Below are 72,089 nucleotides of genomic sequence, written 5' to 3'. Positions count from 1 at the left end.
TTATGTTTCTATTGGTTTAAACATGTTCACATAAATAACATATCGCCCTTAAATAATCTAAGTAAATAGTTCGAGTAACTTAACAATACGTTTAAATGAAAGTTAGACACATTCGTTTTGGTTAAATTAATACACACAACAATACTCTATATATATAGATCATTCTAGTATGCTTATTTTATAGTGACTATGGTGATCATAGTATTTTAAAAAATACTGCTAAAATTAAAATAACACTTTTTAATAAGTGTTATTAAAATATAAAAAAGTGTGATTTTAATTTTAATAATACTTATATAATTGTAGCCATCGTAGCGTAATCATATTAAAATCTAGTTATATATATTTTTGCATTCTGTAAATTGTATTAACAACTTTCTCATAAACATTACATATATAGATTCTTTAAGGAGATTATGTATAATATATTACTTAAGATGATGATATCACTACTCTTATTTCTTATAATATTCCTCTAGATATAATTTTTTTATTGTATGTTTATATGAATTCGTAAAATTTTTTTTATCAAAATAAAAATATCAATATTCGTTTCTTATTAGTCTATTACCTAATGGTCGAAGTAATTTCAATACAATTTATTTTATCAAAGTTCAATGGCTTGATAACATTTTTTTTAAATCATGGCAACCTCTATCCCTAGCTAGTAATTAAATTAAGTGTACTATTTCAAAAGGGACATACATTATTTACCAAGAGGCATTTGGTTCCTTATCTTGTGGAATATAAATAGCAATGGAGTTCTCATTTTTAATGACAACTTCTACAAAGGAAGTTTCCTCTTCTTTAGTTACATTGTCCGTGGTTTATCTTTTCCTTTATTATTCATTCTTTTTTGTTAGATGAGAGACACGAATTGATTAGAAATATATAGTTATCCCTCTTTCGTACTAGGGACAAGGGTAAGTGGCAACGAATAAATTTTATTTGCACTATCATAAAGATGAGCATTTGTTGCTACTATTTATTCTTTAACATGCACTTAAATTCTTAATTAAGGGAGAAGATTTTCAATTAAGTATACTATATTTCATTATGCACTTTTCTTTATTATGCACTTTTCTTTTCTTGAGAAGAAATAATATTGGGGAGAAAGAAAGGGTAAATTAATTAACGATAATATTAGAAAGATAAAAAAAAAACAGTCAAAATTTATCTTATTTAATATTAATTAATTATTATGATAATTAATAAATGTTAAATAAGATAAATTATGACTGTTTTTTATTAATTGAGAGGATTTATTTTCAAAAATTTTTCATATGCCATGGTGGGTTTGGCCTTTTACAATTAAAATTTATATTTAATATATAGAGTCTTAACACATCATTAATTAATGAGCAATGCTAGGAACCAAAAGGGTATTAACCAAAAATTAGCTAAAATATTTTTGGTGAATTCAAAATTTATACGAATTAATATATGCGGATGTTTCTTCTGCTAAATATCAGAATATTTTGTTTTATACTAAATGGATGTTCTTTTATATATTTTTCGTATTTTTTTGTATTGCAAATGTGAATGTCTTTATTTCTTTTAAAATTTCATTTTTTTAAAATTTTATAGATATTTAATTATTTTTGCTAAAATATAATTGGATGTTTTTTTTGTTAAGTATTAGGATGTTTTTTTTTCATATTAAATGAATGTTTTTTTTATAATTCTATAATTGTATAGTTTGCAGTCTCTTTAATCATCAAAACGACACCTAATATCGCAAAACGCAGAGAGCAACATCTGCAACAAAAAAAACATAAAATAAAAATAAAAAATAAAAAACACTAAAAATAAAATAAAAATAAAAAAGCAAAAGCTGCGATTGGTTGGGCTATAGCTGTTCATGGCGGCGCCCACGACATCTCCCGTTCACTGCCACATGACCGCCGCCAGCCCTGTGAAGAAGCCCTCCGCCACTGCCTTCAAATTGGCGTCGAAGCTCTTGAATCCAATTCGCCTCCTTTGGACGTGGTTGAGCTCGTGGTACAGTAATAACCGTAACGGTATTTGTCTTCACTTTCATCAAAGATCCTGTGATCTCATGCTTTTACTCTTCTGTATAGGTTCGTGAACGGGAGAATATTCCGCACTTCAATGCTGGTAGGGGTTCTGTGTTGAGGGCGTCGCGGAGAGCATAGAAGTCGCCGGCGCTTCCAATTGGTAAGAGAGAGATCTGTGTTTGATTGTTGGAGGTGAGTAGGTTAACGTGAGAGAAAAGAGGAAGGCTTTTATAGGTTTTAATTAAGTTTATCTAATTAATTTTAAATTTTTTAAATTTTAAATTTAAAAAATTTAAAATTAATTATTAATATAAATTAATGTGATTTTATTTAATTTTTGACTGATTCCGTTTTGGTTCTATATACTTTTCCTTAATTAATTCTTTCGAAGTGTATCCTTACTTTAATGATTCCTTTTAATAACTCACAATACTAATTATTTCGCAATTTACTAATTATATACTATTTAAAGTTATATAATTTTAATAATTTAATTTCTTTTAAAACAAATGTCTGTTTTGTTTTTAGATATTAAAAATTGAATGTTGGAGGATATTGAGTAAAAATAAAAGAGTGGAAAAATAAAGGCACAGAGGTTCCACTTGTCCTTTGTAGAAAAGAAGGGATAGTGACGTAAATGGAAGGGGCCCTCCATATGTAATATTCACATGGGGTTGTAGAGGCTTTTCACATCCAAATTGAAATGAAAATATTAATTGTTAGAGGTTGGTTGACTTGTTCTATTACCTCAACCGGGACATAACTATCATTTAATTAGCCTTCTACGACAGCCTGTGATTAGGTCAAGCATATTTAATACCCTCTTCATATCCACCTCAATCTCACATTAAAACATTTTTCAACCAAGTACAATCTATGCTAACAAATAAATTCCAGAAAAAAAAAATTAAAATTTAAACTATTTTATTTTATATTTTTAATTATTATTTATTTTACGGTTTTTAATTTTCTCTGGTATAATTAAATAATATTAAATTAAATAAAATAATTTTAGATTATTATCTCTCTAAGATTAGGAATACGTTAAAAAGTTTTGCTAATGAATATAAACAACATTGGTTCAACAATTCTTATTAGGTATAGCACAAAGAATGATGTGGCTATAAAATGAACTTAGCCCTTTAAATAAAGAAAAAAAGGAAAACAAAAGAAAAGCTTCCTTCATCTGTTTATTGAACTTGTTATAAGTTAATGATTATCTTAAGAATTTTTTTTAAAATAATAAATATGTAAAATGTTTCAAAGTTTATCTTGTAAATTTTAAACAGCATATTATTACTTAAGCATTTTAAATCCATTATTATTAAATACCTAATAAAAAGTGCACATGGAATTATATATATTTATCAAAGACTTTTGTTAAGGAGTGTTAAAGATTTTTTGAAAGTAATAAATTTATAACTTTTTTAATATATTAAGAACTTTAATAAAACAAAATTAATAAAAATTTATCAATTAAAATATTATGGAGTACAATGCACTTAGCAAAAGTTAACTAACTATTGGATTTAGATTTACCACCACTATTTTATCAGATACCACAGCATATCATGATATAAAATCTTTCACAAATAAATTAAATTTGGTTGGTTATAATCTAAGGCTTGATTTGGTAAAATTTAAAAAAAAATTTTGTTTTTTTCAAAAGTACAAATACTTCATTTTATATTTGGTAAATTAAAAGTTTATGTGTTTATATTTGTAACTTTTAAAAATTAATAGTATTTTTGAAAACACTTAAAAAAAAATTTTGACTTGTACTTATCAAAATTAAAAAATTTAATATAATCTAAAATAATAATAAATATTCAAAATTATCCTTATTAATTATTATTAACACCAAAAAAGATAATTATCCTTTATTATATATATGTCTATTATGATTTTTTTTTATTTTTAAAAGTTATTTTGCTAAACATAATTATAATGCATATATTTATTAAAAGTTATTTTTAATTTAATTTTATCAAATACAGATACTGTAACTTTAAAAAGTTAATTTTTAAAAAATAAAAATTTTACTAAACCAAACCTAACCGGAATAAGTTATAACAATAAAGGACCATTTTCCTAAAAATATCCATCCAAATTATGAATAATGGCAAGCAAAGAAAAGAAGATTAATCTCCTCAATTAAAGTATGTAGGTAAAATTCATTAATAGATATGCATATACACACCTAATTATCATAGTGAATTTTGATGGATCCAAAAAATGAATGTAATGGCAATGGTGGCAATGCTGACAGAGTGACAAAGACACACATACACATTATTATCAGTTATATTATGGTAAGGAGCTGCGGATTATTTGAGTAACCAATTTATTTTTACAGTTTCTATTTTCTGCTAGTTCAATAATTGAAAACACTAGTAACTACTCACACCTAATGAATAATGGAATATGACAATTTATGTCAGTGTATAGATTTAAGAAACTTAGATAGATAGATAGATGAATTAGAAGAGGAAGTAGAAAATGACAATTTATGTTAGTTAATTAGTAGTTACTTTGTGTGATGTAGAAAATTATGCCGCAATTAATGGATCCACGAGAAAGTCACAACACTCACAATTCAGTTATACCCAGTAGCAATAGTAGCTATCTACTTTCTTTTGCTTCTCTTTTCTCTTAAATATTAATACTGAATTCTCGGTTCCTACTTTTTTTTTTCAAATATATATATATTATGTACCTATTAAAAATAACGACCAAATTAATTATAATATATTTATTTATTTTACAATTTTTAATATGTATTTATGTATATATAATATAGTTGTTTTTTTTTTTTAATTTTCCCCGATAGACAACCTAGCTAATTTTTAATCAAAATAAAATTTAAGCTGGTTTTTTACTGAGAAAAATGTGAAAGAGATTAGTCTTTGTCTCTTTGGGATAAGATATTTAAAAAAACTGATATGTTTTACTTTTTATGGTTAAATTACAAATTCTAATTTATTTTAATAAGTAATTGTTGGATTGTTAATCGAAAAATGTTAAAAAATAAAATAATTATTTATTTATTTATTCTTCAACATTGAAAGTGTACATATATTTAACACTATTAATTACCCAAATTGCAAAAATTTTCAAAGCTCAATAAATATTTTTAACGATATTTACGAATCGCCTACTAAAAAATATTTTAGGAGATACTAAGAAGGACTGAAGCTCAATTTTTTTTTTTTTTTTTTGTGAATGATTTTTCAAGATTTTTGTTATTTGAAAATCTTGTTAGCAAATAAATTGAAAGGGATGTTTAGGAAAAAGAAAATGTGTATTAAGAAAAAGAAAATTGGAAAATGATGTTAAGAAGCGATGTGTGTTTAGACTTTGATGTAGCATACATAAGAATAAGACTGGTACAAATTAAATTCCATCCATAACTCTCAATCTCTATTAGTTGCCAATCATGAGAATGTTTGTTTGCTCGTGCTTTGCGTATTTGATTTATAAATATAAACTCTTTTCCATATATGAATTGACAAGCTCCTATCATCCAATTATCTATTGTTTTGAAAATGCTATTTATGGAACTATGAATTGAACAAGATTAAATAATAGAATAATGATATTTGAATTCAAGCAATTTCGGTTTTAGAATTTTCCTTTGTCCAACTCATCTAAAGAAATTGATGATTACTAGATGCCAGTTCATACGTTGATTTTTATTTTATTTTTATATTTTTATATATTTTTTTGTTTTTCCATATAGAATTCTAGTAGTCATCTCCAATTATTATAATATGATTTATTTATTTTTCTACCAATAATTGTCCTTTTCATGAGCTGACTATTATTAATCCTCTCTTTAAAATTATAATCTGACTACCTCTACATTTAATGTGTCTTAGTCATTTTATATTATCAAATAAAATTGAAATATATATATATATATATAAGAAGCCGCGTAATATGGTTGCAAATGAGTGGCATCAATTTAATATACAAAGGATAAAATTAATTAATCTTTATTATATACTCGTAGTTATACTCAAAAAGGTATATACACTTTACCCTTTGTCATAATAATTATCTGAACCACTAGACAAAAAATATACATAAATAGAAGTACTAAGTGTATATAATTTCATGAAATTAAAGCCACAGAAGTATATGCCACGCTTGTGATCATTTTTCGCATAAATAATTCAACCGACAAGATAGGCGTGAATTTCTGTTGAATTGTTTTCTTGTGCATACATAAATAATAATTACATATAATTTATAAATTATTTTAATAGGATTATATTACGGTAATTATAATTTTAATTTTAATAATATTTATATAATTAATATAATCACTATAATATAGTTATGGTAAAATCTATTTAATTTGTTAATAAATTATAATTTAAATAGCATAATTTTTTTATATTTATCTAAAAAATTATAGATTCGAATCTCTTTATTTATGAGAGAAAAAAAATCTACCTAATTCACACAACCTCCTCATCTTGCTTTTTATGTCAATTAGGGTGAAAATGATGTTTACACTATACAATCAACTGTCATTCACAGTTTTGCTGACAGATTAACAAGTTTTTTTTTATCGTGACAGATTAATAAACCGAATTAAAAAAATGATAGTGTTTTATAATAATTTAGTGTGTCTTGAGTTTATTACATTGGGTCAATATGTGTATTTTAGTGATTAGGGGTGTACATGGACCAAGTCACACTGGGTTTAGTCTAATCCAGACTCAATCTGAAATATAGACCGGACCTAATTTTTAGACCTTAATTAACTCAACCCTAGATTCAATGAAACCTATGCATCTTCGGGTCGGGTGAAAACTGGGTGAAAATTGGGTCTTTAGCATATAAAAATCACCTAATCTCCAACCATTATTTCACAATTCACATAGTCAAATTAACTTAAAAAATTATAACAAGAACCAACTGTTATCTAAAATTAAAACATAACCACAATCAATACTAATATTGTCTCATAATACTAAATAGTTAAGTCACATAGAAATAACACAAAACATTACACAAAAATCTTGTTCTTCCTAAACATAGAACTTTAACTCATAGTCAGCAACATTTTCAGCTTCAATTTCTATTGTTTTGTCCTCTTCGATGGTTGGTGGAGGAACACAATTATCTCCTCCTCCCATCTTAATGTTCCTGTGTTTTCTATCCTATCAAAATCATAAATTTCAATAATAAAAATTTCTAATCAGAAATTCCAATAACAGGAAGAATAATAAAGACTTAATCTAAACACTAATTGGAAGAACAAAATAAGAATAAAACATTAATAGGAAGAACAAAACACTAACAGAAATTATATTAACTAAATTCCTAATCCAAATCAATACACAAAATCAGAACAAAACACTAATAGGAAGAATAAAACACTAATAGGAAGTCAGAAATTATATTAACCAAAACCCTAACACGAAACAAGTAATCAGTAAAAAATTAGTAAACACAGAACAAATAATCAGTAAATACATCAGTCATCAGTAATCAAGAACAACTCAAAAACAAAAATCAGCTAAACAAATCATTTAACACACATTAACACCCACACCTAATCAGTAAACATAGAACAAGTAATCACTATTCACTAAACACATCAGTAATCAACAACAATTCAGAACAAAAATCAGCAAAACACATATCAACACCCACACCTAATCAGAGTTCTAATAATGAAAATCAACACCCACATCCTAAATTCACAAATTCTGTTTATCAAAAACCCTAAGAAGACCTGAGAAGAAGACCGGAGAAGAGAGCGGAGCAGAAGGAGCAGGACTAGCAGAGCAGAACAACGGCGGGGCAGTAATAGAGAAGAGGACGATCGGGCCAAGCACAAAAGCGTCACGTCACCGAGAAGCAGGGCAGTACCGTAGGTCGTCACCATCATCAGTCGAACAAAGAGCTTCGCCGGTGACTGGGGTGAAACACGGAGGGTTGAGAAGAGACGAGAACGGGAGGAGTGGGTGACTGCGTGGTGCATGCTGCCGAGACTGGGAGTGGGCCGTGGGGAGAGAAGATGAGGTCAGGGGTCACCAGATCAGCCTGTGCCGTGGGGAGTGGGGACTGTTGGTGTTGGAATGGGGAGTGGGGAGTGGGGAGTGGGGACTGGAGGTGTGGGAGTGAGCCTGAACGGCTGAGCTGCTGAGGGAGGCAGTGAATGGAGAATGGACTGAATGTGTTTTGCGTGCCCTAGCCCAGCCCCTAATTTGAAATCTGTAACTGTGTTTTGTGTTATTGTGTATATGGCCGGGTCACCGGGCCGGGTCCGGGTGACCCCAGCCATGGCCTGGTCCCGACTTCACCTCCTTTCCTGGTTTCATTTTTTTTTTCCGGGTCCTCCCCGGGTCACTTCGGGTCCGAGTCCTCGTCGTCCAAAAACCATCGGGCCCGGGCCGGGTCTTCGGGCCGGACCGGACCGTGTACACTCCTATAAGTGATTGTGGGCTTGTAAATATAATAATAGAATATGATGTTAACTGTATACTACATTTGGATAGATTTTTGCTTCTACTAAGATGAATTTGTTTTTAAAAATTATATAACTCACTCAATCTATTTTTGTTATTATAAAGTTTTAGTAATAGTAATTTATTTATATATTGTTTATGTTGGGCTTTTTTTCTCTTTTGTGAGGTTTAAGTTTAATTTTTTGAATGTCTCTTTGTACCTATTGTTTCACAACCATAATTAGATTTTTGGAGTCATTTTGAGAATGAGATAGCTATCAAAGTGAGAGAAAAGAGAAAAAACAAAATTTCCATTTTTATGCAAAGCAGTAAATTTCAAATAGCAATTTCTCATTTGTTCACGTTAGATCGGCTTGAAATTTAAATTGTGTGTTTCCATTATCTTGTTCTTCATTATAGACGGTGGAGATGTTGATTGGAAGTTTTCAATAGCAGAAACTGCTTCAAAAGAGAGAAAATAGATTTTCCATTTTTATACAGAGTAACAATCTTTGAATAGCAATTTCTCATTCGTTCATCGTTGGATCAGCCTGAAATTTGAACTAAAACTTTATCTCATCTTGTTATTCATTATGGACAGTGGAGATTTTGATTGGAGGTTTGCAGAGGAAGAAATATGCTTCAAACAGAAGCTTTAATTTTTTGGGTATTTTTCATCTTCTTGCTTCTCATTTGTAAGCTTTGATGCTTTGATGTTTTGGCTGGTTATATGCACGATTTGTGTTTTGTTTGAGACTCTCTTGTATCTCATTTAATTATAGTAGAGCTATTTCATTGGTCTGGACGACTCGTGGTTTTTACCTTTCACATTGAGGGAGTTTTTCACGTTAAAATCTCGGTGTGTTCTGTAAACCCCGTAAAATTAGTAAGTAATTAGTCAATAAATTAGTTTTTAAATGAACCCACGCTCTTTCTCTTCCTCATTTCAGCTGAAGCAAAGCTGAAAGCTCCAGGGAAGAAAAGAACGTCGAAACCCTTACGGAAAAATTCAACTCGCCGTAACTCCTCCGTCTGAGCTCCGATTGCCGCACCGTTTGCGGCCACGCGACCATCGCGTCAGGCTCTACATTTCTATCGGAACAATTTTATTGGTAACTTGCTTAATTACTCTCATCCTTCTCTTCCCCCAAATTTTCGAAAATTGAATAGAGATGTTGAATTTCTTTACTTTTTGATGTTTTAGGATCCAATTAGTTTGAGAAAAACGTTCACTCTTGCTTATGTGAAGCTTGGGTAAGATGAGGATACCATAAATTCTATTAAATTACTGAATTTATATTTTGGGGATTAAAATGGGTATATATGTGTTATAAATGTGTATTAGGTTGTGAATAAATAATTTGAGCTTGAAATTGTGGATATCAAAACTTGGAGGAAGCTCTTTTGTTGAGGTTTTGGGGCTGTATTGGTTTTAATTAAATTGCCTTGATCATTACAAGAAAAATTGGCTAAGGTATGGTTTAGGTTTCTTATATTTAATATATAATATTCTGTGAAAACTTATGTTAGATGACCATAGGATAGGTTGGAATGAATGTGTATATAATTATTGCTTAGCATCTTGTTAATTAGTTGGTTTGGTTTGGTGTTTGTGTGAATTGAATAGCTTGTTGATTATAGATTTGAGAATGTAAGTTTATAGTTGATAATGCCTCTTGAATTAATGGTGATTTGGTGAATTTATTGATGATTTGAAATATGATTATTGTGGTTATTGTTATGGTGATGAGGAAGGGTATGTAGTGTTGAATTGGTGGGTTTGGAAGTGTATAAAATGAAACTTTTGAATTGAAAATGAGGTTTGGGGGAGAATTGCAAAGTTTTGGTTTTGGGTCGAACTTCGGTAGGCTATAGCTTGGTTTCCGGAACTCCAAATTAATTCCAACTTATTTTAAATGAAAATTGGATTTGTGAAGTTTATGCCGTTCAAAGAACGGAAGGAAAACGATCTAAAACGGTTGAGTTATGCCCGTCGGAAGTTTAGGTGTGAAATATGTGATTATGCAGCTGAACATTCCATGGATTTGTAGCTTTCTGGTTGATCTGTTAATTTTTTTGGAAAAACGTACGCGTGAAATGGAATCTTGGCTATGCGAACGCGAGTAGTCCTACGCGTACGCGTGATGGACCAGCAAGCATGTCCACGCGTACGCACGACCCACGCGTACGCGTGACATGAGGTACTCACTTACGCATACGCGTGACAAGGGGACGCGTGCGCGAGCTGCATTTTTACATTCCCACGCGTACGCGTGGCCCCTATTTCAGCAAACACAGTTTTCAGAATTTTAAACCGCACTTCAAGCTTCTAAACCTCTATTTTCATTCCTTTAGTCATTAATAATAGTATTAAACCTGATAATCAGATGAAGTTAGGAAATGGAAATAATTTGGAGATGAAGTAAAGCTGAAAAGTGATGAATTGTTTATGAAATGTTACGGATGATCATATATGATACTTGGCTTTATAATCAAATGAATGATCATGTATGATACTTGGCTTGAATGATTAAATGATCTGAGATATGAGATTCCCTGGATAAAGTACAGTGGCTTGCCACCACGTGTACCAGGTCAAAAACTCGATACTCTGTTGACTCTACGACGTAAGGGTGACCGGGCACTTATAAATTTTTGGGAGTGTTAACCCCCATTGAGCAATATTGATTATTTAAGAAAAAACTATGCATAGACTCTTGGGGATGCACGTCGGGGGACAGCCCAATGGTTTAGTAAGCCGGACTTGTCGGGTTGGCTGTATAACCGACAGATGAACTCATTAGCCATAGGGCAGGCATGCATCATGTGCATATTACTTGAATTACTTGTTTGTACTCTAACTGGGTTTGCCTAAGTGCATCTACTATGTTAAGTGTATATTTGCTACCTACAGTACTTGTAACCTTCTTGTGTTTGCTTTTATCTGTTTATTTGTCTGTGAAATGCTGACGAAGATGGAGGTATGAATGAATGGCAGTATGAAACTTAGATTTAAGACTAAGTTAAGTTAGGCTTAGATACTCTTAGAAAACCACCTTTTATGGCTTCTGTTTAATACTTTAAGCTCTATAATCTGAGAGTCGGCGTTCTAGGATTGCCTCTGGTATTCCCATGACCTTATATTTTATGTGTGTGGCACCCTTACCATACTGAGAACGTCTGGTTCTCACCCATACTATGTTGTTGTTTTTCAGATGCAGGTCGAGAGGCATCTCGTTAGGTGTCTGGACTCCTGAAGCGAAGTGGTTACTGGGTTATTTTGTTGTACAGTGATGTATATATATGTACTTAGCTTTTTCTCTATATAACTTGTTTTTTTATCCTCTTAGAGGTTTATGGAGAGACAGAATTTTGTTTATGTACATTTGGGTTTTGGATGTGTGTGTAAATATCCTCCGGCCAGCCTTGACTTCGCGGGCTGAGTTAGGAGCTTGTTATTTTGTATCTTTGGCTCTCTATTCATACTTTTATTATCTTATGTTTGATAGTTATAGTTTTCTTTACGCGCAAGTTATTCCGTTTCTGGAGCGTTGCGCTTTTCATTTTGCGATTTTGTTTTACCCATTTTTCAAGGCTCCTATTTTATTATATTCTTTTTGCTATTATATGTATGTATTTTAATTTTAAGAAGTCGTAGCACCTTGCCACCTCTGTTTTACATCCTAGGTGTAAAGCTCTGTGTGGTAGGGTGTTACATGTTCTTGTTATTGCTTTACTTGCTATATTTGCTTGTTCATAGTTGCTGCCATAGTGTGTTGTGAGTTCTTCCATATTATTCTTGTGTTGAATATTTGTGTTATTTTCGCTGCTGGGCTCTTTCATATTGGTATCAGAGCTTGTTGGTATTTTTCTAGGCTTGTGATTCTGTGAACAATGGAAGCTAATACTAATACTAGTAGGATGATCACTCTTAATGGTCCTAATTATGATTTGTGGAAGTCAAAGATGAAAATTTTGCTTTATGTTAAGAATTTTCATCAACCAGTTTTTGGTACAGAGAAGCGTAATGATAAATCTGATGACGATTGGACTTTGTACCAAAAACTGGTTGATGAAAATTGTTAACATAAAGCAAATCTTCCATCTTTGACTTTCACAAATCATAATTAGGAACATTAAGAGTGATCATCCTACTAGTATTAGTATTAGCTTCCATTGTTCACAGAATCACAAGTCCAGAAAAATACCAACAAGCTTTGATGCTAGTATGAAAGAGCCCAGACACAAATATCTTTATCTGATCATACCTTCTCTAGCATTTCAAATTGCAAGAGAACACATGGTGTCCGATTTAAGACATAAACAACAATGCTCAAAGCTTTACCCCAAAAAAAATTTTACCAATCCAGACTGTGACAATAAACACCTAACTCTTCAATCAATGTTCTGTTCATCCTTTCAGTTAAGCCATTCAACTGAAAAGTCTTCGAAGGAGTCTTTTGATGTCTTATACCATGCTCTTTACAATAAATATCAAATGGACCTGAGTACTCACCACCATTGTCAGTACAAATGCATTTCAACTTCTTCCCAATTTCTCTTTCAACAAAAACTTGAAATTACTTGAAGACATTCAAAACTTTATCTTTAGTATTCAAAGTATAAACTCATAATTTTCTAGAATAGTCATCAATAAAGATTACAAAATAGATAGTCTCTCCAAGTGTTCTTGTCTTCATTGACCCACATACATAAGAATGCACAAAGACAAGTAACTCCGACTTCCTTGAAGGTGGATGGCTTTTGAAAGAAATTTTGTTTTATTTTCCAGCAAAGCAATGGTTGCACTTTTGTAAAGCAATCTTGCAACCAGATAAAAGATTCTTCTTGGATAACATATTCATGCCTTTCTCACTCATATAACATAATCTTTTATGCCATAAATCAGTTTCATCAACAAACTCAACAGCATTAACAACAGTTTATTTATATAATTATTATTAGATAAAATAAATGAAAAAGAATAATTTACAAGAGGTATAGATATAATTTAATCTTATATTAAAATTTGTAATTTTAAATCACTTATTTATAATTATACATGTTTTTGCTCTCAATAACTTATTTCTTGCAAACTCTTTTAAAATATGTATTGAATGTTATTGGATTGGTAAAAGCTCTGATATGAAATACTGAAGAAAAAAGTTTTTATTAATGCACGCTTTAAGTTTTTTTTATATCACCAAAAAAAAATTTCTAAAATTATTTTTGTTTTTTTTTTTTATATTGTTCTATTTCAAGTACCAATTATTTAGAATATGATTCAATTGACCATAATCAAAAATAAATGAAAGCCAATAAAATTAGTATTCAACAACATACAAATATTTTCATGATTTTAGATATGTGATTGTTGATTTTTTTTTGGAAAGAAATAAGAAAAAAATAGATTAATAATAATTCGATCATGTCCAATTTATCCTTGTGGCTAAACTCGTAGATTGTGCTAAACAAATTAAAATACTTAGCCAAGTTAATTGGCTCTCTTACTCCTATATGTGTTAATAGTATACTATTTCATTATTTCAAACAATGAGTGTGTGTGCCTTTGGTTTTTTGACTGAAGAAAAAAGGGTAAGCTCTTAATTAATATAGGTTCTCTTACACTAATAAACAAAGAATTAAATTAAAATATTTACCTTGATATATAAAAAACCTTTTGCTATTTTTTGGGGATCAACTTTCTTTATACTTTATCATCTAAAATGCTTCAGTAAAAGGGGAAAAGATCCATTGCAATTGAGACATTCCACATGGCTACCTATGTTATGCTTAACTGCATAAAACATTTGACTAGTCAGCACCTTTGAAATTAAAAAAAAATGTAAAATAAAATTAAAATGAAGGACTAGTCTACTAGAGTACTAGACCATTTCTTTATCCCTTTTTATTTTGGTGGGAGCTTTTGCCTTTCGTTTTGTTCGTAGAATATTCTTTTTCTGAAAATTTTAAAATAATAAATACATGAAAATCTGAAAATTATGTATCTAAATTATACTGGCTAAATATTAACTGTTTTTTATTGTTTTCTCAATTATGTGACTAGTCTTTTTCCCCTTGAATTATCAATTATTATTTCTTTAATCTTTGGGCGAACTGAATTATTATTATTATTGATTTTTTACGGTATCTTCCGATTCAGTAGGTTAAAAACTAATTCGTCGCAAATTGGACATTTGAAATCTCAATATTTGTTTGAACGGACTAGTGAACTAACTATTAAATAAATCCGATTCTGTTGAATTATTATTATTGGTATTGGTATTATGCAAACTGAATTATTTTTCTTGTGGCTACTACAAATTTTAAGACTCTGCCAAGGCCCAATTACCTGTAGCACATGGGCCCAAAGACCAAAAACTTCAACTTTAGCCTTTCTGTTGCCGTGAACACTGTTTTGTTTCTGTGGCCCAAAAGCAGGAAAATCTTTCTCCAAAATCCAAATCCGAGAATACAATGTTAGTTTGATTTCTTTAAACTTTGCCGTTGACCCATGTCCAAAAAAAAAAAAAAAAACTTTGCCGTTGACAAATTCATTTATTCATTTAAACTGCAGCCGAAGCTTTAGTAGAGTGGTAAAATATAGTGTTTTCTAATATGCTGCACCCAGATTCGAACTGACAAAACAAAAAAATCTCAAACTCTCTGTCTCTCTCCCTTCTCTTCTATTTCTGTTGACTTTGACCTTCCTTGGAGAGAAGAGATCCGCTATGAAAAAAAAGCACTTTTTAATTTATTATATATATAATTTTTGTGCTGTCTTGTACATATTTGGTATTTCACTTCTGGAACTACAAGTGATTGAAAAAAAAGTGAAAGAAGATAAACAATTTGTCTTTTACATCATAAAAGAGGTATATAAAAAAAAAGTAAAGTATTATTTTTGTCTACAACATTTGGGATAAGTTTTAAAATTGTCCCTAACCTTTGAATTGTCATATTTAAGTCCTGTTTTAAAATTGACTCAATGTTGTTTTGCCATTAGAAATCTGTTAACGGAATTGACGGCGGAACAAAATTGAGACAATTTTAAAATGTTAGGGACTTAAATAGGATGAAAATATTGGGGACAAAAACGATATATAGAAATAAATTTTAATTTTATCCTTCACTAATATCAATCTTTTAGGTACATAGTTATTCATTTTTTTAATCACATTTAAGTAAATTACACTTAATCACATTGCTTTGATTTTAAATAAATTTATTTTTTTATAATTTTACTTTTAAAGATTTTTACTCATCATGAAATGTTTGTAAATAAAATGATTAGAAGCACATTACTTTATTATATATGTATCATTTTTTTCCCACAAATTTATGTACTAGTCATTCTACAAATATTTTATGATGAGTAAAAATTTTTAAGAGTAAAATTATAAAAAAAAAATTATTTAGAATAAAATTAATGTGATTAAGTGTAATTTACTTAGATGTGATTAAAAAAATAATTGAATAACTATGTACCGTAAAAATGGATTATTGAAGGATAAAATTAAAATTTATTTCTATGTATCGTTTTTGTCCCTAACGTGCTCGTTTTATTTAAGTTCCTAACGTTTCAAAATCGTTTCAATTTTGTCCCGCTGTCAATTCTATTAAAAGATTCCTAATGATAGGACAATATTGAGTCAATTTTGAAACGTTAGAGACTTAAATAGGACGATTCAAACGTTAGGAACAATTTTAAAACTTAACTCAAATGTTGGGAACAAAAACGATACTTTACTCTATAAAAAAAAAAGTATACAACAAAAGCGTATAAAAAAATGGTACAAATATTTTTTTTATTATATATGTATAAAACACTTCACTTATTAGGAATGGCAATTCCGAACTATATGATTTTGCTCCTCAAAATATAATTCACAAAATTGGAAATGCGAAGTATATAGATGGTAAACTAAGAGTGAGTTGTTTTATTATTTAATCTATGAAGAGCGAATTAATTATTCGACCAATTTAAATTGAATTTTGTTAGTTAGACAGTGATTTTTATAAATAATGTGAATAATGGACTTTAAAATTAGCTTAATAAAATAAAAACATACTACACTTTAAATTATTTATCTAAATCTTAATATTAGAATAGCCATCTACACACCTAATGAATTGAACATTCGATATATCTATTTTTTACATTGTTTAATATTTTCATTGTTTACTTATACTTTTCTATTTAAATTTATGGTAAAATAAATTAGAATAACGTGTAATTTTGTATGAGAATACACGTTTTTTCTTCTATATTCTATTGGTTAATAATGAGATCATAAATTTAAAATTTCAGCACTATTGATGTTCAAAAAAAAAAAAAAAAGGGGGAGGGATACAATATGCTACTTTATTCTATTTTTTTTTAAGTATACATCGTTAGTCATAATTTCCTTATTCTTTAGAAAGAATTGAGAAAAAATGGAATGTAACGTAATGGGTTTTATTTTTCTATAATTATTTCGGAGCCCTCCTTGGGGGCAAAAAGATGGTAAAAGAAAAAAAAAAACCCTAAAATGGCAAAACATCATGATGAATTTAGTAAAAAGAAAAAAAAAAAAACTGTGCATATCATTGTTTACCTTGTCTTTCGATCTCTTTATGCCATTTATTTTTCTCTCCTTTTGCTAGAAATGTCTTCTACTTTTTGTTTTATGCATGGTGGGTCATCCTTCATTATTCGGCGGCACATGTAAATAAAATGTGTTCAAACTTGAAAGAGCCAAACAACAATTAATTTTCTTCTGTTTAGAGATACATATTCATCATCTTCCCTTTCATACATTGAAAATTGATCATATTTATTAGCTTAATTACTAAAGAGACAAAACTTGGAAATCTACGTAAAACTTGAAATTTTTTATGGTAAGTACATGACGTGATATATCGTTAATGTTAAAGTGATAGGGTCTAGTGAGTCTATCTAGTAAAGATAATTTTGTAACCAACAACTACAATAAAAATGTGTGAAATTTTCAAATAGAAAAGATAATGCTATCTTTGTTGTAGTTGTTGGTTGTAAGATTAATTCTAGTTGTTTAAATAACAATTTCCAGTAAATAATATAATTCAGACACAAGAAAAAGATAACTACTTATGACTTATGAGTATCGTATAAGATTTGTTAGTGCAAATAACTTAGCGTTATTCATACATAGTAAATGACACAAAGTTTTGTCTTTCAAGGAATAAGGAGCACAAAACTTGTTTCTTATGCAATAATGAAGTTCCCAAATGAATTGTTGGATAGTGTGTTGATGATGTATATGTTATTGTCTTTCTTTCAAGCAGATCCATCTTATGGGTATCAAAAATTGCAAATTTTTTTTTTTGGGGGGGGGGGGGGGGGGTAGTTATTATTGCTGTTAAGTGCTAATTATATCTTTAAGGTATTATTAATTCATTAAAAGCTCCACAAGAATTATAAAATATATAGTTATCTCATAAAGTATAGCCATTTGATAACTTAGAAATATAAAGTATAGCCATATTGAATTTTCGAGTAAAAAATTGAAATATATATTTTATAATTCGAAAGCATGTATCACTTATTGTGTCTCCATAATAAAATTAATTTAGCCTCAAATTAGAATAAATATTACAAAATATTATGGACCAATATTTTTTATCAATATTAATATTTTATTTTTATACTATTATAATTTATAATTTATAGTTTAATATAAAAATATTTTTTTGATTAAATATTAATAAAAATAATAAATAATTTTATTGGTCCTGTAATATTATTCAATATTAAATACTGAGTTATTCTACTACAAGTTTTAGATTTAAAAAGAATCTTGAAAAATTAGTAATACTCTGTGGTATATATGTGTGGAGGAAGGAGAGTCAACGAAAGATAGTTCTTTGATATTCCTCACATCATTGATTCAAATTGTTGATAGCAGGGTTTAGTCTCAATTCGTATCGCAAAGAGAAAGTATTTTACTAATAATTAAAGAGTCTAGTTCATATTAAAATATTTTACTTAAATAAATCAAAATTGTAAACACAAAATTCATTTCTCGAAACTACTTTCTCTTTCTAATTCTTATAACTATATTTACTTCTGAAAACAAGATAAAATACGGAAAAAAATAAAAATACAAAAATTAATATTCTTATATCTTGTTTGGTGATATAATAGAATAAATTATGAAAATTTGATTTTTTTTATACAAAAAATTTGAAAAAAAAAATAAAGAATATAAAGATTTATCTATTTTGTGTCCAAAAACACATGTTAAATTTATAAATTAAGAAGTTTTCTTTAAAAATATAAAAATTTTAAATTTTTAATATATTTATTTTGCATTCGTTAAATAAAAATATTTAAAATTTTTTATTATTAATAGATTTATCATGTATATTTAGTTAAATCCAAAATATAATTATAAAAAATTAATAAGAATAAAAAAATAAAAATAATAATAAATTGTGTTTTTTAGTAGTATCTTTGTATATTTTTTATCAGAACGAATATAAAATACACTAATTTAATGTCTCTGAATATAATATTTATATCTTTATCTCATCTATCAAACATAATTTTATATTTTTTTATCCGTATTTTAATATTCCGTGTCTATAAACAAAGTCACTCTAAATAATGCATTATAGCCATGCTCACATTATATTCTAAAGTAGCTTTATGTGAGCTATATATGTACACGTTATTGCAATATGCTTCGACCCTTTTGAAAGATTCTCTCCTTGATTCTCTTATTATTTGAGTTTAATTAACATACGCATATGCTTAGACTTTAGATGGTTATAAACGAACTTAGCTTTGACCATCCATTAGTCACATGAAAATTTTAATTATTATAAGTTGAGTTTATTATTAACATGCTACTAGTAGGGGTGAGCACGAGTCGATTTGGTTCGGATTTATGGTAAAATTAGAATCGAACCGATCAAAATATAATTAGTTCGGTTTGGTTAAAAGTTGTGATTTTTTGTATATGTATTCGAACCAAACCAAATCGATTAAGAACGGATTGGTTCTGTTCGGGTAATTGGATACATGATGATTTTAAAATTCATAAAAGAAAACCAAATTTTTATCTTAAAAATTCAACAAGTACAATAAACATGTAACATCAATAGAAATAATCCAAACATGTTAAACACCAAATACATTAAAAATTAAACTCATTAAAATCCAAACATATTAATAGTGAATAATTATTGTCTAATAGAAAAGCCATATATATTTTTTATTTTTTTATTTAATTAATATATGATCGGGTTCGCGGGTTGGTTCGGATTCCGCATCCACAGAACCGATACCCGAACCAATTACTAACAAAAGCCATTGATTTGGTTCATGTAGAACCCGATTACCTATTAATTCCAGAACCAATTTAATTAGTTTAGTTCGGATTCAGACGGGTAATCGAGTACTCGCTACCCGCGCTCACCCTAGCTTCTAGCGCAACTTGTTCCTTTTTTTAAGAATGTGATCTTTATAGGACCTTATCTCTAAGTGCAATTCCTATGGTCACAATACAAGAATATAATTGAGAAGAAGCATACCTTCCTCGTTGTTATTCTTGATGTTTATGTGCGTGTCAAAAACATAAAAGATTTTTAGAATTGGTGGCAGAATTGCACTAAAATGGACCACCATATATTTTCCATTATCAAACAAAATGGATGGACATTATAATACTTTCAAGTTATACAAATCCACTTGTTAAAAAGAAAGAAAAGAAACCTTTTTTTTCCTTCAGAACATTGGATCCTACCTAGTTTACGTACATCATAAAATTTATATCAATTTTACAGGCGAACAATGAAATATGCAAACAATATAAATAATGAATTGCATTTCAGACTCACTAACCATTTTTTTTTAAATAAAAAGCTCAACACAACAAAGTGGAGCATCAATATCTCAACAAAAAAATACTAAACAAATAAAATAAACTAATTTCTAAGCATTTTCGACAAAAGCCATTAACAACCCAAAAGATCAAATCTCACTCACTTTACTCTTTGTAACTCTTACTCGACCTGTTAACTACTCCTACAAGGCTGCAACACCTGATTCTTGATTCTTGAAAATTATGTCATTCCTTTTCAACCAAGTGCTCCAAAAGATAACAATGAAACCAAACTCACCAATATTTTATTAATTTGACTATACGATTGACCCTGAACCACGTAAACTTACGGTCATTCATCTCTATATCCACCAGTTCGATAATGCTGTTAACACACTAGCGCCTTTTCTTTCTTCCAATTGCACAATCTCATTGAAGACACCCATGTAGCAAAGAGAAACCTAACATATTTCCGATAAAAATCTCAACTCTTTCCACACAGCAAACTTCTCTTCCCTTATATGCGCACCATACACCAAGCAACCAGTACAAATAAAAATTATTGTTTGTCAATTTAAAATAAGAATTATATCTAATTAATTTAAAATTTAATTTTTAAATAAAAATTAACTTTTTTTAACTTATTATTTAAATTGTAAAAAAAAACATTGTTCCCTATTCAAAGATGTAGCAAAATTGTACAACGTACTTAAGATTCTCATGTATTACAAAATAAGTATGGAGGAAAAAAAAGAGAATAATTTAGAGTATGGAGCTTAAATTTAGGTGGCACACTAACTTTCTCTCTTAAAAAGTAGTACTATATTTGATGTCAGGTTTGATTCCATATACGCATATTTTATCATGAAAAATATTATTTATTCATTTAAATAGTTACATATTATTTAACTTTTATATATACACCATCTATTCCTATTAATTATAATGTAGTAGCATTTTATGATGTGATTATAGTATCTATACTGACTATAAAACTTTAACAATGTATACTTGAAAAATATAGCTAGTTGACTTCAAGAGTAGTTGAAACTTGAAAGAAGAAATCATTAAGTTATCTCAAATAATGATAAAAAAAAAAAAACAATGATTTAACTAATGTTAGTTCCAATGACATGCAATTTTTATAATTAATACAGAATGATTTTATACAAAATCTTAGATATAAGTTTTATTCCAGAAGTTCAAAACCTTGAAAAAAACCTATATTTCTCATGGAAATTTAAAAATTATTGTTACTATGGTAGTGATTTCTCATAAATTATTCACTTGATCCTCAACTAAATATCATAGTTGATTTTCATTAAAATTATTAACACATACATGTTATAAAATAGATAAAATAAAAATAGAAAAGATTTTAGTTAAAAAAAAATTAATAGATGAAATTGAACAATTATTTAAAAATTACTATTGTTAAATTTAGTGTGAAAGTGATATGATAAACTTTGAAAAAAAAAAAGAGAGAAAAATATTTTCAAATTAAAAACTGTTACCAATTACCATATACTTAGAATGGTTAAAACATTGTAGCTTTAAGCACCATAGGTACCACAATCATAGGTAATATAGAAGACACCTTATAAATGTTTTTAGTAATTAAATTTAATAATAATAATAATAATAATAATAATAATAATAATAATAATAATAATAATAATAATAATAGATAAAATACTATTTTAATCTCTAATATTTAGTCTAAATATTATTTTTGTTATTAATGTTTGAAACTTCTTATTCCATCTTATTTTAGTCTTTTAATCAAAATATTTTTTTTTTCAAAAATACTCTTTATCTCTGTTAATATCTCCTTCTTTCTCTTATTGTTTTATCATTTTTATTTTTAAATCACTATAATCACCATTATAACTATTATAATTACTATTTTTACCATTATCTCAAAAGAAATTATAATAAAAAAAGATATATTTAAAAAAAATAAAGTTTTAAGTTTAACCAAAAAATTAAAATAAAATAAAGTGTTTGTAATAAAAATAAAATATTTTAAATATTAAAATAAAATTAAAACTTAATCTAAATATTAGGAATTAAATTAATACTTCCCGATAATAATTACCCTTGCAAACATCAATATTCATTGTGCACTATATATATGTGGCCAAATAGTATAATCATAGATATTATTACAATTACTACTACTAAAAACATCATCATGCTAAGCATGAAACCAATCATAACTTTGGCGTGAAACAAACACCATGTAAAATCTATCTGTACAACTCATTTAATTTGACGCCTGGATGCTGACATGATTATTATACATTATGATTATGATCCTGTCCATGTAGCATGCCAGAGCTAAATTAAATGTTATGCTGCTTTATTTGATCTTATGATAATTTACATTAATTTAGCCAAACTATTATGCTGACCAAATTGATTATTATTAAGCAACATATATATACATACTTTTTTTTTATTATCTACAGTATTTTTTATTTTGACAAGTCAAGAATTAATCCGCTATAAATTTAAATTTTATTTAAGGATTTGTCATTACTGGTTAATAAATTATTGTATATACAAAGTGGAATTCAAATTTTTAACATTTACTTAACCAAATGAGTGAGCTGATCACTCAATCAAACTAAGTAGATTACATATATACATATCATGGTTTAATGAATTAAAGCTATTTGCGTGAGCTTGGTTGTTACATCATCATTTTTGGACCAAGCCACTAAAAGAAGAAAAGAAATAACAATATTATTCATCATTATTATTTTTATTAGGTTAATTGTAGAACATACAAGAGTGTTGTGTTGGGAAAATAGATTTACCTTGAAAGGTATAACAATATGGAGGGGAAAGAAAGAAAGTGCATGAAACCTAATAAGATTATTAGGGTGGGAAAAAAGAAGGAGCAAAAAGCTTAAAAAGCAAAGAAAGAAGAAAAAACCACTAAAAAGCAACAACTACCTCTCTCTTTGTGTCCAAGTCTCCAATAAGCTAAGTAGTGTAACTCATCATCATCATCATCATAATAAATAATAATCATTTTAAGAACCGAACCGCCAAAAGCACAGACAAGTTACAAACACAAAAACATAATAATAATAATCTCTTTGTGTTTTTGTTTGACATATCTCTATCTCTATCTCTCTTTGATCTAAAAGAGAGAGATTGATAGAGAAGGGAAGGTTTGTTATCCATGAAGATTGTTCATGTTATTGCATTGGTGTCTTGATCATCAACTTCATCTCTTCTCTTCTTCATTCCTTTAATTTGGTGTTCCTACCTCTTACATATAAGGTATATATATTCTCACATAAATTTTGTCTCTTTTTCATTTTTGTTGGTTTTTCTATATATTTTGTGTGGGTGTTTGAATAATTTTTATTAGTCAATTCTATATTTCTAGCATGAACTATATAGTATGAAAAAATTTCACATCATAGTGTGTTTCTCATTTCTGAATTCTATTGCAACTCGCAATAATAAGGCTTCAATTTCTGGCTTGTGATTTTTATTTATTTATCTATTTATTAAAAAAAGGCTATTTATGGATTATTTACTAAGATGTTTTTAAATATCATATAGGAGGTAGGTTTCTATTATAGGCCTTTTCCCTATGATTTTTTTTTTCTACTCACAAATCTCAATAACATAGAATATATCTGTCGAATGAAGTAGGTTTTTTTTCCCCTAAAGAACTGCAAAATGCAAATGTACGATAGATGCCTTTGATGTTTTTTTATTAGCAAGAAAATTAGGAGAATAATAAATAAGAATTTGAAGATTTTATTAATTAATTCGAGCTAATGTATCATCATGCACATATCTTAAAACAAGCAATTATGACGCAATGAAAAATACTTGCTCCTAGGAGTAAGAGAAATTTTACCTCCACCTATATATATATATATATATATATATATATATATATATATATATATATATATATATATATATATATGTATAAGTCTTGCACCATTGGAAGTTGGATATAAGTAGTTAAAATTTTAGAATGAAGCATGATTTATTATTATGATGGTGATGTTATGGGAAGGAAAAATTTATTCATTTTTTTTTCTCCATGAAATTGAAAGAATAACTGGCAGAGCTCATCATGCATGTAAGAAAAAAAAAATAATACTAAATAAGAGGAATTTGTGGTAATTGGTAATGCTAAAAGGTCAATGGGTTTTGTGAGAAAAGTATTCCTTGGAAAATAACTCTTACAATTAAGTTATTCAATTTTTTTTTAATAGATATAAACCTATTGGATTGATGGTTGAGGTCTTTTCATCCAAATTGTGCTTTTTTAATGAAATAAATTAAAAATATTATTAAAAGGATGACTCATACTTCATACATATAGCGAAACATATATGGTTGAGTTGGTTTCTGATTTCTTTTGTCTCCTCATAGATACTGAATGGCCATTATTATCCAACTTAATGCACTGATTCAGCATAACTAGTGTTAAAATAATATAAAAGGCTTTAGAATTGATTGATTTTTTTAATGAAAAAGTTTTATACAACTATACACAATTAGGTATAATTTTCCCACACACATCCTTTGGAGTATATATATGTTTAGGCACCATATTTTTTTTTTCTATATTTATATATGTTATCTTATATATTTTTTAACAAATAATCAATTATTAGAATAATTAAATAATGTCATAACAAAATAGTCAAATATTTTTGCAACATCATAATTACTTTTTTATGAATATTAAATATATATTTTTATATAAAAACAAATTAGTTGATTTTTTTATGTATATAAATATGATAAATTCTAATATGACTATGCTATAATGATTATGATTATTATGGAAGTCTTATTAAAATTAAAATTATACTTTATTTTTAATATTTTGGTAATATTTTTTTTAAGCAACACTTTTTAAAAAAAATGTTACTTTAATTTTAATAATATTTTTTAAAACACTATGTAATCATGATAACATAGTCATATTAGAATTATATATATAAAATCACTTTCTGGAATCTAATCAAGTGGGCTTGGATTTTTCTTTTTTCTAATATATAAATTTCGTCTTTTGAGCCTTGCATGAATAATCATGATATCGTGAATGGAACATGCCTTCTTCCACTAAAAATAAGGTGGAGGTTGTGAATTCAATCTCATATAGGTAAGACTTTGATCAACAAAGGAATATTCTAGCTATAGATTTTTTTTTGGGCACGATTGTTTTATCATACAATTTTTTTTCTCCTTTCAGATTATTCTCTCTTTTTCACTTTTTGGTCATGAGTTTTAGGTTAATTTATTGGTTATTAGTGATGGTTGATTATTATGTTGTTAGAGAGAAAATTGATGAAACAAGTACCATACGGTATAGTATAACCGTATAAGATATCATAACGGAATTTTAATTATATGGTAGGCACACCTATAAAAGTAGTATTGGTTTGGAATAATTTTCGGTCCATGATAACAAGCATAATATGGTAAATTGAATGAACAAAAATATTAAAATGATAAATAAATAAATAAAATTTCTATGTCCGGTTGGACCAAAGTGAAAAAAGTTGGTACTATTATTCTCTGAAGTTACGTGAAGATAAAGTCACTAACTCTTATTCCTTTAATTTAAACCCTTCTTTCATTAATTCCTTATGACTATTGAAATAATGGTGTGGAACACAGGACATAGAAGAAGATCATAGTGAGGTGGAGAACAATAAGTTTCTTCTTCTGCTTCTTCTTCTTCTTCTTCTTTCGTGTGCGCGTGCGTGCATGCTGTGTTGAAGAAGAGATGGAGTTAGGGGAAGGAAACAATAGTAGTAGTGGTGGTACTAACCATAGTTGTGGAGAATCATCATCAAAGGAGTTGTATTCTTCATCATGGTGGAGTCAATTCAGAAATGTATCAAATCCATGGATGGCAAGATATGTGTATGGCTTCATTTTTCTTGTTGCCAACTTGTTAGCTTGGGCTGCACGTGATGAACTCACTAGTCTTAAGGCTTTAACACAAATGAAGGGTAAGCTAATTATTTAGACAATTTAATTAGCTTATTGATTTAACTTTATAGTATTAGCATAAACTGTTTTACACGCGCATTCAATCAGGTATGTTATATAATTTCTTTTTGTCTACGTGGTAATCCTGGCAGGGCTAAGAGGATGCAAGGTTGGGAAAGATTGTTTGGGTGCAGATGGTGTTTTGCGTGTGAGCTTTGGCTGCTTTGTATCCTTTGATTTTCTCATCAATCAATTCTATATATGCAAGAAAAAGTTGTTTAATTATTTCTAAGCATTTGTTTGAACCTTAATATGTCTGATAAGCTATTTTTCATGATAATGTATTGGTCAACTGCTGGCACTTCAAAATTGAAGGAAGGAAGAGATAGATGGCACTCTGGATGGTGGTTAGTTAAGATTGTTCTCTGGGTTGCCATCACCATCTTCCCATTTTATCTCCCCTCTGAGTTTATTGAAGTTTATGGTTGGTAAAATTGCATCCATTTAACATGTTTCCTAGAATTAGAATATATACTCGAATAAGTTTTTAAGAAATTTTACATCGGATGTTTTTATCTTAAAAAAAAAATTATTATGTTGAAATTTCTGAATTTTTTAAAAATAAGATATATAAATCTCTATTTTAATCGAATTTATTATTTTATTTGAACAAATAAATCTTCAAAACTATAACAGGATTTATATATTTTACTTTTATAAAGTTTAGAAACTTTGACATGATAAAATTTTTTTGGAGACAAACACAATATTTCTTAAGAACCTATTTAAATATATACTCTTAGAATTAATTACCAATAATAATAGTTGTACTCATTTTGTATCCTACACCAGATTAATAATTAGGTGTCTCACACATCAAAACATTAAATGTGTGAGTTAATTTAGTGTACGATATAAAATGAGTCACTTGGATATTTTTTCAAAATTGCTAATATTACTTTTATTATTGACCATAGTTTTTGTTTTTTTGTTTTTTGGGTTGGACAGGGCAGGTTGCACATTTTGGGGCCGGGTATAATTTATGGCTCTATCTATCCTCAATGAATTTGATTTGAGCAAATGACTATTATAAGCAATGATTTGTGATTGGATTAAGGTGTTTATTTGTCTCAGGGTTTTCCTCCTAATTCAACTGATAAGCATAATCAGCTTCATTAGATGGTTGAATGATTACTTCATCACAGAAAAATATGCGGAGAGATGGTAATAAGATTCCCACTATGTTAATTTATTGAACTACTTTTGATTGATTTATTTACAAACATTGATTGATGATGCAAGCAGCCAAATTCAAGTGATGTTATTTGCAACAAGTGCATATTTAATATGCTTGTTAGGGGTGATATTGATGTATATTTGGTATGCACCACAACCATCTTGCCTCCTTAATCTTTTCTTCATTACTTGGACCTTGGTACTTCTCCAAGTTATGACAAGTGTATCACTCCACCCAAAAGTAAGTTTTTTTTTTTTTTTGGCTCAAATTCACCATTATGTTTTTTTTTTTAAATAATAATTTTCTTTCAAATTTTCTTCCAATAGGTGAATGGTGGTATTCTTAGTCCAGGGTTGATGGGGCTTTATGTTGTGTTCCTTTGCTGGAGTGCAGTCAGAAGGTAGGGTTATAAAATCTTTGCCTTTACTTTTTGTATTATCAAATATTTACTTATTATAGTTTTATTTTGATGTATAGACAACAACATAAAATATTTTACATAATAAATTATATCTATTCTTCCACATGATTATTCGGACCATGAACATAAAAAACGGTTATATTTTGTTGATATAACAATATAAAATATTAATAGTGCATATATAAAATTCGATCCATATATTTATGCCTTTGTTAACTTCTAATGTTTACAAACATAGTTGCTAACGAGTTATAACTCAGATAGCATAGTCTTTCCATACTTACTTAGAGGTCGCGAATTCGAATCTCACTTCGGATTGCACTGTGCATGCAGTGAACCGGCCGGAAACAGCTGCGTCGCGAAGGCAGGCTATGCATACGAAACAGACTGGCAAAGCATCATTGTAAGGAAATTTACTTTCTTGTTCAACTGAAATTTGGGCTTTAATTAGTTGTAATTGTTCTTCATAACATTATAATTATGAACTTAACAAAATAGCTAAATTTTATTTGTATATGCGAGGCTAAGTTATATATGCTTATGACTCTTTTATTGTTGGTTGATATGAGATTGTGATCTTTTTGTGGCAGAGCTTTGTTGTTGCAATACTAGCCATTGTTATTGCAACATTTTCAACAGGCATAGATTCCAAGTGCTTTCAGGTTAGCTCTAGAATATGAATTATATTCAATTTGAACTTTAGGTAGCTTTTGGTTAGCTCTATATGAATTATATATATCCTTTTTATCTGCCACTAATTAAAAATTATTTCATGGCCCACATAATTTCAAAATATTCTTAAAATCAAACTCATTTTTTATCCTACTTTTACTAACATGCTTTATTTAAATGGGATTAACTAACATATGTGTTTTAAGTACACAAATTAAGATTATTATTAGTAAAAAATTTTAAACGTTTCATTTTAATAAATACATAACAATTACATTAAAAATTGAACTTTGTACATTTTTTATAATAATTTTTTTATTAATAATTTTAATATGTGTCTTAAGGGCACAAGTTAGCTAAACTTATTAATAGTTGGTAGTTAGAGCAAAAATAATAATAATAATAATAATAATAATAATAATAATAATAATAATAATAAGACAAGCAGTAAATATTTTTTAATTTTCAAATGTTTTTGTATTTCTAAGATATTTGCATACGAGATATTTTTTGGACGAAATTTTTAAACTAGTTTCTTTATCTCTAAATACTTGAAGGGATACAAAAAACATGTCTCTGTATCCTATTATTTTTTGTGTAGAAAAATGCTATCATAAGGTTAGGATCTGGAATACATAACTGACAGAATCTTGCAGTTTAGGAAGGAAGATGCACCTGCAGAAGAAGAAGATGATGTTCCATATGGTTATGGCTTCTTCCATTTTGTTTTTGCCACAGGAGCAATGTACTTTGCAATGTTACTCATTGGTTGGAATAGTCATCATTCTATGAAAAAGTATGTGATTGCATCCTAACAATGGTTTCATAGTATTTTTATGTTATGTACATTAGATTTATTGTATTGCTATGTCACACAAATTTCTTTTTTTTTCTATATAGAAATTGACAAGAGTAGTTTTTCAGGGAAAAAAAAAATAACTTTTACTTTTGCACCTATATTTAAAAAAATTGTAAAATCGCTTTCTTTTTTCCAAAGTAAGAAACAAAAGCAACCTCAGTTTTTAGTTTCCCTCTTTTTATTTTTTAATATATAGTTTATCACTTATCACTCAAATATGAAGTTGATTATGTCTTTCTTGAAGATCAAAATAAATTCTGTGAAAATTATATGAGATGTAATAATCCATATATTGTTCTTGATTCAGATGGACAATTGATGTGGGGTGGACAAGCGCCTATGTCAGAATAGTAAATGAATGGTTGGCAGTCTGTGTTTACTGTAAGCTCCAGCTCTTTGATTTTCATTTTTTTTTATTCCGAATTTTGTCTAAATGGTGAAAAACGGGGAAAAATTTTTTTTGAACTAATAGCCTAATAGGGATATAAATTATAAACATTCAATTTTAAGGGAGATATATTCAATGAATTTAATTTTGATGCACAGTATAAAACAGTTTTATACGTATATCTAATCACGTAATGACACATCATAAAAAATAACTACTATTTTTATTTATTACATGAATAATTATCCAAAAAAAAGGATGTGATTATTCAGTTAATATATCAAAATTAAACTCATATTCAACATCAATAAGACTTTATCCAGAGTAGTATTATCTTGTAACATTTAATTATGCAACAAATGTTTTCTTTCAGCAAAGTGTATTTTTAAATAAAATCTATTTTAAAATACTGAAAGTGGTGAATTTATAGTTAAAAAATAGCAAAAATTGATATCTTTTAAAGCATAATGTGTAGTACGTAAAAAAAATAATGTTATATACATTATTTTTGTGTACACTATTCTTATATACTTTCTATTTTTAATATTAAAAAATATTGATAAAAATGTGAAAAAATATAATAAATTTATTTTTTTAAAATTTTAAATATTGCTAAAATAGTTATGTATCCATAATTTTAACAGTTAATTTCAATTAATATATTTTTGTGTGGAATTTCTTGAGTAACAAAGGGGCAACTAATTACTAACTTTTATGTATGATTTGATTTGACAGTGTGGATGCTATTGGCTCCAATCATAAGAAAAAGCAGACAAAGTGATTCAACATGAAAGCATCCCTTTTATTATATGGATTCTTAGATTTGATATTGTGAGGACTAAGATCTTCAAATTGGCCCATGCATATATAGATATATGTAGTAGACTCCTCAAGCTGCAGATTTCTCTCCTCAAGTCTCACAGGAAACAAAAACAAACAACAATTGCAACTGTTACACCCTGGAAAATTACCAGTCACAAGGAGTGGTTATGGCACACACATACATATATAGATTATTTTGTTCACTCCATTCAGTGGATGGAACAAAGAAATGCACCACATTTTTTACCTCTTCTCATCATGTATTATAACTCAGGGAGCATACCCTAAAATCATTAGTATATTCTCTTCAGAAATTTCATCTACAATTTGCCACTGTGTCCGTTCATTATTTTCCATTTAACTAAAAGATCGATTAGTAAGTAGTCTTTGCTGTTCTTTCTTTCCAACAGTGCCAGAACAATAATATAAGTAGATCAGGTTTTAGAAAATAAACTATTATTCAAGAATAAGGTGGTTTAATGCTGACAATAATTTAGTTTGTCAAACAAATATTGACAAAGCACTTCCAATTTTTCGAACGATGTTGAGCCAGAAATTTTACAATGGTGGTAACAATCCTACATAGCTAGCAAATATTATATCTCAGTATTTGGTTAATAATAATTTACATCTATATTTATAGACGTTTTGCACACAATAAATATATAATTTACACATATATTTATCAATTTGTATCCATATTTTTTAAAGTTTACATACATAAATTAGTAAAATTTATTTGTTAAGACAATTTAATATTTATGTTGGATAAATAATGACTAAAAATATTAAAAATTGCTTATCCCAAAAATTTCTCATAAACTAATTGTCAAGGCTAATTTTTTTGGTTATGGAGGAGGGGCAGGTGTTGTGTCGGATTATGGAATGAAGGGGTGCTACACCGAAATGTGGGATAGCTTTTAGCTCAGCTTTGGTAGGAAGAAATCGGACCTTCCGAGTTCTTTGTTTTGAAAATTTTGTAAGCAAATCGGAGAATCCGTTTTGCGTGTAGTATACGAAATTCACCTAGAACAAATCGGACCGTTTTGCGTGTATATATAGTGTACACAAGAGGGTCTGAATTCCCATCAGTAACTCGCAGGATCCGATTACTGTATCCCTGACACCACAGCCCGGTAAAGCTCCTCTCCTCTCCATATCCGCGTCCTACACTAACGTTGCCTCCATAATAAAATTAAGAGCAATGCTAAGGAACCAAAAGGGTATTAGCCAAAAACCAGCCAAATACTTTTGGGTGAATCCAAAATCTCTACGAGTTAATGTATATGGATGTTTCTTCTACTAAGTATCAGAATGTTTCTTTTTCATACTAAATGGATGTTCTTTTATATATTTTTCGAATTTTTCTGTATTACAAATGTGAATGTCTCTATTTCTTTAAGAATTTCATAATTTTTTTAACTTTATAAATATTTAATTATTTTTGCTAAAATATAACTGGATGTTTCTTTTATTAAGGGTTAAGTATGATTTTGGTCCCCAACGTAGGGGCTGAAAATTTATTTCGTCCTTCGCCTTTTTTTCGCTTCAAAATGGTCCCCAAAGTTTCAGTTTGTTTTAAAATCGTCCTTTTTACCAATTATATTTTTTATTACCAAATTACCCTTTATTAAAAAAATTATAAAATAAAATAAATATAAGATAAATAAAAAAAAAGAAAAAAAAGAAAGAAAGGGGGATACAGAAGCGGGGTGGGAGAGGGGGGGCGAGAAAGAAAGAAAAAGGGGGGGGGGGAGGGAGGGAGGGAGGGGGGCCGAGAAAGGTGTGGGGGGTGGAGGGTGGAGGGTGGAGGGGGGAGAGAAGAGGGACGCCATGCCGCCGCACCGCCGCCCGCCGACCCTTCTTCTTCTTCTTCTTCTTCTCGCCGACCCCACCGCCACTTCTTCTTCTTCTTCTTCTTCTTCTTCTTCTTCTTCTTCTTCTTCTTCTTCTCGCCGCCCGCCGACCCCACCGCCACTTCTTCTTCTTCTTCTTCCCCACCGCCGCACCGCCGCCCGCCGCTTCTTCTTCTTCTTCTTCTTCTTGCTGATTCTGGGTTCTTGATGATGATGATGATGATGATTTTCTGATTCTGAGTAATATTGTTGTTTGACTTTTCTGGATTTTCTGAATTCTGAGTTTTGATGAGGATGACGATGATGATGTTGATTTTCTGATGTTGATTTTTCTGGATTTTCTGATGTTTTGGTGTGATGGATGCTGGTGATGGAGTAGCAATGGATGGGGGTGGTGGTGGTGGTGGTGGTTGTTCTGATTCTGAGTTCTGATGGTGGTGGTGGTGGTGGTGGTGGTGGTGGTGGTTGTTCTGATTCTGAGTTCTGATAATGGTGGTGGTGGTGGTGGTAGGTGGTAGGTGGTGGTGGTTGTGGTGGTGCTGGTGCTTTGCATAATTTTGGAAAAGAAGGGAGAATTTTGGGGAAGAAGGGATAGGGACATTTTGGTCCGAATGACGATTTTAAAACAAACTGAAACTTTGGGGATCATTTTGGAGCAAAAAAAAAAAAAGCGAGGGACGAAAAAAATTTTCAGCCCCTACGTTAGGGACCAAAATCATACTTAACCTTTTTATTAAGTATTAAGATGTTTTTTTTCATATTAAATGAATATTTTTTTTTATATTTCTGTAATTGTTCAAAGATTCCTTTTGGCTAAAATTAAATGTGTAGTTTGCAGTCTCTTCAATCATCAAAACGGCACCTAAAACGCAGAGAGCAACATATATCACAAGAGCTAATAGTTTTGTTTCCAGGTTTGGGACACGAAAAACTCTTCCATCAAACCAGGAAACTCACAGTCCAAATGCAGAAGCAAAGGTAATTAATAATAAACCCCACAAATCTTTCTTAGTTCTGTTCTCTCTGTTTTGTTGACTTTTTGACCTTGCAATAGGTTGGAGGGTAAGGTGGCTATAATCACTGGAGCAGCCAGTGGAATCGGAGAATAAACGGTGAGACTCTTCGCCAAAAACGGAGCCTATATCGTCGCTGCCGATGTTCAAGACGATCTCGGTCATCAAGTCATAGCTTCAATAGGCTCAGATAGAATCACCTGCCGTCACTCAAGCACGTGCGCCCTCAGATTTGCGATAACTGCCGCAACGAACCTGCCGCCGTGCGATGCGCCACCGACAATAGAGATCGAGCTCAAGTTCAACTCCAACTGCAACGGCGGCTCCAGATGTCGGTGATAGAAGAGGAGTGGGTCGCGATGGAGATGCGGAGAGGACTTGACGGTGAGAGAGAGGGATCTGTATGTGTGATTGTTGGAGGTGAATAGGTTAATGTGAGAGAAAAGAGAAATGTTTTTATAGATTTTAATTAGGTTTTTTTAATTAATTTTAAATTTTGAATTTAAAAAATTTAAAATTAATTAATTATTAATATAAATTAATGTGATTTTGTTTAGTTTTTGACTGGTTTGGTTCGTATACTTCTCCTAAAATTAATTTGCGAATTGTCAAGAGCAGTCCTATTCGGAGCGCTCAGCAAAGTATTATTTTTTTTAATTTATTTTCATCTTATTATCTTAAATATGCTGAAATCCATATTATAGAAGATAAGTTCATTAAACCTTTGTCAAATCAAATACGACATAGGAAGAAACTTATCCGAGCAACAATATCAAATTCAATTATTTACTTTCAATTTTATTTCAAAATACATTTTGATGAACATTATTTCACAAAATAGAATAGGATACAATCGTATAATAATATTCAATCTATAAATCAGGCTAGCAGGAGCTGGAAGAATTTTTATTCAATCTGTAAATCAGCTACACACACATTTTTTTTCGGTCTTACACTAAACGCACTCAGCACAGTCGTACACACTAGAAAGGGTTCTATATTCTATTTCTGAAATTCGAACTCTAGTGTAGTTGATGAGAGGCCTATAACTCCTCCATCGATGCCAAGCCTCAGCTGCAGCTAGACATGTTTATTTCATCATTATTACCATAAAATTTGTTTCAGGTTTCTATATAATCAAATCCAATAGATCTAGCAAGAATGTTGGTTGATAACTTGACTAGTTGTCGAACATACTTTGCTAAGTGTAATCTTACTCATGTCTCCGATATGCTCTCTAAATCACTATCCCAAATTCTAAGAAGCCTTCCGATTCAGTTCAACCCACTCACATGCTTCCAAATACCTATATAAACTATACTCAAGTAACCCAAAGAAACAATCTAATGAGCACTCCTGTTTTTGAGTTGTGTGACCGCCATGCACCAGTAAACTTCATGCACAACGCTCCTGCGTCACTGAATTACGATGACCCCTCCATCTCCCAAATAATGCACAATTGCTTTACCTCTCATCATTTGTTCACTGTTTGGCTCCTTGTTATGGAAAATCTGGTTTCTCCAACTCTTTTATTGTTATGGCAACAACAGTTCTAAACTTGCTTCCCTTGGTAACTTTTGAACTCGTCTTGTCTGGATAATTCCATCCATCCTACTACTTCCTCTGTCCTGATAATATTACTCCACGCTACGCATTAATCCACTCCAAGCTTCGTTAACGTTTAAACTTCATTTTACATTTTTTTTTGTGACTATTATTTAAAATTTAAAACTCACTTTTTAATTTAATTAAAAAAAGAAACAAACAAAGAAATAAAAAGAATGAGCAAATATTATTAATTTACCCGAGGGTGAACCTATTAATTGTTAAATGCCTTTACTTCATGCAGTAGGACAGAAAATTAATTCAACCCCTGGAAGGCACTAACCTACGAAATGAGATCCTCTTAACATTCTGGGTTTGGGTAATAATTTCAGTAAACAGATTGTTTGGCATAGAAATAGAATTTGGCTATAGTAATAGATGAGTTTACAGAGAAAAAAAAATGAGTTTATGTACCTTCACAAAAAGAAAGACCTTCCCAAAATTGAGATTACAAAATCATACATTAGAGTAAAACCGAAAAAAAAAAAGGAAAGAAAATTAAAATACAACTATGATACTAATAAGCACACCACTACTCAATCGACACGACAATCTTAATTGATGAACGCATGGGTTCACCCTTCACCCAAATAACAATTGTCTCTACCAAGGGTTTTTATACCCGCTTGACTCTTCTCTTTCTTTTGGGGTACAATATTTTTCAGCTCTTCTAACTCATTCCTCTAGCACCCCGCTTCCAAAAAAAGGCATTGTCTCTTCACCTTTCCTATAGTAACAATTTGGCCGTGTAACAAACATTTGACTTCGACCAGGGTACACCACAAATCTCTCAGAATGCGAATATGTATCACTTTGACTAACAATAGAAACCAAAACTCATCCAAATTTGTACAGGGAGCAACAAGTTGATGCTTGATTTTACAAGTTCAGGAAGACACATTTTCACATCAGCCGAATGGGTTCCCCCCTGCAGGGAAGGGATTAGAGGCAGGAGTGGTGGAGAATGAATTAGTTAGCTGCTGATCTGGATTTGACAAGCCGAAAACAGCTCCTCCAGTTCCGAAACTACTAGCTTCTGGCCTACACATTCAGTTAAAAATTTCCAAGTTATACTATGCTAAGCAACTATACACAAAAAGTGCCCCAGGGAAAAATCATTTCACAAAACAGGAAGCTCAGGTAATTGCACCTAATAGCTGCACACCCAATCTATGTTTGGTTTTAGACAAATAAAAGGTTAACTATATCATTGAACTTGATGCCACATTTAGGATGTTACTTGAAGGATTACACCCAAAAGATGAGCTTCCAAGAGTATATAATGTAAACAAGCTAACCTATAACAACCAATTGAAGGAGCTCATTAAAAATTCACAGTCCGTAGTTACCTTGGCATTGGCAAGTTAGGTGGTGGCATTTGTTGTACCATGTAATTCCCTGTAATTTTCAGATGGTTCAGGCTCAAGATAGTAGAATAATGATAAAGCCAAAGAATTTCAGCATGCAATAGTTGTTGACAAATGAATCAAAAAAGGATAACAATACTTGCTCCCATAGCTGATGGAAGAGTTTGTGCTTGTCCAGGCAGGACAGATACATATGATGATGACGGGGGCGGGATCCAGGCGTGTGATGGATTACCCATGCTTGCAGGATGAATTGCTCCTGAAGGTGGCATACTAGGCAGAGCACCATGCAAAGATGACATGGAAGGAAACTGGTCAAGGGAAAACAAAATAGAATATCATCAACCATGACCAACTATTTTTCCCCTAAAAGAAACTTAAAAGGTAATAGTACTATGAATTAATTGATGAATTGGCACATCAGAGAGTCAGCATGTTATCATCCTTCACTATTCCAGATTTCAATGACACAACAGAGAAAACAAAGAGCGATTTTCTACCATTTACTGAACATCCATTATTCTTAAGAGTGAACGCTCAAATTTGTCCCTCAACTTTTGCATATGAGTCAAATTGGTCCCAACACATCTGTTTTCAAGCCCTTTGATCCATGTTGATTTGGATTGTTAAGGTTCATGTAGAATGCAACAAAAAGTCGACTTTATGGTACACATCAACATGTATCAGTGTGAAGAAAGAAAATGGGTTACTAACGTGATGCATGTTAGATAATTTTGGGGGGCCCAATTTGATTCAATAGAAACTGGAGGGACCAATTTGACTCGCGTGTAAAATTTAAAGGAGCAATTTGAGCATGTTATTATCTTATTAATAAATATGGTTCAGCTGAAGTGCATGATGCACACACCAACGTATATACTTCAGTAACTAGATAAAAATAAATAAAATAAAACAAAAGAAAAACAAAAAAGAAAAAGGAAACAACCCAGAAACTCGAGTTCATCACTTGTACAAAATCAAATCCAAATTATATCATACCATTTATTTTCTGAAATATGCACTTTAAAAGAGTGAAATCCCCCCTCAGAAATTTCAAATATTATGGTTTAATACAATATTCATGCACAATCCACAAATTTAACTTTGGAAGACCATGAAGTATGAACTATTATTGGCAACACGTTAATTATAGTTAAAACAAATGAAAGTCACATACAGTTGGTGCTTGAACTTGGGGAGATTCACCGCTGGCATCAAATGGATTGACAGATTTTGATTGCTGCGGAAAACTTGGCATGGGCTGTAACAGTGAGCAGACATTATATTAGTGAAATGCATCAAAGTTTTGTACTAGCCAAAGATTCAGATAATCTTGCAAGCTAATCAATTTGGATTGTAACAGTACCACCACATTATTATATTGCACTGAGACACCCATGCCACGGGGAAGACCCATGCCATGGGGAAGACCCATTTGCCAACCTGGAACCGGCGCAGGATAGGATGGGTATTTCACAGTGAATAGATCCTGCATGAATCACAAAAAACTGTAAGACAAACAATACATATTTGCAAGCAATCTTACACATTTAGTAGATGATTATAAGGTAAATCTAAGCTGCAAGGAATACCTCAGGAAGTTCTTTTCTTCCACCTGATTTTACTTCAGTGGAAGGTTGTGAAACAACACTGATTGTATTGGCAGGGTTTATAGCATCATGGTATGCATGTGGCATTGGTGTATTTTGATGCCCTTGAACTGTCGGCACAGAGGATATATTCCATGGCTGCAAGATATTTTCAATGAAAGGGTGAACAAATACTATGCCAGAAATTAACAAGTAGAACAACTGAAAAGAATACTCTACTAGCCAAACCTGATTGTTTACAGCTCCACCCACATGTGGTTTATATTGTTGTGTGGAATGGGTAGCATTAGCTTGAAACAATGGTTGCTGATGCTGCAGACCAGTCCACTGTCCTGCATTACTAGGAGGCGGTGCTGTTGCCAGTCCAGGAGATGGTCCTGAAGAACCACTTGGTGGAAAAGCTGAGAAACCGCCGGCACTTACAGGTGTTGTCGCATTGCCCGCAGGAATGGCTGTTGCAACAGTTGGGCCAGCTTGGACTCCAGAAAGATGTGCAGGTAAAGAAGCTGGCACTGACAATTGCGACAACACAGATTCAAGTGGATTTACATTCACAGGGCTTGGAGTTGAATTTGCTGTAGCTCGAGAAGCAACATCAAAAGAGGCCCAATTATCAGCACTGGATTTTTCTGGCTGCACAACAGGTTGAGACACATTAGTTTGTTGGGCTGGAGGAATTGCCGGAGCAACAGGTGGTTCAGGATCAGCATCGAAATCAATAAGGCTCTTTGTAATCTCAGGCTTAACATCCACTGGATTCCCATTGCTGGACGCCAAGCTACTGGAAGATGTGGTTCGCTGAAATAACGAGAAATGTTACTGTGTTATAAAATGCATTTGTAGTCAGGTACTTACTAAACTAAAGGAGACAAAAGGACAGGTCTGTCAAACCATACATACTTGCAAAAGGAAACACTGAGCCACATCACAGAGAAAATTAAGAAAGACCCCAGATTAACAGTTAACATTCATGCTAATTGTATATTAAATTTTTTTTTACATGCTTGCACAGGAAAGCTTGAAATATTGATAGTAATAAATTCACCAACAATTTAAAAACATCATGTCAAATGAACTAACATCTAGAATGAAATAACAGTACAAATATCAAATTTAACAGACAAAACATAGTTAACTTGCTATAGCATATAAGTATGTGGCTTCGTTTTAAGCAAACCTACCAATCAATGATAATAAATTATTAAAAACATCAAGATCAAAAAACACAGATGACTAAATTATACAAAGACTACACAGCAAAGCCGGGTCATAAAGCATCAAGATCAAAACACAAATGACTAAATTATACAAAACAACATTGATATTTGATGATAATTTCACCTGTGTCAACACAGAGCCATCTGCAGCTTTACCACTGTTTGGTTTGGGGGGTTCACTTATCCGAAGAGGTACTACGTTTTCCCCCAATATCTCTCTAACAGGTCGGACCACAGGTGGACTGGAAGAACCAACATCTCTGGCTCGATCAGGAGATTGATTTTCTACCTTATAATCCCCATCAGATACTCTACGATCTTCACGACGCCAATCATTGACTATTGGAGGACGACCAGGACTCCTCCCATAGTCACCATATTGCCTACTTTCTTGATCATATCCAGGACTTCTTCCACCTGAACTAGACCTGTCACTATAACGCCGTTCATATGTGTCCTCGTATGGAGGGCTTCTAGACCCTCCCTGATACATGTCATTTCTCCTGTTTTCATAGATATCATTGTCACCCTGCATAACATGCAACACATAATAGAGTTAGATTCAGCTGATAGATTCAAGCCATCCTAACTGCCAACTATGTACTTGAAACAGCGAACAATTAAGCACCTTTCCTCTTGGTGGTTTGTCGTTAGCCCTCTCTACAGTAAATCTTCTATCCACATAAACATGCTTAATAAAGTCCCGGAGCCGATCAACATTACTGGTACCAAATATATCAAATTGTCAATCAGAACAAATGAAACCCTGCAATTATACATAATCACAAAAGCAGGTAGTTACCTGCTATCAGGAAAAGAATTACGTTGTGCATCCCATTCTTTAAAATAAATTTCTTTTGCACGCTGCAAATATTAAACAGAAAGAAGTCAAACTGAGAAGTATACAACATTAGGAAGACAACAAAGATCTCTGGCATGATTATAGAACCAACAGGTATCTTTACCTGATTTCCTCCTCCTTGAAGAGCATTTACTTCTTGTGAAGTAAATTTAGCCATTGAAATTGATTTAACCCTATGGGTGAATTCGCGGCTGCAAATTAACATAAAAACAAAGTTGGCTTGCAGAGAAAAGCATGCAGTAGAAAGGAACCCTATAATTATGTAGTACAGCATAATAGATTTTAAAACAAATTCCAGTTTTATTAACACAAAAATAATGAGAGCATGCACATTGTTAAGTTGTGTTTTTTTCCATGTATACAATTTTATGAACTCCGTGTCCAAACCATTAGAAATTATACCCCAAAAACATAAAGGTACACATTTTCAGCATAAAGATGCTTAAGCTTCGCTAACGAGTAGAAATTCATGAGCAAACCACATCCAAAGCATGTAAACAAAAATCAAACAGGAAAACATAGGTCCACTAAAATAGTATTGACATATGGTATAGGGCTATAGGCAAAGTTAACATAAGAACTTACTGTATTCCACTACAGTTTGTGCAAACAAACGTCCAGAAATTTGTGCAGACATATTGTGGTCCCTTCAGGAAAAAGAAAAAGAAGGTAAAATTAACGTTATACATATGTAATAATATCACGTGCAATAATTTCCTTTCAGATAATACATTAAGAATACTCTAAAACAATAATAAAGATTAACAACGCTTAAATTGAAGACTACAAAGTCATTATAAAGATGGCTACACAAGAATTAACATGAATCTTGATATCAAATATTTCTGTTTTTGCATGAAATCTAGAGAAGTATCAGTAGCTAATGGATTCTTTTATCATCCTTGCACAGTTTCACTTTTTGTAGTCAACAGGCTACAGCATTGCCAGTGACAACAGGTACTCGTGAAAACATTCTATCTATCAAGGTTGAAATTGAGGTTAATATCCAATCTATCCTTTTAGTTTTGTCAATATTAAACTTGCAAATTTTAAAGAGGTAGGTTGTGTTGTGTTTGGCAATAAACAGGCAATATGAAAGTTTGTCAAATCCTTATAGCAGGGATCATGGATCACAGATGGTATATTGTTAAATGCAATCTACCATTTTCCTGAACAATGGTTCCTGAAACGGCCAGCTGCATGCACAATATGAACAAGTGCAATCCCAAAATTTAATACAAAAATCCTATGCATTAAGATCGAGAGATTCTGTTATTAATAAACTAAAGAGTCACATTAAGGAAAAGTGGAAAACTACATACTTAATTCATTACTATAACTTTTCAACCACCTGACTCTTAAATGAATGATCCCACTTATTCACACATGCCATAAACATGCAAAATCACACAATACTATCAGTGGATTTGGTAAAACTTATTGGAGAGGTACTTGAGTTTTCAAAAGCATAAGTCAACATTTGTGTCTGGTAAAACAAAATATTCATGTGTTTATGCTTTTCGCTAAAACATCTATGGAAATACTTTTTAAAGATAACTTCTGCCTTTTAAAATTAAAAAAAATCTAATATAACCTTATATATTAATAAATAAATATCTGAATTTATTCTTACTCTATTATATTTGTCTATTATACTCATCTTAGATTTTAAATGCAATTTTTCTAAAACACTATTGATAGTTGGTTGCCTGTGCTTATTGGAAGTTACTCTTATCTTATTTTACCAAAGATAGTTTTACTTGCTACAACTTTTGAAAAGTACCAGCTTCAACAAACCCACTCTATATGTGTGCCACTACATTTCATCAAATTGAACAACTTCGATTGCTGCAAAGAACTACTCCCTGTGTTCCAACGATTTTATTTCTAGTTCCTACTTTCTACTAAGCAGTAATCCACTCGAATTCACTCCCGCATGATCACTACATAGCTAACCTGAATCTACCATGAAATGAGGCTAAAGAGCATCAATTTTTCAAAATATGAATAACAGAAAGTTCAAAATTCACTACTACATGTAACTTGTTGGAGCTCTTACCAAGCTGTTGCAGTTAATGCATCTTCGATTTGGTTCAAGCTTAAGAAGACCGCGAATTACGCGCTCGTTCTTCTCATCTTCCTTCAGCCTACTCGCCATCACCAATTCCTGCAACCTCTCAAACCTTTCAGTAACAGTCAAACACCAAGTCAAAGCCGATTCCAATCAGAAAACAATTTCTCAAAAAACGAACCGTAATCTTCGTCAAATTCAGTTCGAATTCACAAAGACTAGTACATCAATTTTGTAAGCGAAGAAGAAAGGTGAAAAGTTAAGAGCAGATCTGAGAGAGAAGGTTGAAGTGAAAAACCCTAGGAAGTTGAAGTTGAAGAAGAAAATGGAGAACTCACCGGAATTGAACTTCAGAAAGTGGTTTCAGGTTGAAGAGAAGAGATCCACCGCGAAAAAAAAAAAGAAAATAGAAAGAAGAAAAGAGATCGCAAATACAAATTAGATGAGAGAGAGAGAGAGAGAGAGAGAGAGAGAGAGGAAGATGGATGTTTCTTAATTGGTAGTGTAGTTGTAATGACGGCTTTGTACAGCTCATAGACGTTTTAGCCAACAAATTCTCTGTTTTCTTTTTTAATTACTATGTTTAATAATTAATTAAATATTGTAATTAATATTTTAAGTTTGGCCCTCTTTTTCTTCCTTGGTCGTTCTAGTTTTTAGTTTATGGTGTTGATCATGAAGCACGAGTTGTTCACTTGTTCTTCTGCATCAAATGAAAATACGGCGTTACTTGTGCTTTGGAACGTGTTTAAAACATGAATAAATCCAACAAATTTATTTGGCAATTATTATTTTCTTTTTTTCTTTTTCTAATGATTACAAAAAAATACTAGAGAACTAATGTAATTTTATTATTTTTAGCCAATTAATTATCCATATTTAAAAATATAAACTAAAAATATATTATTAAATAATAATAATAAATAATAAATTCTACTAATGTTTGAACATTTCTCTTACAGAAAAAATTAACAAGGTATGTACTTAATAGACTTTTAAAGTAAAATACAAATTATATGTATAAATTACAAATTAAAGAGTCAAACTTGTTAAATATCTTTTTATCATTTTTACATAACTTTAAATATGATCAAGAAGAATAGGTTGTCATAGATTTATAGATATTTATTTGAACGCTATATGTTTAGATTATTTGGTTATTTAGGGTTACATGCAAATAGAAAAAACAAAAAAATAAACAAAAGCAAAACAAAATAAACCTCAAAACTCATTTTCCCGTGCGAATAAGCAGAAGGTTGTTATGACAAACTAGGTAAACACATATTACCCACAAAGAGAGGAGTAAATGTTTAACGTGGCATCCAAAATTCAAATTGCCTATCAATTAAATTTTTTACTTTTATAAATGATTAATTATGTCTAGTCACCAAAAAAAAATGATTAATTATGTCTTTTAAATTAAAAAACGTGAGTCTCCATTAGTTTTCGAATAAATTGTCATTTAACAGTACTATTGTATATTATTAAGTGTCAGGTTGATAATATAAAAACAACGTTGTTTAAGGAGAACTTATCTGAAACTCGCTCTACCCTTAATAAGATCCTGAGTTTTCATTTCTTCTTTCTTATTCTCTATCAACACTTCATTCTAAAAAGTTATTGTTACTGGAGACTCCTTCACCACATGTTATAAGATATCGAGACTGAGTTTCACTCTCTGTGTCCCTGACCATCTTTTGAAACTATGGTTGGTGTCGCATGGCCATTGTCACAAAAGGCCTGTTAGAGAATTATTAGAGAATTATTAGAATCATTTTAGATCAGTTAGTATCGTTTATATTTATATATCATATCTGTATATTAATTGTAGGATTATATGCTTTTATTACTTTGATTCTTCTGACACCTATATATACCCCTTGTACATTGTACTTTTGATCAGATTGAATAATACACAAAACACTTTCTTTAGTTTGGTCTCTTGTTTCTAACATGGTATCAAGAGCTTAGGTTATTTTTTTCAGAAACAATTGGTTTCTAGTCCTTTTATTTTGTTTCCTCCAGCAGTACTTTGTGCTCACTTTTCGACTTCTTCCCGACGCTTTGGTTCGTCATCGCCACCACCCTAGCCTTCTCCTTGTTGCGACGTTTCCAACGCCACCAGAATCACCACCGTACGCCGCCGGACGCGCCGCCACGCGCCAGTCAAAGTTGGCTGACCGGTTGTTGCAGCCCTCCCTCTAGACGCCTCCAGCGCCGTTGGATCAGCGCCTAGATCAACGACTCCAAACACGCCACGTGTCACCAAGCAGCCAGATGGATCCCGCTTCGCCCGCGTGCCCGACCCGAACCGCCCTTCAACCCGCGTGTTCGCCCGCCCAGTCAGCGCCTCCCTGTCTCCAATCACGCAGCGCCACGTGTCCCTTTGCGCTGTCGTGGCCGCTGACGTGTCATCTAACGTGGCACTGACTTGTCGCTGACGTGGCACACAGTGGGACCCTCTCTAAGATTTTTTGGTGAGCTCTTTCCGATTCTGCCCTCCGTTTTCTCGTTTTTGGCTCCCAAGTTGCAGTTTTTCTCTCCTCTCCGTGATCTTTGTATCTGCTATTATCGAAAAGTCAGCTGTTTTTGCTACCACACACAAAAAGGATATATTCTGTCGAAATTGTAACCGTTTTGGGCACCTCTTCTCCGTCTGTCACTCTGTTGAATGTCGCACATGCCATCAGAAAGGTCATATTAGCTACCATTGTTCACAACTTTTCTGCCATTATTGCAAGCTCTCTGGACATTTGATTACTACTTGTCCTACTCGCCCACCACGTCCTAAGTCTGCTTCTGCTATTGATGCTACTCTTGAATCTACCACCTCTGCACCTCTCAACCTGTCTCCTGTCTCTTTATCTGATATTGCATTTCTTCTTCGGCATCTTCTCTCCCTTTCTGGTAATACCCCTGCTGCTCTTTCGACTCCTTCAGGTGATTCTAAATGGTATTTTGACTCGGGATGCTTTAATCACATGTCTCCATTGAGTAATCTCTTCTCGTCTCTGTCTTCCACTACAAATGCACCTTCTGTCAATACTGTTAATGGTTCCCTTTTGCATACAACACACAAGGGTTCTATCTCCCAGCCGACCCTTAATCTTCCTGATACTTATTTTATTCCCAACTTAAACTTTAATCTTATTTCTGTTGGTCAACTTGTTGATCTGGGTTTTGAAGTCACTTTTTTCGTTTCTGGTTGTCGTGTACAGGATGCTCGGACGGGACAAATCATCGGGACTGGACGTAAGGTCGGAAGGTTGTTTGAACTCGAGAAGCTTCATATTCCTCCTGTACTAAATCTCTGTGCTGCTTCTTCTCCTTCTACCCTCCACTTATGGCATCAGCGTCTTGCCCACACCTCCTTAGAAAAACTGCGTCCTCTTGTGTCTCAGGGTGTTTTAGGTCAGGTTCCAAATGAATCTTTTAATTGTATTTTTTGCCAAACTGCCAAACAACCTGCTTTATCTTTTTCCAATAATTCATCTCTTGCTTGCTCTCCTTTTGATCTCATTCACTCTGATGTTTGGGGTCCCGCTCCCATTGCCTCTATGGGCGGAGCTCGATACTTTGTCGTTTTCATTGATGATTATTCCCGTTTTACTTGGGTTTATTTGATGACTAATCGTCATGAGTTACCTCAGATCTATATCAACTTTGCTACTATGATTAAAACTCAGTTTTCCAAGGTCATTAAGGTTTTCCGACGTGATAATGTTATGGAATACCATGATTCCAAACTCTTAGCCTTTCTTGCAGAATAGGGTACTTTGTCTGAGTTCTCTTGTCCTGGTAGATCTCAACAAAATGGTAGAGCTGAACGCAAACATCGTCACATTCTTGACTCCGTCCGTGCAATGCTCCTTTCTTCTTCGTGTCTTGAGCGTACTTGGGGTGAAGCTGTTCTTGCTGCTGTTCATGTTATCAATAGACTCCCTTCTTCTGTTCTTGGTAATGTTACTCCCTTTGAGCGTCTTTATCATACCTCCCCAGATTATAGTTCTCTTCGAGTTTTCGGTTGTGTATGTTTTGTTCTTCTTCAGCCTCATGAACATGGTAAACTTGAACATCGGGCTCGTATGTGTTGTTTCCTTGGTTATAGCACTGAACACAAGGGTTATCGTTGTTAGAATCCTCTCTCTAAACGTATTCGTATCTCTCGTCATGTTGTCTTCTGGGAGCACCACATGTTTTCTCGATTCTCATCCTTTGAGTCTATTCCTACTACTCAGTCACCTTTGTTTACTAACCCCAATGTTGATCTTTTTCCTAGTGATGATTCTACAGATTCTATCTCGAGTGACCCTCCACAACCTCATGTTCTTCTGCCTTCTCCATCTCCCGATGATTCCAGACCAGACGATGATCATGCTCCTACCGTCATGCCTCCTCCTCTCGCTCGTTCTTCTAGGGTAAGGAATCCACCTCCTCATCTTATTGATTACCATTGCTTTTCTACTATTCTTCATCAACATGAACCTAAGACATTCAGAGAAGCTTCCTCAAACCCAAATTGGCAACAAGCAATGCAAGAAGAAATACAGGCACTTGAAAAAGTACACACTTGGGATTTGGTTGATCCTCCTTCTGATCAGGAAGTTGTGGGCAGTAGATGGGTATACAAGATCAAGACTCGCTCTGATGGCTCTATTGACCGTTATAAGGCCCGCTTGGTTGCTCAAGGTTGTACGCAAGAGTATGGTATTGATTATGAAGAGACTTTTGCCCCTGTCGCTCGTCTTACGTCTGTTAGAGCTCTTCTTGCCATTGCCGCAGTTAAAAAATGGTCTCTCACTCAGATGGATGTGAAGAATGCATTTCTTAATGGGGATTTGAAAAAGAAAGTTTATATGAAACCACCTCCGGGATATCCTTGTCCTTCTAATAAGGTTTGTCTCCTTCGCAAGGCACTTTATGGACTTAAGCAAGCTCCTCGTGAATGGTTTGACAAGTTCAGCACTACCATATGTAATCTTGGTTTTACTTCTAGCCCTCATGAGAATGCCCTCTTCATTCGTAAAAGCGAACGTGGAGTTGTTCTTCTACTTTTGTATGTTGATGACATGATCATTACTAGGGATGATGTTGATGGTATCTCTGATCTCAATGCCTCACTTCACCGTACCTTTGAGATGAAAGATCTTGGTTCTCTCGGCTATTTTCTTGGTCTCGAGGTCATCTCCACCGATGATGGCATCTATCTCTCTCAGGCTAAGTATGCTTCAGATCTTCTTGCTCGCGCTGGGATTACAGATAGTCGCACTAAGTCTACTCCTTTTGAGCCTAATGTTCGATTTACCCCTATGGATGGCACTGTTTTGGATAATCCGACTCTCTATCGACAGTTAGTTGGCAGTCTCATCTACTTGACGGTCACCCGATCAGACATCGCCTATCCGGTTCATGTACTTAGCCAGTTCTTGTCAGCTCCTCGTATTACTCACTATGTGGCAGTTCTTCGCATTCTTCGCTACATCAAAGGCACTCTATTTCATGGCCTTTATTTTTCTACCCATTCCTCTTTTTCTCTTCAGGCTTATTCCGATGCTGATTGGGCTGGTGATCCCACTGATCGTCGTTTTACTACTGGTTACTGTTTGTTTCTTGGCGATGCTCTCATTTCATGGCGTGCTAAGAAGCAAATGTTCACTGCTCGCTCAAGCACAGAAGCTGAGTACCGTGCATCGATGACACCACTGTTGAAGTTATCTCAGTTCGTTGGCTTCTTGAAGATCTGGGTGCTCATCAGTCGTCCCCTACTGATATTTTTTGTGATAACCGCAGTGCTATTCAGATCGCCCATAATGATGTGTTTCATGAATGCACCAAACACATTGAGATTGATTGTCACTTTGTTCGGCAACGTATCCTTATTGATGCTGTTCGTCTCATTGCTGTTGGAACACTGGATCAGACTGCTGATATCTTCACGAAAGCTCATCACCCGACTCGTTTCCGGACTTTGTTATCCAAACTCAAGATGGTATCCTTAGCTCCCACTTGAGTTTGAGGGGGGGATGTTAAAGAATCATTAGAATCATTTTAGATCAGTTAGTATCGTTTATATTTATATATCATATCTGTATATTAATTGTAGGATTCTATGCTTTTATTACTTTGATTCTTCTGGCACCTATATATACCCCTTGTACATTGTACTTTTGATCAGACTGAATAATACACAAAACACTTTCTTTAGTTTGGTCTCTTGTTTCTAACAAGGCCATCGCTGCACCTCCCCCGATTTAAAGAATCAGAATATTATCTTCGTTAGTGATCCTTAATTCACTTTGGAAGTCCCTTTGGCTTCTTGTCCGACCGTATGCTGTGTCTTCTTCTCTAAAGATGTCTCTGTTTGGGCGCTATCGTGACCTCGCTCTTTTCCGCTTTCGATGATTTTTTGTCTGGGGTTAATGTCGAGGCGACCACTCCTATGAGGTAATATGCAGAGAGAGAGGGGGAGAGAGGAAGGGAGGGAGGGAGAGAGAGAGAGATCAAAATTTAGGAATGTGATAATAATGATGTGGGAGTGAAAGTGAGACAGAAAGTGAAGTGATTAGTGAGCGTGAAGGTAGAGAATGGATGATGATGGGTCACGGGTATAGAAGGGACAAGGATAAGTTGAATGAGATAGTGAAAATGTGTGAGGACATAGTGGAATTGATGACGAAGACAAAAACAAGATGATGATCATGGTGATGATAGTAGTGGTAGGAGTGGAAGTAAATGTGAACAGTGATATTGATGATGGAGAGAAAGAATAAATGATGGTGGTAGTTTTGGTAACAACAGTTCACTCAAAGATGAATGAAAATTCACGTTTTTCAATTTAAAGGATATTTATTCAAAAAAATTTGTTTCCATTAATTTATTAATTAATTAATTTTAATATATTCAATAAAATTATAAAACCTGATCAAGTTCTATCTCTGAATATTTGTCTATTTAATTATAATATTAAGGTGAGTTGTGAGTACAATTTTTTTTAGTAAAATAATAAATAAATTTTTGAGAATTTACATTTTAAATATATTAGTTTTTAAAAAAATCGTATCAACAAAAATTTTTAGAATAGTAAATGTGGACACACTACTTTTAAATTAGTCCCTATAATTAAGATAAAAGGTCTTAATTTAAATTATTTTGTCCATATTTGATATTTTAGAAGACTTCATTAGTAATTTTTTTTAGGGACTAATCTATCCAAAATATAAATTATCAGGAGTTTATTTATTACTTTTTTTTTTTCGATCAAGATTGGTCACATATAAATAACATTGTCACGCTTATAAGTTTACAGGGTTAAACGATGTCGTTTCGTTTGACGCTTAAACAACATAAAATAAGAAGTCAAAAAAAAGTTTATATGATATGCAAACTGTTTTATCTCCTCTCATTCTCTAAAACGATATCATTTTTGCTTTGTTTAAACGTCAAAATGAACAAACATTATTTAGTCCTATGCTTAGTGTAACAAATCAGAATTAGCTCGATATTTCATTTGTTAACTTGACTGAATATCAAAAAAGTCTAAAGACTAATGTAATGCTTAAAACTAAATCTCAGGTATTAATATAATAAATTTTAAATTTAAAAGACTAAAATAATAAAAATCATAAATTTCAAAAACCACTATAAAAATTAAGTTATTTAATCATGTAAGAATAATTTTATTGATACAACCATGAAAGAATAATCTTTGAGGATTGTCACTTGTGTTTTTTTTTTTTTCTATATGGAAACAAATGGTGTTTAATGGAATGGTGAATTTTACTCGTGTGATACAACAAGATAAATCATTGGAATTTTTTTCTTATATGAATAAATAAAATTATTATTTCCAAAAAAAATAGCATTATTTATTAGGATATAATATTTTTTTAATATTACATGCAGTTTACCCATTGAATAGGCAATCTAAATTAGTTCGTCTATGAGGCAATTTGTGTATTTGACACTAGTAAAATCTTTCATTTTAAATTTTTTAATTTAAAATTAATGATTTAAAATAATTATTTTATTTTTATCAAATTTAATTAAATTATTAATTTAAATTTATTCATATACATAACACATTTACACACTTCTCATTTATAATTCACCATCGCTCAAACTTTCTTCATCTCCAAGTTACTACTCCTCTCTACTTTTTTCTCACAACTCAACATACAACTAAGGTTTAGGGGCTAAAAGAGTGAAAATAGAGGTGTAGAGGTTCAAAATTATATCTTAAAATATAAAATTTATGTTTGCTGAAATAGGAGCCACGCGTACACGTGGGCGTGCATTTTCCCATTCTCGCGTACGCAAGCACCATGCTCGCGTACGCAAATGTCTCTTTTTGCCCATGATGCATACGCATACACATGTCCGCGTATACATACATGCCAGACAGAGACGACCCTTCACGTATGGAGGGGTATGCGATGCATGCAGTGCAAAACAGTCAAAAGTGGTTAAGTCTATAGAATTTCAAATTTACATACCGAACTTTCGACGCGCATAACTTTCTTGTTTTAAAACATTTTTATTCGTTTTTTGAACGGCATAAACATCACGGACCCAATTTTTATATGAAATAAATTTGAAACAATTTGGGGGTCCGGAAGCTGAGTTAAAACTCGTCAAAATTTGACCAAAAATCAGATTTTCACAAAATTTTCACAAGATTTCTAAACCTCAATTTTCACAACACTTCAATTCCATCCCTTTTAAAGCTTACAAACCACATCAACCCAAGCCCCAACATTACTCAATACACCAATTGTACCAATTTTACAAATACGGTCAGTTTCACACAATAATTCATTCCCAACAACCATATAATCCATACCAATAATTCACATACACATATAGATATACATCATCAACTTCCTCATACCAAATGACAATCAACTTAGCCAATTCACATTCAATTCAACATAGTATACTACAAAATACATCACCATTATCATACCCAAACCCAGTATACATCATAATTATCATTGTTCAAAACACACTTAAATTCACTTCTCAACATTCACATTTTTTAATCCCAACAAATCAACATTATGCAACACAAATCATCAATACCATTATTCCTCACCCAAGTTCAAGACTACTCAACATTTACTTTAAGGTCACTAACCATTGATCATACATACATGCTTCAACCTATCTTATGGTTATCTAGCCTATGTTTTCACAAGACATTATATTTTAGTTACGAAAAACCGAAACCATACCTTGGCCGATTCCCCGATAAACCTGGAACACCATGATTAGCACCGTTTTGCAAAGATCCAAGCTTTCAAAGTCATACTAAAAGGATCCCCAGCACCCCAAAGTCCAACGTCAAGTCTCCAACACCACCAATGACCACTAACATGCCCCAAAATAACCCACAACTCAATCTAATACAAATAATCATCACTAAATCAATATAGATTCCACTTAATCATAGATTTTATAAGGATTTAGGGGTTTTTACCTTTCTCAAGCATCAATAGAACAAAACTCAATGATTTTCTCAAGTTAGTTCAAGCCTATAACATCAAAGGATAAAAAATCTCAACACCTACACATGGAATTTTCGAAATTGAAGGGAGAAAATTCGAAACTGAAAATAAAATCTCCTTATCAAATTGATTATTGGACTTTGTAGAGCTCGTCGCTACGGACGCGTGGCTGCAAACGGCTTGTCAATTGGAGCTCCAGATCAAAAGTTATGGGCGATTGAATATTGTGGTGAATAGTGTTTGGGATTTTGCTTCTTCCTCTCTCACTCATATCTCTCCTCTCATGGCTGAAAAATGAGCTGAATTGCTCATAAGTATGGCTAATGTATGTTGGGCTTGGGCCAACTTAGGCCCGGTTCAACCAGTTTAGTCTTTTTGGCCTAATTTTAGGTCAAATTCTTTAAAATTAGTGTCAAAATTCTTATTTTAATTAGCTCTATCTCATTAAACCAAAAAATTCCACTTTCTAATTTTTCTGATTAATAATTAATTTATTAACTAATTATTTATTAATTTTGCGAGTTTTACACAAATCGCCCCATGATGAGTTAGCAGAACGCTGCCGTTTTGCACATCTCAAAATATTTTACTTCTTCTTCTTCCTTTCGTTGTTCATCCCACCACAATCACACCTCCTCACTCCACCCCAACTGCCACTACCTTACTTCCTCACCTCCATCATCATCTAACCTTTGCCGTTGCAACTTATTAACACCTTTTAATGTCACCACAAACTTATCCCCTCCTCCTCCATCATCTACATCATCTTCTTTCACCATACCTCTCTCACTCCACCTTCATTATGTCTAACTCTGCCTTTCACCCTTCATTCTGTCAACAATATCACTATTTCTCAACTCTAACAACAACAAAATCATCAGCTGTAACATCAATTTTTTTTCTTTTAAATAAACTAAAACATAGATCCAAAATTAATTAAATTTAAAAAATTATCAGAAATAAGAGAGACAAATAAGAGAGAGAGAAAGAGAGAGAAGAGACGGCAAAAACTAAGTAGAGTGAGATATAGATCTAATGGGTATATTGTATTATTGTAGGGATGAGTGAGACAATGAGAATGGACTAGAGACAAAATTAAGGAATAGAAACAGAGGTGGACATGATAAAAATAGGGTAAGTGGTGACAGTAAAGTGAGGGGTTGTAGTTTGAGAGAGATGAAAATGATGGAGTGGCGCATTGGTGGTAGTGGCAGCGTTGGAGGTAGCAGTAAAATACAATGGCAGATGATGGAGAAAGGAAGAAAAAATAGTAAAACGACAACGTTCTAAGTTAACGGTACACGTAGGCAAGATCTGTTACTTTTGAACAGAGATATTAACATAGGGGCATAATGTCTGACGGAATTAATCGTGAGGGGCCACAATGTCATTTTTCAATTGATAAGGGGCGGAATGAAAATTTGTGAAATGGTTAGGAGATGAGTTGAGATTTTACTCTATAAAAAATATTGATTGAAATATAAAAAAAATATTTTTTTATTATAAAAAATAATTTTAAACTAGACCAAGTAATCCAAAGCATAAACTAAAGTTGACTCAAAAATAATATCGCATAAAACTAATAAATTAAAATTCAATAAAATATATTTTGAATTTAAGTCAAATTTTAGAATGGACCAAATCTTGAATATCCCTATTACACTTGTCCTACTCAGTAAATTATTTGATAGAATAAATAGGTAAAAAAAAAGTTAGAAAAATGCTAAATATGTAGTCAAAGGTATTTCTCTCTAATAAATTATACACATTTTCTCTCTAATGTTTTGCTAAACTCAAATGTTTAGGTATCTACATATTCTTGCAATTTCATATATATAGACCTATTTTTTAGCATTATACCATTTAAAACTCCATATATTATTATAGATAAAAAAAGATAGTTAAATGATTTCTTTATGCACAGTTTTTCATTTTTTTTGTTAAATAGTATGAGACATATTTATTTAAAATCCTTGATAAGCCATCTTTTAATAAGGAATGAAATAGGAATTTTTTTGGATATTTTATTTAAATTAAATAATTATATAATTTATCGATATACATAAATTGTAAAATAATTACTTAAATAAACAACATACCACATCTCGAATACTGTGAGGCAAATACGAATATGGACATACCTCAGATACTGAGATTTCGGAGTATGATGCATGAAAAATCTGACGTATTCAGAGTGCACCCGAGATACATTACAGGTGGAGAAACGGGTACTAAACACCCAACATACGTTCAAAAGCTGATGCGGGTCACAACATCCGAGATATGGTCAAAATAGGAATTAGGGTCATAGCACTCGAGATATAGTAAGATACAAATAAAGGCCACAGTACCTCAAATACGTGTATTATAGTGTACATGTCTTTGCACTCTAGATATCTTAGGAAAAAACTCTATATATAGACTCTCACCCTCGGCCATTTGTCACAATTCAGTCATTTCTCTATTCTCTCTCTCTTTATCCTTTTACTTTGTTCGCATGGATAACAATCAATTCTTTTTAGTTGTAATTTATCCTAATGGGATAGTAAAAAATAGTGATGAAAGAGTAATATTTTTATGTTAATTCAACTGTGATATTGTGCACTTGCCGTGTTGATACTTTACATGCGCTAAAGACTGTCATACTGAGTAACATGGGAGAATAGGTTTCAAGAAGGTTGGACGGGTTTATAAGCACTTCCGAGTGGTGGATTTACTAACAACTTATTCTAACTTGAAGCTGATCGACACATGAAGGTAATGTTCGACATACATGCAAGACTAATGCCACAACATGTGATGGAGTGGTATGCTGCGGCTCGTGACGTGTGTGGTAGTAATGGTAGGCCGTCCTTCTCGGGTCTTCAAGTAGTCTCGTTGGATGTAAGACCAATCCACTTCACACAGCCTCGTGATAGTGTTGAAGAAGACGACAACGAGGATGATTTAGATTATGTTGCCGAAACTAGGATAACAACTCTCCATGTATAAGTCTCTCCAGCACTCTTAACCCAGTCAAGAGCAATCTGCTGTAACTGAGAATTCTCATATGGTGTCCATTGAAACTAGCGAAATCGCATATAGTACAATAATTAGGTACGAAAGACCAATTTTAAAATAAAATAGAATATAAAACATCTTGTATCTCATCAAATGTGGAAGCATCGATACAACGACGCAAACTCTGAATCCTTCCATTATAGCGATCCCTGTTTTATTGTCTCAGTCCTACCAACCTACGCACAATAAAAATAATTAACAGTATTAAATATTTACAATAATTAATAAAGGTAATTTTAGTCACTATTTATAAGATGTTAAATTACTATTAATAATTAATAATTACATACCTAACTACAAGTGGGAACCTAATAGCATCATATTCCGTCGGACAAAACGACGAAAATCTATAGTAGATCCAGGACACAAGAAGCGGTATGCACCCCCACAATATCAGTCATGTCACGCCCAGCAATGGTGCAGAGTGAGTGGTACGTGTGTGCCAGGAGTACAAACTACTAAGACAACTGTTTGCAACGATCAAAATCCTTCAACAACGGTAACCATCTCAAAGGAACAAGTGTAGCTGAATTGTCCGTAAAAAAATATCCTCGATGAGCATCATCAAATAGCACCTGACATACTTATGGAGTATATCCAGATCTGTCCCAGGTGAAATATGTGAAATCCTGTTCTCAGCCAGGTCATCCTCAAACCGAAAACTTGCTTCTTGTCCTTTGGCTGTGGTGGCGACCTGTAGCCAAGAAAATTCTCAACCCACTCTCACGTGGGGTGTCTATGGTACTACTGGAAGTCTCTGGTACAACCCCCCATCAGCTCACCCTCATTGCACAGACCAAGATGATAAGCAACATCTTGGAGCGTAATACTGATCGCACCCCATGAAAAATAGAAATTGTGGATCTCAAACTTTCACCACTCGACAAATGTAGAGATCAAAGAATTGTCAAACATAAAATTTCTCAACTCTACCGTATATTCAAATCCAGCATCACTAATATAAGGCCAAAGGATGTCCGGTGGGGGACACCAAAAATCACACGGCATGGCAACAACAATTAAGACTTCTATAATAGTCGCAACATTTATTCTTGTAAATTAATTTCGTCTAACCCATTATATAGGTTTAATAATTATTAAATATTCTAAACTTATTAGATAAATATTGTTAATAAAAAAAATTGAAGCAAGTTTTAAAAATAAGTATTAAATATAAAAAGAAACTTGAAGCAATATTTAAAAATAAGTCATTCATATTCCACTATTTTAACTTAACTATTGGTCTTCTACATGATATTAATCCAACGATATATTTTAGCCAAAAAATAATCTAACAACTATTTTATTTGAATAATATATTTATTTAGATAAGGATATTTATTTAGCACATTCAATATATTTATTTAATTTAACTAATATACTAATCTACATTTAAGTTTTAACTATTAAAATTATTTAAGTTAAATTAAAATTATTTTTAAAAATATTAACACCTACTCTACCTACTTAAATTAATAAAACTTCTAACTAACCTATTCAAAATATCTAAATATTTACTCAAAAAAAAAAAAAACCTCAGAGTCTAAAATTCCAGTTATGTGCCAAGTCGCATTCAATCGGTTGATATCTTTATTGCGAGCATATTGTCGGGTGCCATTTGTACTTCAGGAATTCGAACTAAAGATGTTACAAAGTTGAGTTAAACTCCAAAACGGTCTCTGAGATTGGCGCCGTGCACTGAAATCATCCTTGAGATTTCAATTGCATCAATTACGTCCCTGAGATTAAAAAAAGTGCAGCATATTAGTCCCTGACCCATTTTTCATTAACGATATAATGACATGGCATGATGACGTGGACTGTAAGTGACACGTGTCACTTCATGGTTTGGCCACGTGTAACGGTATGATGATGTGGTGACCAGTGACACGTGGCATGCTGACGTGGATTGTTGTGCCACGTGTCGCAACAGTATTCGTCCACGTATCATCCATTATGTCATTGTTGTATATGCATCAAATTAGTCCCTCACTTTGCATTAAGTGACTCATTTTAGTTCCTGAAATTGAGTGTCGTGCACCAAACTAGTCCCTTCACCAATTTTTTTCATTTTTTTAAATTTAAAATTTTTAATATCTTGGATACACTAATTTTAATTCTATTTTTTCATATATTGTTTAAATACAAGTGTTTTCATAAAATTTTTTAAGATTTTAGTTTTAATTATATAATTTTTTTAATAATTTAATATTGCTAAATTTTGTAATATATAAGTATGTTATTATAAAAAAAAATAATTATATGATTGATTAGACACATTTTTGCATAAAAAATGTGTTTTTAACAAGAAATTAATAATTAAAATAAACATTTTTTCTTATGAAATACACGTTTTCATTATGTCTAAATGAGTTAGATTGAAGGCATTTCAAGCACTCTCACTACCATTTCCGACCTCTGCAGTCTAGACGAAAGAGGTCGGTGATGGTAATGAGAGAAGCTTGAAATGCCTTCACGTCAACTCCAAGACGGCGGTTACGGGTATCCACAAAAAAAAATATTTTATAAAAACACTGAAATAGGTCGGAGATGGTAGTGAAGGTGCTTAAAATGCCTTCACGTTAACTCCAAGTCGGCAGTTAGGGTATTTGCAAGAAAAAAAATATTTTATAAAAGTACTTTTATTTGAAGAATATGTGAAAAAATAGAATTGAAATTAATGCATTCAAAAATATTGAGAATTTTGAATTTATAGAAAAAATGAGAAAAAATTGGTGAAGGGACTAGTTTGGTGCACAACATTCAATTTCAGGGACTAAAATGAGTCACTTAATGCAAAGTGAGGGACTAATTTGGTGCACCTACAACGATGACATAATGGATGACACGTGGACGAATATTGTTGCGACACGTGACACAAACGAACACGTGGCCAAATAACATTATGACACGTGGCACAACCATCCACGTCAGCATGCCACGTGTCACTAGCCACCAATTCATCATACTATTACACATGGTCAAATCATGAAGTGACACGTGTCACTTACAGTCCACGTCATCATGCCATGTCATCATGTCGTTAATGGAAAATAGGTCAGGGACTAATATGGTGCACTTTTTTCAATCTCAGTGACATAATTGGTGCAATTGGAATCTCAGGAACGATTTTAGTGCACGACGCCAATCTCATGGACCATTTTGGGGTTTAACTCTACAAAGTTACTAAACTTTCCAAAATTCTTCAAATGAATAAAAGTCTCGGTTGCAACCACTATAGATAGACCTTTGACTATATCTTAGGTGCTGTGATCCTAATTTCTGTTTTGACGGGATCTCGAATGCTATGACCTGCATAATCTTTTGAATGCATCTCAAGTGCTTAGTACCTGTTTTTCCACCTGTAATGTATTCCAAGTGCACCTCTGAATACGTCAGATTTTTCACGCATTGTATTCTGGAATTTCAATATTCGGAATATACCCAGATTATATTTGCCTCACAGTATCCAAAATGTGATACATTATTTATTTAAGTAATTATTCTATCGTTTATGTATATCGATAAATTATATAATTATTTAATTTATATAATTATATAAATAATTTTAAAAAAATTACCGAAATTCGCGTCCCTTGCTTATCTCATTTATACGGTAAATGAGATAATTTTGCACCTATATCGTTCACAGTGTAAACGAGATAAGACATGTCAACCTAACGCGTGTATATCTTGTTTACAGTGTAAACGAGATAAGACTGGGTGACGTCTTTAAATAGATGTCGTTTGTAGGTTCGTGTCCGCCAAATGCCTCTTATAAACGACCCGAAGACCCTTCGACAGTACGCCAGGTGCTACATTATGTTACTGATCGGAAATACACATATTTAAAGATGTCACCCAATCTTATCTCATTTACACATACACGTATCTCGTTTATAGTGTAAAGGAGATATATACGTAACACGTGTTAGGCTTACACTGTAAACGAAATACGTATAAACGAGATAAATAAGGGATGCGGATTTCAATAATTTTTTTAAAAATTATTTAATTTAATAATTATTATATTTATTTTATTTATTAAAATAAAAAATTCTAAAAAATTCGAATTTTGTTAGGAGACTAGATTCTTTGGATGCCATTTAGTACGTACGGTAGAAAGTCGAAACATTTACTGAGATGATAGTAGTAGGTGTTCAGCAGATTTTACGCTTGATTTGATTTTTTGTTTTTGTTTTGCGTGCCACAAAAACCAAAACGAAAAAATAATAGAAATTTGGCATTTAACAATCATTTTCCGTCTAAGATGCAAACCAAAAAAATAATAATAGGATTTCCATTTTGTTGTTTAGCCACAGTATCAACATCGTCGATCATTACTGCGAAGATAAACATGGCAGATGTAACATAAGCTGCTTTCCAGGGGAGACCAGGTCCGCGAATAAATCTAAGGTAAGAAAGACAATAAGGTAGAATAATCATATTTTTTATTTATTTTTTAATTAAAGAAAGGAGTAGTTAAGGACAGAAGGTTTCTAAAATAGGATGCAATGCATGTATAAGTTTCTAAGAAGAAAATTGATATACTGCTAATATAATAATTTGTTATTTAATTAAATTAATACATTTAAATAAAATTTTAATTAATAATTTAAAAATTAATTATTTTAATGATGCAGTAATATATAATTAGATATTCTTGTAAATTTATTTTATATTATCGATACATTAAAATTAAATTAAAAAATAAATAAATTCTTAAAAAATTACAGTTTGAAAAGTTTCTGTTGAGTTTGAAAAATTCTAAATTAATATGATGATGATCAAATATTATTAAAATAATTAATTACAAAATTATTAATTTGAATCTTGAATCATATATGTTGATTAATAATTTTGTTAATTGCAGATTTTTGTTATTGGGTTAAAAGAAACATAAGCCCAATATATTGATAATTTTTAAGCCTTGTGAAATATTGCTATTCATTATGTGGCTGAGTTTAATATCAATTGGGCCAGAAAATTATTGTGCAACCCCAAAAATAATTCTTGTTACAAGACCATCAAAGGGTTAGTCCGAAAATGAAAAATGGAAGAAAACAAAGGCTGCATGCTTTCCACGGACACCAACTTCCCACTTTGAATGGATTTCAAATTCAATTAACTTGCATTAATAGCATTGATAACATGAGAGAGAAAGTTTACATTGATTTGATTGATATTATTATTCTCACACGTTACAAGGCATAGGAAAGGAAGTGGTTTATTCATTTTTAATTTCTTCCTTAATTTATTTGAATGCTTTTTTTCTCTTCTCTCTTATTATTTCGGTCACATCCATCAGAAGAAGATGGAAGGAAGAACAAGTTATCAGGTGAAGGAAGAAGAAGCTAGAAGAAAGAAAAGGGTTAAGGTGATGATGTCCTTAGCAGAAAGAAGATCTACAGTAGGGTGTGGCTGAGATCCTTACCACAAAAGGTAAGATGTGGTGAGGAAGTCTCAAGATCGCCATACCTAGAAATGAAAGAAATCCAACTCGGTCAGAGAAGAAGATCCATGAGGCATGGCTCGTCTCTACTTTTGTTCATCCATCACAGGAGGTAGTTACTGTAGCTACGTGGGGAAGAAGCAGAAGATAGAGCAGATGGAGCTGTCAAGCATCAAGGACTCATCAAGGGTCAGGAATCCTTCTTGGGGTGCAAGTCAAGATGGAAGGCCTAGATTGATGAAGCTTGGTGAGATGGGATGAGAGTGAGGTAATTGCATGTTGGATTTTGCATTCGGTTTTCTCTTCTCTCTCTCTGGCCGAACCGGTCTTGATATTGAAGAAGAAGAAGTTGGCTCGGTTCAACCGTTTCAACCTTGGAGGCTTCCCCTTCTATAATAAGGGTGAATAGCCAAGGCTTGAAGCAAGGAGAAAAAAGAGTGAAAGCACAGAGTTCTCATAGCTACCCAAGCTAACAGAAGTTCTTCTCCTTCAAAGTTTTTCATGTTGTATTTTTTTGTTTAGTTTTGTCTGTCTTGAGTCTCATGGTGAAAAAGGCAAACAGTGTGAGGTTTGTAAGAAAAAGCTAGTGAGCGAAAAAAGGCAGAGGATACAAAATTAAAAGAAAAAGCCATAGGTGTCTTAGAGGTCCTTTGTACATCTGTGTTGTGTATCATGATTCTGTGGGAATCCCCATGCAAGTTGGGTTAGCACTTAGCAGTTGAAAGCTTTGTAGGTGACCAAGTCAAGTTCAAGATTGGGAATAGATTCTGAACTTGTTCCGGATAGGAAGGGTAGTTCCTAGGGAGAATTGGTGTCTGTAATCAAGATAATTATAGTGAAATTCCATCATTGTTGTGATGGAGACTGGATGTAGGCTACATTGCACTTGGCAGCTGAACCAGGATACTTCTTGGTGTGATTCTCTCTTTCTCTTCTACTCTATTTCAGTTTCTGTTGCTAAGGAGACAAAATTGAAAATTATCTCCTGACTGGGTACGAGACAAAAAGAAAATGTCTCGTGTCTAGTTATGAGACAAAACGCAGAAAAATCACCTGAAGCTAATTTAAAAGGCAGCAAGTATTACTCAGCAAAAAGGGGCTAAGATTCAACCCCCTTCTCTTAGCCACTGATAAACCATCAATTGGTATCAGAGCTTGGTTTCAAAGAGATCAAGCTTTGCAGCTTGGAAAAAAGATCTTAATGGCAGAAAAAAGTGGCTCAAACCTGGTGGCCTACACTCTGGCAGAAGGGCAGTCAAGCAACAGACCTCCTCTCTTTAATGGAATGAGCTACACTTATCGGAAGAAAAGAATGAAGATTTTTTTCTAATCAATAGATTACAGACTCTGAAAAATAATCTTAGAAGGTCCTCGATTCCCAACCACCACAGGAGCCGATGGTGTGGTCTCTCTCAAGGGTAAAGCCAGCTGGACCGAAGAAGACAGAAAAAAGGTGAAGCTTAACGCCAAAGCTATCAACTTGCTTAACTGTGCAATCAGTTTCGAAGAATACCGACGGGTATCAAGATGCACAACAGCAAAAGAAATCTGGGACAAATTACAAGTCACTCATGAAGGCATAACTCTAGTAAAGAAGACCAGAATAGACATGCTAAACAGAGAGTATGAAATGTTCTCAATGAAGGAAGGAGAATCTATAGATGAGTTGTTCGAAAGATTCAATGTCATCATCACTGGCTTGGATGCTATGGGGATCACGTATCCTGAATCTGTGCTTGTGAGGAGAATTTTGAGAAGTCTCTCAAAAGAGTGGGAAACTAAGGCTATAGTAATATCTGAGAGTAGTGGTCTTGATTCCATGACATATGATGATTTGAGAGGAAACTTACTTGCTTTTGATAATACATATTTGAAAAAAGATACTAAAAGAAAAGGAATAGCGCTTAAATCTGTTACTGACCCCCTGGATGATGAATTCAGTGATTATTCTTCTGAAAATGAATTTGTTTTGTTTTCAAAAAAATTCAGAAAAATGGTGAAGTTAAAGGAAAGGAGCAAAGGAAGCGGTTCAAGGAAACCAAGAAAAGATTCCAGCACAGTGATCTGCTACAAATACAAAGAGGCTGGGCACTTTGAATCTGATTGCCCTAAATTGAAGAAGGAGGAGAAGCCAAAGAAGGGAAAGAAGAAAGGACTGATAGCCTCATGGGAAGACTTGGAGAACGATTCTGATAAAGATGAAGAATCAGAAACCAAGTCTCAAACTTGCCTTATGGTTGATCATGTTGAGCAGGTAGTATTTCATAACCCTGACACTGAAGATCTTCATCTCATGATCGATCATCTTTCTGAAAAAATTAGATGCTTCTTGCTTGAAAACCAAAATCTTGAGTCTCAAATTGAAATTCTTAAAGCTGAAAATGATTTTCTAAAAGAAAAATTGAGAGAAGCTGAAACCACTGTTGATCTTGTTGAAGAAAGCAAGCGATTGAAAGCAAAAATAAAAAGGGTGTGAAAAACAACATTCTGTGGTTGCATATCTTAACTGTTTTGAAGAAAATGAGAAGCTGCTCAAAGTGGTAAAAAGACTTAAAGAAGACTTAGCCACATTTGCTCAAAGTTCAGAAAATTTAAATTAACTATTAGCTAGTCAAAAACCTCTTCATGACAAAGCTGGGTTGGGATTTCATAAAACTACAAAATCTGTTGAAAAATCTCATTTTGAAAACATAGCATCATCTTCAAATGATGTAAGGTTTCAAAACCCAACAAGCTTTGTGAAAACAGCTACTCATAGATTTTGTAGATTATGCAACCGGAATGGCCACTTTCCCATTCAATGTTTCTTTGGTAAAAGAATGATTAGAAACAAAGTTTGTAAAATTATTTTTGATTATAATGGATTGGAACAAAGAAGATGGTTTAACGTGAAAAGATCCAAAAGGATTTGGATACCTAAGGTCACTTGAGCTTATTTTGTAGATTTGCCTAACATCCAAGCAAAAGGACAATATATGGTATATGGAGAGCGGGTGCTCTAGGCATATGACCGGAAAGGCAACCTTTTTCATCAAGCTTGATGAATATGATGGAGGGTTTGTCACTTTCGGTGATAATGGAAAAGGAAAAATAGTGGCCATTGGAAAAGTTTAAAAGTTTTTCTTCTTTTATAAATGATGTTCTTCTTGTTGATGGTTTGAAAGACAATTTACTAAGCATTAGCCAATTATGTGATCTTGGGTATGAAGTTATTTTTAGAAAATTGAATTGCTTAGTTATTTGTGAAAAATCTGGTGAAATATTGTTTGAAGCCAAAAGATGTAACAATGTGTATGGATTGACTCTTGAGGATTTAAAAGATAAAAAAGTAACATGCTTTACTTCACTTGAATCTGAAAAATGGCTATGGCATAAGAAATTAGGTCATGCAAGCATGTACCAAATTTCTAAACTTGTTAAAAAGAACTTGGTGAGAGGAATTCCCAACATTAAATTTGATAAGGATATTACTTGTGATGCTTGTCAACTAGGCAAACAAGTAAAATCCTCTTTTAAATCTAAAGATGAAATTTCCACTAAAAGGCCATTAGAAATGTTGCATATTGATCTTTTTGGTCCAACAAGAACTCAAAGTTTAGGAGGTAAACATTATGGTTTGGTTGTGGTGGATGACTACTCTAGATTCGATTGGGTACTTTTCCTAACTCATAAGAATGATGCTTTCCATACTTTTTCAACTCTTTGCAAAAGAGTTCAAAATGAAAAAGATTTGAAAATTGCCCACTTAAGAAGTGATCACGGAAAAGAATTTGAAAACCAAGATTTTGAAAAATTCTGTGATGATTTTGGAATTGCTCATAATTTTTCATGTCCTAGAACACCTCAACAAAATGGGGGTGGTTGAAAGAAGGAATAGAAGCCTTCAAGAAATGACTAGGGCTATGTGTTGTGAAAATGAGATTCCAAAATTTCTATGGGCTGAAGCTGTAAATACAGCTTGTTATATTTTGAATAGGACTATCATTAGAAAAGGGTTAAAGAAAACTCCTTATGAGCTATGGAAAAGAACCCCTCCTAATCTTAAGTATTTCCACATTTTTGGATGTAAATATTTTGTGCTTAATAATAAAGAAAATCTTGGAAAGTTTGATCGAAAATCCTATGAGAGAATATTTGTTGGATACTCCACCACTAGCAAAGCATATAGAATTTACCTCAAAGAACATAGAACCATAGAGGAATCCATATACGTATCTTTTAGTGATACTGATTCAATTCCCAGTATTGTGGTAGATGATGATGCAGGTTGTGAAGAGAGTGTCAACAAGAAAGTCAGTGAAGAAAATCCTAAAACTGTCCCAGGTGAAGATTCTGTCTACCCAGAAATGTCTCATCAAGATGAATGAGACATTTTTATTTTGTCTCCTGAGCCAGTAAGAGAATCCAGAACAGATCAGAATGCTGAAACTCATCAAGGCAGATCCTTACCTCCAAGGCCAAGAGAATAAAAATTTATGAAGGGTTACCCACATGATTTCATTATTGGTGATCCTTCCCAAGGCGTGACCACTAGATCCTCAAGCAAGAAGCAAGTTGATTAAAGCGATGTTGCTTTCTTATCCCAATTAGAGCCTCTCAATATAAAGCAAGCCCTTGAAGACCCTTCATGGGTTAAATCCATGAAAGAGGAGCTTGCTCAATTTGAAAAGAATGAGGTAGGGAAGAGACAAATCTGGCTGTGCGTTGAACAAAGCCATGAGACAGGGGGAGACTAAACCTGGAGTTAGTAACAATGGGCCCAACCAATCCTTCTTGACCCACTCCATGACTCTGGCCCGTTTGTGTTACTCGTCATTTTAAAAATAATTCCTTTTGGTAGCTATCACATCATATCTTGTTAGGAGGAGTTCTTGTCACATCATAATATTTTTCCATACCTTCTTCCCTTGATTCAAGGAAAAGATCCAGCAGTTACTTGTTTAATTTTTAAAAATTTTCTTTGTTGATAACCGCACCACTAAATGCTCATTACTCTAATTAACCTCTCTCCACTCAGCATTTATTACGGCCACTCCCTCTCTCCACTCCAACCCATATGACTATCTCTTCACATTCTCACCATCTATCTCTTCCTCTCTCATTATGAAAAAGAAGGTAGCGCCTAGGAGAAGAACCGAACCCCACACTCCAAAGTTCCTCCATCTTCTTCTACTCCTCACACTCACGCATATTCATATCCACTCTACTTCATCTTCTTCACCTTCCTCTCAGTCAACCAAAACCATGAGGAGAAAAGTCATTGCCCAGAAAACTTCTTCTCGTAAGAAGATTGGAAAGGAAAAGGAACCTGTAATAGAAGAAGAAGAGTCGCAATCCTCTCCACCACCATCACCACTAAGAAAATCCACTCCACGTGCTTCCGGCCGCAGTTCCCAGCGTGGCAAGGGTTATGTTCTTCATAACATAAGAGAACCTCCAAACTTGGAGTCTCTTGACTTCAAAAACAAGTTCAACAAGAATCACTCACATTTTGATCCGGCTAGGTTCAACTCATGTGCTGCTTATGAGTTTCATTCACAAGTTCTTGTCAACCGCCACTTGTGTACTTCTTATGTTGTCTCTTTGAAAAATCTGTTTGATAAGGGTGTTGATCTGTCTACCCTTTTTGATAAATTGAAATGGACTCCTCTGCTCAAGATCCATAAGCCAGTCTACCCAAACCTTGTTCGCAAGTTCTATGCGAACATGTTGTACATTGATGGAGCCATACATTCCTATGTTAAGAAGGTGCACCTAACCTTGAATAGAGAAACTATCAGTGCTGCACTAGGATATGAAGATGATGGACCAAGAGCATACATGATAGAAAAATGGGACTCTCATGTTAGGGTCACTCTTCAGACTGCTCTCTCTCGGGTTTGCGAGAATTTCTCTACTCTTGATGAAACCATTCTGACTCACAAGGCTCTGGTCCATGTAAGAACTCTTCTTCATCGCATCATTAATCATATCTTGATGCCTCAGAACGGATCATATCAGATGATAACTATTTGTGATACCCTAGTTTAAAAGTATCACAAAGTCTTATTAGAATCTTAGTTGGTGCTTTCTTTTTAAGAAAAAAAACTACTTATAAGTTATCATAAAATTCTCTAGAGATCTATTTGTAAAGTTGTATGTATTGTGCTATTCACCTATAATAAAATATCTGAATTTAGAGTTTTTAAAATAAAAAAATTAATAAAATGATAAAATAAGGAATTAATTATTATTAATTTTATAATTTATATAAAATGTGTGTTTTATTATCTTAATTTAAGAGTGGTCAATTTTTCAATTTATTACTTTATCAATTTTTTTCATTTTAAAAAATCTTGATTCAAAATATCTATGTTAAGAGATTAATTTTTTTATACTCGTAATATTAAGTAATCTTTTTTATTAGCAGCAAATAGAATTACATAACAATAACAAACTTAAATTTAATTAATGGTTAGTTCACTTATCCGATTAAATAAATTTTAGAAGATTTAAATTTCTCATTGTGCAGCAACTCATTAGTCGATAATAAATTTTTAAATGGAGTGCTGATCTGATCAGTAATAAGTTATGTTTTTGTCTATCGAATTGAAAAATACTTTAAAAAAATTTTTTACACAAGAATTAGAAATTATTTATTATATATCTTATATTGGTTTAATATTTTTTGTATTTTTATTGATTAAAAGCATAAGAAAATTACTATTCGACTGTGCATAAAATTAGTTGCAATTGAAAATAGAAAGATCAGAGACGTCTCTTTTGAATATATCTTATATCCAAATATTTGAATTCATTATTATATCATTATTCATATTGACAAAGACTTTGATAGTTATATTGAATTATTGATGCTAACCTCTAAAGCATAATTGGTTTGATGGACAGTAGTGTAGTCCATATAGTTTTATGTGTCACACTTGTCATTACACATCTGATAGGTATAGGTTGGTATAATATATATAACTCAAATTAACTATTCTAATGGCAACACATTACATCCATTATTCGAGCCAGAAGAATAACTAGCTAGTAGACATGAGTTTATGCAAAAAGCGAGAATATCTACTTTTATAAAATGCATGTGTTATATATTATTCATTCAAAGAATAATTAAAAAAAGGCTTAATTATTATCTTCTTTTTTTTGGTGACTCTTAATTATTATCTTCTAGGTCTTTATAATTATATTAAACTCTTAATTAGCTATTTATAGTATAAAAGTTTTTAATTGATTCTTTATATTAAATTAAAATTTGTAATTAGATCCTTTTAAACTATTTTTTGTTAAAAGATATAATTTTTTGTAATATTTATTTTTGTGTTTGATATCAAATAAATTATAAAATATTTTTAAAAGTAGATATTTTAAAATTATTGTATTTTTCCAAAAAATAACTAATAAGAATTTAATTATATAAATTTCAATCAATAAAAATTTAGTCAAATTATTAGAGACTAACGGAATAAATAAATCTAATTAATAAAAGCATACACTAATGTTAAATTTACCTTGAATTGGCTTTGTTTTGACGTTCGTGATTAAATGGGGAAAAAAAAAATTATTGATGCACATGCAAATTTGAGACAGTGATACACGAAGATCGAATATTGTTTAATTTTATACATAATTATTAGTATTTATAGCAATGCAAATTTGTCCGCATATAACACATTATTCAATGAAAATTTTTCTGATGATCATGTTCTAATTATAAGCTTTTCATTGGAAATTCTCTTTTAAAATATGGATTTAATATACATTTCTTCTGATGATATGATATGATATTACCCTTAGGATTCGTTAATAATTTTCTACCAACTTTATTTAGAGAATTATCGTAAATCCTATGAGACTTCAGCATTAACACATAACATATATAATGTAAGGGTATATTAGAAAATTAAAGCTAGTAAGTTGGTTGAAGCAAATACAGTTAGCTGGACAGCTGACCAAACTGTCCAAGTTAGTTACACACTAACAACTCACAACCCCAACTATATATACCAGCACTTGTAGTTATTGTAATTGCTTTTTGACAAAATAGTGAACACCGACTATATACTTCAATCACTACACGTTCTCTCTTTCACTTTCTTCTCTTCCATCTCCTTCCATTCCTTCTTTTAAGTTTTGATACCTAACATGGTATAAGAACTTTGATTTTGATGGAAAAGAAGATAATAAGTTTGAGTCGTAACTTCTTGCACAAGAAAAAGTTAATGAGAGGTTGTTACGATTTTTCTAGTATCTTTACTGGTAGGATAGAATTAAATGTAGAAGATAAGGGTAGAAGAAAAGAATAGAATAACTGAACAGAGGAAAGAATTATCGATGTGATAATTACCCCACTGACAGAATAATATTATAGATTTAAATGAAAGAAAAAAACAAGAATAATTGACTTTCGAGAGGTCAATTCTCTCCCTCTAGATTTTCACTCCACTTATTTCCTACATACTAGCTTTTTCAGCCTTCCTATTTATAATATCTAATCCTATAACTACTGTCCTAAAGATGTGGAGTTTCAGAATTTAAAATTCAGTTTGCTACTTTTTTTCCTCTCCTTTTATAAGTATATTTAAAAGGAGTTAAATCCATATGATCTCTCTGGTTTGTTGCAATATCCCCCATGAAGAGCCACCTTGTCCTCAAGGTGGAAAGAGGAAAATATTGTCTGTAATGTTGCTGCTGACTCCCAAGTGTTCTCGAAATCTGGCAGTTCTTTCCATTTGATAAGGACCTCAAGATCTCCCTGATTGTTGTAGCGGCTGTCAATGACTTGTTCAGGTTCGACCAGCAATTCCCCTTCTTCAGTGAGTGCTTCGGGTAATGGTTGAGAATGTAAGGAAGGTCCAACACTTTTCTTCAACTGGGAAATATGAAAAACAGGGTGTATTCTTGCGGTGTCAGGTAATTTCAGCCTGTAGGCCATTGCTCCAATCCTTTCTAGCACCTCAAAAGGACCATAAAACCTTGCACCCAACTTTTGATTTGATCTGGCTACCAAAGATTTCATCCTATATGGCTGAAGTTTGAGATACACAAAGTCTCCTACTTCAAAAGACACATCACGTCTTTTCTTGTCTGCACTTTGTCTCATTCTGTTCTGAGCCCTATTAAGCTGAAATTAGATTTCATCCAGCATCTGATTTCGTTCCTCCAATAAGACCCTTACTCCCTCCACTGAAGATTCCATCCCTCCTCGTAAGAAAGCTGGAGGTTCCCTGCCATATAAAGCTCGAAAAGGTGTCATCCGAATAGAGCCATAGTATGAGGTATTATACCAAAACTCTACCCAAGAAAGCCAAGCTGGCCATTGTTTAGGTTTAGCACCAGTTAAGCATCGCAGGTAGGTTTCTAAACATTTATTCACCGCCTCAGTTTGGCCGTCGGTCTGTGGGTGATAGGCCGAGGACATCTTCAAGGTAGTACCGGCCTGTTTAAAAACTTCAGTCCAGAAAGCACCCATGAATATTTTGTCTCGATCGGAGACAATTGACGATGGAAAACCATGGAGGCGTACCACTTCCTTAATGAACAAAACAGCAACATCCTTTGCCGTAAAGGGATGTGAAAGTGGGAAAAAATGAGCATATTTAGTCATGTGATCTACCACCACAAATATCGTATCCATCCCTTTGGCTTTGGGTAATCCCCCTAAGAAATCCATTGAGATGTCAGCCCATACATTGGAAGGAATCGACAGCGGTTGTAGGAGACCAGCAGGTTGCAAGGTAGAATGCTTATTCTGCTGATAAATTTCACAGCCTTTAATAAAGTTCATCATTAATGCCTTCATACCCTCCCAGTAAAGGATAGCAGAAATCCTCTTGTAAGTTCTAAAGAAGCCCGAATGGCCTCCCAACTTGGAGTTATGAAATTCCATCAGAATTTTTGGAATCCATTTAGAGGTTTTTGCAAGCACTAACCTCCCTTTATATTTGAGTTTTCCATTCATTAAAGCAAAATCGGGTGCAGTTTCTTCCCCCACCAACAACTTCTGCATAATCCCAATTAATTTCTCATCAGCCAATACTTCAGCCTCCATATCATCCCACTCTGCTGCCATGGAAAAAGACAATGAGGATAAATGAAATTTCCTAGAAAGGGCATCAGCCACCCTGTTTTCTGTCCCTGCCTTATATTTAATGTCAAAATTGTATCCCAGTAACTTGGATAACCATTTCTGCTGGCCTTCTTCTGCTACTCGCAGATCTAATAAAAACTTCAAGAACTTTTGATCAGTAAAAACCGTGAATTGCTGTCCCATGAGATAGTGTTTCCACTTTTGAACAGCTAGAACAATTGCCATCAACTCTCTTTCGTAGACAGATTTTTGTTGGGCTGTTTCCGAGAGTTTTTGGCTCATAAAAGCAATTGGCCGACCCTCCTGCATCAAGATAGCACCCACTCCCTTTCTGGGTGCATTGGTTTCCAGCTGGAAGGGTTTAGAAAAGCATGGAACGGCTAAAACCGGAACTGAAACCATAGTTGTTTTGAGCATTTAAAAAGTAGATTCAGCATCCTTACCCCAATTAAAAGAGTCCTTTTTGAGAAGTTGGGTGAGAGGAGCAACAATAGCACCATACCCCTTTACAAAACACCGATAATATCCGGTTAAGCCCAAGAAACCCCTCAAGCTGCGAATATCTTTTGGTGGAGGCCAATCAAGCATATCCCTGAGTTTCTTAGGATCAGCCGCCACGCCTTCGACAGAAATAACGTGGCCAAGGTACTCAATACTCGTTGCTTCAAAACAGCACTTCTTTTTATTTACCAATAAACTGTGCTGTCTCAGTACCTCAAAAATATTCTGCAAATAACCTCTGTGGCTAATGAGATCCTTGCTATAAATAAGGATGTCATCGAAGAAAACTAGAGCAAATTTTCTGAGAAAAGGACGAAGTACAGTGTTTATGAGAGCTTGAAAAGTAGATGGAGAGTTTGTGAGGCCAAAAGGCATTACAAGGAATTCGTAATGGCCGTCGTGCGTGCGAAAAGCTGTCTTATGAATATCCTCCTCCTTCATTCGAATTTGATGATATCCGGATTTGAGATCCAATTTGGAAAACATTGTTGCACCATCGAGCTCATCCAATAGCTCCTCTATAATAGGAATAGGAAATTTGTCCGGCACCGTGATCTTATTGAGGGCCCTATAGTCGACGCAAAATCTCCACCCACCATATTTTTTCTTTACCAGAATTACTGGGCTCGAGAAGGGACTTGTGCTGGGCCGAATAATCCCAATCTGCAGCATTTCATCAATTATTTTTTCCATTTCTGCCTTCTGATAATGTGGATATCCGTAAGGTCTAATGTTTGGAATCTCTGCACTGTCTTTTAATACTATAGCATGATCGTGAGTTTTTTGTGGAGGAAGACCATATAGGGGCTGAAAGACATCCTCAAATTGCTGCAAAATTGCCAAAGTTGCTGATGAAACAGATAGTTGGGCTTCTGTAGAATCGACAATGAACACAGGGGTTACGAGAAAGTATTGGTTGACCCAGGGGCTGAGGCGAATTTTATTTCATCTTCTCTCGTCTCCATACTGCGTTTGCCATTGGTACACCTGCCTCCTTTCCGAATTGAGGTTGGAAATGGAGCAATAGAACATGGGTTAGGTGGCTGTGAAAAAGTGAAAATATTGGTACAAGGAATTTCTATTGTGGAGGATTTCTTGGTGATGGAATTGGGACGTTCTGAAGTAGTTTTGGGTGCGGGGTGGATTGCTAGTTTGGGCAAATTTGAA

The 72,089-nt window shown here is 32.5% G+C and overlaps 3 protein-coding genes across 6 annotated transcripts; 1 reads left to right on the top strand and 2 right to left on the bottom strand.

Moving 5' to 3' along the window:
• Window positions 1–23,165: 23,165 nt before the first annotated feature.
• On the top strand, window positions 23,166–31,041 carry LOC148566148 (uncharacterized). Of its 3 annotated transcripts, none has more exons than XM_088488838.1 (13): window positions 23,166–23,622; window positions 25,999–26,336; window positions 26,469–26,542; window positions 26,641–26,800; window positions 27,325–27,349; window positions 27,451–27,540; window positions 27,622–27,793; window positions 27,880–27,953; window positions 28,308–28,377; window positions 28,565–28,636; window positions 29,303–29,442; window positions 29,813–29,886; window positions 30,629–31,041. In XM_088488838.1, exons 2-13 carry the CDS (start codon window positions 26,108–26,110, stop codon window positions 30,682–30,684), a joined length of 1,236 nt encoding a protein of 411 aa, XP_088344964.1. In that variant the 5' UTR covers window positions 23,166–23,622; window positions 25,999–26,107; the 3' UTR covers window positions 30,685–31,041. The 3 variants fall into 3 exon arrangements, 2 of the variants coding, with proteins under 2 accessions (XP_088344964.1, XP_088344965.1); XM_088488839.1 differs by lacking the exon at window positions 23,166–23,622 and adding an exon at window positions 25,410–25,480; XR_015883701.1 differs by lacking the exon at window positions 23,166–23,622 and having other exon boundaries at window positions 25,974–26,336; window positions 29,308–29,442.
• Window positions 31,042–35,532: 4,491 nt separating this feature from the next.
• On the bottom strand, window positions 35,533–42,886 carry LOC148566147 (uncharacterized). Of its 2 annotated transcripts, none has more exons than XM_088487255.1 (14): window positions 42,655–42,886; window positions 42,305–42,412; window positions 40,831–40,892; window positions 40,349–40,436; window positions 40,186–40,247; window positions 40,012–40,105; window positions 39,508–39,912; window positions 38,395–38,964; window positions 38,149–38,304; window positions 37,923–38,045; window positions 37,734–37,817; window positions 36,696–36,867; window positions 36,539–36,587; window positions 35,533–36,230 (listed from the first exon to the last, which is right to left on the bottom strand). In XM_088487255.1, the coding sequence occupies exons 2-14, from the start codon at window positions 42,401–42,403 to the stop codon at window positions 36,098–36,100; spliced, it is 2,097 nt and encodes a 698-aa protein (XP_088343381.1). In that variant the 5' UTR covers window positions 42,404–42,412; window positions 42,655–42,886; the 3' UTR covers window positions 35,533–36,097. The 2 variants fall into 2 exon arrangements, with proteins under 2 accessions (XP_088343381.1, XP_088343380.1); XM_088487254.1 differs by having other exon boundaries at window positions 42,305–42,428; window positions 42,655–42,846.
• Window positions 42,887–68,912: 26,026 nt separating this feature from the next.
• Window positions 68,913–69,434, bottom strand: LOC148566146 (uncharacterized). Its single transcript, XM_088487401.1, has one exon. It carries the CDS (start codon window positions 69,432–69,434, stop codon window positions 68,913–68,915), a length of 522 nt encoding a protein of 173 aa, XP_088343527.1.
• Between the last annotated feature and the right edge of the window lie 2,655 nt (window positions 69,435–72,089).

The sequence above is a fragment of the Arachis ipaensis genome, chromosome B5, assembly GCF_059453495.1.
Source record: "Arachis ipaensis isolate K30076 ecotype BB chromosome B5, ASM5945349v1, whole genome shotgun sequence".
Taxonomy (NCBI): domain Eukaryota; kingdom Viridiplantae; phylum Streptophyta; class Magnoliopsida; order Fabales; family Fabaceae; genus Arachis; species Arachis ipaensis.
Note: the sequence above shows the minus strand (reverse complement) of the source record. Positions and strands in the feature narration are given on the sequence as shown.

What these genes read in the sequence shown, in the direction of transcription:
- LOC148566146 (XM_088487401.1), bottom strand. Translation starts at nt 69,434, where the DNA reads ATGAGACAAAGTGCAGACAAGAAAAGACGTGATGTGTCTTTTGAAGTA.
- LOC148566147 (XM_088487255.1), bottom strand. Translation starts at nt 42,403, where the DNA reads ATGGCGAGTAGGCTGAAGGAAGATGAGAAGAACGAGCGCGTAATTCGC. An exon ending in TTCAAGGAGGAGGAAATCAG is followed by an intron (nt 40,248 to 40,348) that starts GTAAAGATACCT and finishes TAATATTTGCAG; the next exon opens with CGTGCAAAAGAAATTTATTT. An exon ending in GAAGAAAAGAACTTCCTGAG is followed by an intron (nt 38,046 to 38,148) that starts GTATTCCTTGCA and finishes TGATTCATGCAG; the next exon opens with GATCTATTCACTGTGAAATA.
- LOC148566148 (XM_088488838.1), top strand. Translation starts at nt 26,108, where the DNA reads ATGGAGTTAGGGGAAGGAAACAATAGTAGTAGTGGTGGTACTAACCAT. An exon ending in TGAGTTTATTGAAGTTTATG is followed by an intron (nt 26,801 to 27,324) that starts GTTGGTAAAATT and finishes TGGGTTGGACAG; the next exon opens with GGCAGGTTGCACATTTTGGG. An exon ending in TGCTGGAGTGCAGTCAGAAG is followed by an intron (nt 27,954 to 28,307) that starts GTAGGGTTATAA and finishes CTGTGCATGCAG; the next exon opens with TGAACCGGCCGGAAACAGCT.